General features: G+C 46.2%; 1 protein-coding gene across 1 annotated transcript; it reads right to left on the bottom strand.

The window, feature by feature from the left end:
* Nucleotides 1-19,505: 19,505 nt before the first annotated feature.
* On the bottom strand, nt 19,506-61,721 carry LOC114808742 (RING1 and YY1-binding protein-like). The gene is made up of 5 exons (XM_029056568.2): nt 61,532-61,721; nt 60,846-60,971; nt 40,276-40,449; nt 40,077-40,175; nt 19,506-22,391 (listed from the first exon to the last, which is right to left on the bottom strand). The coding sequence occupies exons 1-5, from the start codon at nt 61,555-61,557 to the stop codon at nt 22,139-22,141; spliced, it is 678 nt and encodes a 225-aa protein (XP_028912401.1). The 5' UTR covers nt 61,558-61,721; the 3' UTR covers nt 19,506-22,138.
* Between the last annotated feature and the right edge of the window lie 10,368 nt (nt 61,722-72,089).

Raw genomic sequence — 72,089 nt, 5'->3', positions numbered from 1 at the left:
CTAGGGGAAACGTCTCCATCCAAGACGTGAGGTGATCTAATACCACCAACAGGTATTTTAATCTACCCACCGGGGGCACTTAGGTGAAGTCCAACTGGATACTCTGAAATGGTCAAATTTCTGAGGGCCGAACTCCGGCAGGGTGGTGCCGCTGGCTATTCTTATTCGTCCTTCGACAAATAATGCAGCCTTCGACTGCTTGCCGGGCAAGTGGGTAGATACCAGGACAGACGTACTTTACCAGTACCGCATCGCATAGGTCCTGGACATCCCAATTGCTACCCCGGTGTAGGTGCTTTAATACCTGTCTTGTTGGGGACTCATTAAGAGCTTCTCATCCATCTGGGAGGAACCATCGCCCCCACCCATCCTTCTGGGCTCCCATATATCGGGCCTTCTTGCCTCTTTCTCCAACAGGGATGTAGGCGTTAAGTCAGGGGGAAATGAGGGGATCAGGACCAACATAGGGTAGGTTATTTTTTGCTCGAGTTCTCTAGCCCTTTTTGCCTCCTCATCGGCCAGGTGGTTTCCTCTAGCTTCAAAAGAGTTCCCTTTTTGGTGACCATTTACAGGTACTATGGCCAACGCCTTGGGCAGATGCAAATCCTTTAATACTTCTTGTAATAAAGTGGTATGGGCTAATCCTTTTTCCCTGGCTATTTACCATGCCTCTTTTCTCCCAAATTTTTCCAAATACAGGTGCGACTCCCCAGGCGTACTTGGAGTCGGTGTAGACGTTCCCTGCTCTGTTCTCTAAGAGCTTCAAGGCCTGACTCAAGGCATATAGTTCACAGGTTTGTGCTGACCAAGGACTAGGAAGTCCACTTAGCTCTACAATGGCAGTTTTGTCCCCATTAATAATTGCATAGCCATTCCTCCTTTCTCCTTCCACCACCCAGGAGAAGCCATCTATAAACAAATTGACTCTGCCAGGGATGGGAGACTCCTGTAGATCCTCAGGTTTTTGTCTAAAAATCAATCAATTCCACGCAACTATGCCCCTCCTCCCCGAGCTCCACACCAGGCCCTCCCACCAGGAACACAGCAGGATTTTGGTTAGCATCATGGGAGAGTATCGGGTCATCTCTTTCTAGTAGAATGGCTTCTTATTTGAGGATTCTTGAATCTGTCAACCATCTCCCAGCCCTCTGATTCAGAATAGATATGACTTGGTGAGGAACACTCACAAGTAGGCTTCCTCCAAATGTCAATTTCCTACCTTCTTCTACTAGGATGGCAGTGGCGGCTACGGCCTGCACGCAGGTGGGCCATCCCCGAGCTATTGAGTCTAAGATTTTGGAAAGAAAGGCCACAGGCCTCCACTGCCGCCCCCCCATTACTGAGCCAATACCCCCAGGGCCACTCCTCCCTCCACGTTGACGAATAAATTGAAGGGCTTTTCTAGGGAGGGCAAGGCCAACGCTGGGGGTGACTTCAGAATCTCTTTTAACTTATAAAAGTTGTTCTTACCCTCCTCCTCTCCAGTGAAAAGGATATCTAATATCATCATTAGTTAAGTCCAAATAAAAAGATTGGGACTGAAAAACTGATTAAGTTGTTCTGTGACTCTCTCTGGATCTTCTTTTAAAGCCTTCATTTCCTTTTTAAAATTTCTAACCTCTGTGCTACTGAGGGGAGTGTTTACACATCCAATCCCCCCTTGGGCTAAAGGAACCTCCCTCAGGGAGTACTAGTCTTTCAGTGGAAAGTTCTCTTGGTCTTTCAGTAACTATTTAGCTCTCGGTGAAGAGGAGTGTGCGGTGGCTGGTTCCCCCAAATCAATCAGATCCTCCCTACCCCCCTCCGCACCAGATAGAGCTGGAGTAGGGGGTGGTGGAAGGGGGGGCTAATGTTTATGCTGGCTGGGGGCGTAAGGAGGAGGCAGAGAAAGGAGAGGGTCCCAAGGGGGGCAGGTTTCTCCTCCTTCTCCTTTTTCTCATAATAATAATGTTGGTATTTGTCAAGCGCTCACTATGTGCAGAGCACTGTTCTAAGCGCTGGGGTAGACACAGGGGAATCAGGTTGTCCCACGTGGGGCTCACTGTCTTAATCCCCATTTTACAGTTGAGGGAACTGAGGCACAGAGAAGTTAAGTGACTTGCCCACAGTGACACAGCTGACAAGTGGCAGAGCTGGGATTTGAACTCATGACCTCTGACTCCAAAGCCCATGCTCTTTCCACTGAGCCACACTGCTTCTCTCCATCCCCTTCACCACAAACTGTCCTGCAGACAGCAGCCAGAGTGCAGCATACGCACACTCCTCATTTTGAGGTTCCTTTATATTTACATAGATGTTCAATTTTTGGCAAACCCAGTCCTCGGAGGATCCGTGCTTTGGCCAGAAGACGTTTCCTTCTAATTGGGCGCCAGCCCAAATTAGGCAACAATACTTAATCATCTTTTTCTTATCTTTTCCCTTATATTTTGGAAGTTCATCCCAATTATCTAATCTAGCCCTCAATGGCTATCTTCTGATGCCTTTGGAAGGGGGCTTCCTCCACTCGACTTGAACTGGGACTTCCCCATTTTCCTGTTTCTCGTCCGGAGTGTCTCGCGCCTGCCGCTCAACAGGACTAGCCTCAGCTTCCAGTTTCTTGCTCAGCCCCTCAACTCCGCAGACTCAACAGGACAGTCCCCTATTTGTATCCGGATGGGAAAAAGTTTCCTGTTTCTTCACCGGGATGTCTTGAGGCTCCAACTCAACAAAGCCAGTTCTAAGAACTCTCTGTGCTCTTGTTAGAGCCATCAACTTGTCACTCAACAGGACTAGCCCATGTATTCCCACCCTACCTGGTCACCCAGGATTGAGTGCTCACCTGGACCTGTGCACAGATTTACATGATCAATCGTTCCCGCAAGTGGTTTCTGTCCTGCCCCCATTGGCCGTTTCTGCTCCAGGCTTCAATCTCCCTTCGGGTCCTATCTCGTCGGAGGAGAGCTGCTTCCAGGCCGGGCCAAGGGCCGCTGAAAATTTCAGCAGGACTTCCTGCCAGTCAGTCCAGGCCAAGGGAGGCTTCTCCTCGTCTGGAGAAGATCCTGGACTAGCCCCCCAAACTGTGTGGGATGTTGACTCCCTCTCAATTAAAATCAGAGTCCGAATCAGGAGCAGAAAGAACCACCCTCATTGCTTAAGCAGCGTCAGCCAGGCAGTGCGCCTGCTGGCGGTGCCAAGCAGAGTTCTGTAGCCCTAACACATCTCCCTCCCACCTACTAGCCCCTTTCTCCACCATCTAGATACTTGGGGTGTACAATCTAATTGCAGCGGCTAGCACCCAATAGACACACTTATATCCATATTTGGAGACTAGAGATATACAGTATCAGGGAGAAGGGAGTATCTGGGGACTGCCTAGGCTGAGTGGATCTGGAGAGATAGGGACTTGATTGGAGGGAACTTCATTTTATGCCATCCCTCACAACTTTGTCAACCATGAATCTGAAACCTGTGATGAGGGAACGGTTGTACACATAGGAGGGATTTAATTACTGAGTATTACAAATTAAATATATTTAAAATGGGATGTATTTGCTCATCTTTGTTACATTTATCTTATGGTCAAATGGTCTTTAATATAAAATTTCCATTATATTAAGTGTTAAAACAACGAAAGCCATTTATGTGGTCTCATAGGAAACCTGGCTAATAGGGCTAGCAGGACAGTTTGTCACTATGCCATAAACGTATGAAAAAGAAAAGGCCAGATGCTTACTTTTCAATTTTATTTCCTTTTAAGGGACTGGGGGAAGGTTTAGGCATCATATCCCAAGGATTTGGAAAGCAACAGGAGGATAATGATTGGAAATAATTGTTAAATTGTTAAGAATAATTTTTAAGAATACTTTTTAGGAACTAATAATGGTTAAGAATAATTAAGAATAATTGTTAAATATTATTGGGAAAAAGTTGCTCTGCTGCCCAGATTATTTCTCTCCAAAACATTCAGGCCATATTTCCCTACTCCTCAAGAAACTCCAGGGATTGCTCATCCACCTCTTCATGAAAGAAAACCTCCTCACCATTGTCTTCAAAGCACTCAATCACCTTGCCCCCTCTTACCTCACCTCACTACTCTCCTACTACAACTCAGCTGGCATGCTTGGCTCCTCTAATGCTAACTTTTTCATTTTTCTTTGAATCCATCTATCTCACCACTGACCCTTCAGCCATATCCTACATCAGGTCTGTAATATTCTACCTCCTCAAATCTGGAAGATAATTCCTCTACCCAACTTCAAAGCCTTATTCCACACATCCTCCAAAGCATCTCTCCTCACCTTGCCGCCCTGTCCTCACTTCCCACTCTCAATGATCAGGTCTCCGCTCTCAACTCCACCCTCTCTACTCATCTCAACTCTCTCGCCCCCTTTCCCTCTGCCTCTCTCGCTCCACTAACCCACAGCCCTGGATCATTTCCTCTGTTCGCTCCTATGGTGCTATGCTCGAGCTGCTGAGCGCTGCTGGCGAAAGTCCAAGCACCAAGCCGACCTCATACATTTCAAATTTATCCATTCCTGCCTTAACTCTGCCCTCTCCTCCACAAGCAAAACTTCTTCTCCTCCCTCATCGACACCCATGCCTCTCACCCCAGCCAATTGTTCCTAACTTGTAACTCTCTCCTTAGGCCCCCTGTTCCTCCCCCTCCCCCATCTCTCACCCCCAATGATCTGGCCACCTACTTCATCACAAAAATCAACACAATCAGGTCTGAGCTCCCCAAAGTCACTCCTCCTTCTCTCCCCTCCCCACCACCAACCCTCTCCCCTACTTTCCCATCCTTCCCTGCAGTATCCTCAGAGGAGATCTCCACCCTCCTCGCAAGTGCCACCCCCTCCATCTGCTCCTTGGACCCCATTCCCGCTCACCTTATAAAAACCATCGTCCCTGCCCTCCTCCCTTCCTTAACTTCTATTTTTAACCACTCAATCTCCAATGGCTCCTTCCCCTCTGCCTTCAAACATGCCCATGTCTACCCCATCCTAAAAAACTCCTCTCTTGACCCCACTTTCCCTTCCAGTTATCGCCCTATCTCACTACTACCCTTCCTTTCCAAAATCCTAGAATGACTTGTCTACAATCTCTGCTTAGAATTCCTTAACTCCCATTCTCTCCTGGACCCCCTCCAATCTGGCTTCCGTCCCCTCCACTCTACCGAGACTGCTCTCTCTAAGGTCACCCATGACCTCCTTCTTGCCAAATCCAATGGCTCCTACTCCATTCTCATCCTCCTTGACCTCTCAGCTACCTCTGACACTGTTGACCATCCCCTTCTCCTCCACACCTCATCTCACCTTGGCTTCATGGACTCCGGCCTCTCCTGGTTCTCCTCTTATCTCTCTGGCCGTTCATTCTTGGTCTCCTTCGCAGGCTCCTCCTCCCCCTCCCATCCTTTAACTGTTGGAGTTCCTCAAAGCGTCAGTTCTTGGCCCTCTTCTGTTCTCCATTTACACTCACTCCCTTGGTGAACTCATTCGCTGTCATGGCTTTGACTACCATCTCTACGCAGATGACACGCAGATCTACATCTCTGCCCCTGTCCTCTCCCCCTCCCTTCAGGCTCGTATCTCCTCCTGCCTCCGGGACGTCTCCACCTGGATGTCGGCCCGCCACCTAAAACTCAACATGAGCAAGACTGAGCTCCTCATCTTCCCTCCCAAACCCAGTCCTCTCCCAGACTTCCCTATCACCGTGGATGGCACGACCATCCTTCCCGTCTCTCGGGCCTGCAATCTCGGTGTCATCCTTGACTCGTCTCTCTCGTTCAGCCCACACATCCTATCCGTTCCCAAGACCTGCCGATTTCACCTTTACAATATCGCCAAGATCCGCCCTTTCCTCTCCACCCAAATGGCTACCTTACTGCTACAGCCTCTTGTTATATCCCGGCTAGACTACTTTGTCAGCCTTCTCTCTGATCTCCCTTCCTCCTCTCTTGCCCCGCTCCAGTCTATTCTTCACTCCGCTGCCCGGCTCATCTTCCTGCAGAAATGATCTGGGCATGTCACTCCCCTTCTTAAACACCTCCAGTGGTTGCCTGTCAACCTCTGCTCTAAACAAAATCTCCTCACTCTAGGCTTCAAGGCTCTCCATCACCTTGCCCCTTCCTACCTCTCCTCCCTTCTCTCTTTCTACTGCTCACCCCGCATGCTCCTCTCCTCTGCCACCCACCTCCTCACCATCCCCCGGTCTCGCCTATCCCACTGTCAACCCGTGGGCCACGTCCTCCCGTGGTCCTGGAATGCCTCCCCCCCGACCTCAGACAATCTCATTCTCTTCCCCTCTTCAAATCCCTACTTAAAACTCACCTCCTCCAAGAGGACTTACCAGACTGAGCTCCCCCGTTTTTCCCTCTGCTTCCTCTACCCCCCCTTCACCTCTCCGCAACTAAACCCTCTTCTCCCCCTTTTCCCTCGTCTCCTCCCACTCTCCCATCCCACCTCCTCAGCACTTTACTCGTCTGCTCAACTGTATATATCCCTGTGTTTATCACCCTATTTATTTTGTTTATTTTGTTTAATGAGATGTACATCACTCTGATTCTATTTAGTTGCCATTGTTTTTACAAGATGTTCTTCTCCTTGACTCTATTTATTGCCATTGTTCTTGTCTGCCTGTCTCCCCCGATTAGACTGTAAGCCCATCAAATGGCAGGAACTGTCTCTATCTGTTGCCGACTTGTTCATTCCAAGCACTTAGTAAAGTGCTCTGCACATAGTAAGCGCTCAATAAATACTATTGAATGAATGAATGAAGCCCCCTTTTCTCTTCTCCCGCTCCCTTCTGTATTACCTTGACTTATTCCCTTTGTTCATCCCTCCTTCCCCTCACCCCATAGCACTTATGTACATATCTGTAACTGTATTTATTTATCTAGTCTGCAAGCTCATTGTGGGGAGGGAATGTGTCTTGTTTAATTGTTGTATTTTACTCTACCAAGCACTAATACAGTGCCCTGCAAACACTCACTCATTTAATCAGTATTTATTGAGCACTTTCAGCATGCAGAGCAAGTAGAGATGTCTTTAAGGCAGTAGGAAACGTAAGACTGCACAAAGGGAGAGAGATGTAGATTTGGGTATCATCTGCATAAAGATGGTAGGTGAAGTCATGGGAGCAAATGAATTCTCCAAGGGAGTAAGTGTAGATTGGAAAGAGAAGGGGACTCAGAACAGAACCTTGGGGGACCCCCGCAGTTAGGGGGTGGGAGGAAGGGGAAGAGCCCATGAAAGAGGCTGAGAATGAGTTGCCAGAGTGATGAGGAGAACTAGGAGAGAGCAGTATCAGTGTAGCCAAGGTTGGATAATGTTTTCAGAAGAAGGGAGTGGTTAACAGTGTCAAAGGCAGCTAAGAGGTCAAGGAAGATTAAGATGAAATAGACACCATTGGATTTATTCATTCAGTAGTATTTATTGAGCGCTTACTGTGTGCAGAGCACTGTACTAAGCCACTTGGAATGTACAATTCGGCATCAGATAGAGACAGTCATTGACGGGTTTAACAGTCTAATCCAGGGAGACAGACAGACAAAAACAATAGCAATAGATAGAATCAAGGGGATGTATATCTCATTAACAAATAAATAGGGTAATAAAAATATATACAAATGAGCGGACGAGCACAGTGCTGAGGGTAGGGGAAGGGAGGGGGGAGGAGCAGAGGGAAAGGGGGGAAAGGCGGTAGCTGAGGAGAGGTGAAGGGGGGGCAGAGAGGGAACAGAGGGAGCAGAGGGAAAAGGGGAAGCTCAGTCTGGGAAGGCCTCTTGGAGGAGGTGAGCTCTCACTAGGGCTTTGAAGAGGAGAAGAGAGTTAGTTTGGCAGAGGTGAGGAGGGAGGGCATTCCAGGACAGCGGGAGGACATGGCCCAGGGGTCGATGAGGAGGGAGGGCATTCCAGGACAGCGGGAGAACATGGCCCAGGGGTCGATGGTGAGGATAGGCAAGAACAGGGGATAGTGAGGAGGTGAGCGGCAGAGGTGCGAAGCGGCCATTTTGGGAAGCCCTCACTCCCTCTCCCCGCTTGAGGTGATTCATCTCATCCGCCACCGCCCCAGGCGACAATGTCCTTGTTCTCACTGTGTTTCCTTACCTTAGGTGCCACCTACGGCCGCAACCCACCCTGGACAACCTCAGGGCCCTCACCGCCACATCAGGGACATTTGGTCATGAGCTCTGGGACTCTCTCGGCCGCTAGCCGCTTGAGTTTGAGTCTCTTCGGGTAGGGTCGGGTCGACCCCCAACCCTGGTTATCGCCTGCTTATTAACACTATTGTATTGTATCATACTGTACCATGTTGCTATATTACTGATTTCATTTGTTACTGTTTATTGTCGTCAGTGCTGCCACCCACCTCTCTGGCCTCACCATGTCCCTCCTCCCCCCCTCCCTCCTGCCCCTTCCTATCCTCCTCTTCCCCTTCCCCTCTCTCGCTCAGCTCTTTCCCGCTCTCTCCTCTGCCTTCTCCCCCCCACCTCCCCCGCACTAGAACCCCACTTTACCAGCGCTACCCCTCTTCCCCCTCCCCCTACTCTCCCCACCACCAAACCACCTCCTAACCCCCTGCCCCCTTCTCTCTTCCCCACCCCATCCCAGTCCTCCTGTCCCACCACTACCCCTCATTCCCCTCTCCCCATCCAGGGCCCCGCCACCTCCTTCCCATCCAAACCCTCCCCTCCCCCCGCTCTCCCCCTCACCCCTTGCACTCACAGCTACTTTCAAGCTGTGAAACTTCAAGCTTCTGGAACCCCCGCTCCATTACAGGTAAACTACCTTTCATCCATGACCTTTTCCTCTCCCGTTCTCTCCTCCTCCTCGCCCTTTCAGAAACGTGGTTCACTCCCGAAGACACGGTCTCTGCCACTGCTCTCTCCAGAGGAGGCCTCTCCTTCTCCCACTCCCCCAGACTCACCGGTAAGGGAGGAGGTGTCGGCTTCCTCCTCTCACCCCGTTGCCGCTTCCGCACTATCCCTCCTCCCCACTCCCTCTCCTTCGAAGCCCATATCATTCGCCTCTACCACCCCCTCCAGATACTTGTCGCTGTCATCTACCGCCCTCCTGGTCCCACCTCTGACTTTTTCGACCACCTAGACCCCTTTCTCATCTTCCTTCTCTCCTTCTCTCTGCCCACTTTGATCCTCGGAGACTTCAACATCCATATGGATGTACCCAATGACTCCTCTGCCGCCCGCCTGCTATCCCTCCTCAACTCTGCCGACCTCCTGCTCCACCATACTGTGCCCACTCACCGACTCGGTCACACCCTCGATCTCGTCATCTCCTACCACTGCACTATCTCCTCCCTCACCAACTCTGAAATCCCTCTCTCTGACCATAACCTTCTCACCTGCCTCATCTCTCACACTCCCTCCCCCTGCAAATCGTTGCTACTTCCCCACAGAGATCTCGCTTTCTTGATCCCATCTGTCTTTCCAAAAGCATCTCTCCTCACCTTGCCGCCCTGTTCTCACTTCCGACTCTAGATGATCAGGTCTCCGCTCTCAACTCCATCCTCTCTACTCATCTCAACTCTCTCGTCCCCCTTTCCCTCCGCCGCTCTCAAGTGCTTAGTACAGTGCTCTGCACATAGTAAGCGCTCAATAAATACTATTGAATGAATGAATGAATGAGAGGTGGGCAGTAGAAAGAGAGAAGGGAGGAAAGGTAGGAGGGGGCAAGGTGATGGAGAGCCTTGAAGCCTAGAGTGAGAAGTTTTTGTTTCGTGTGGAGGTTGATAGGCAACCACTGGAGGTTTTTAAGAAGGGGAATGACATGCCCAGAGCGCTTCTGCAGGAAGATGATCCAGGCAGTGGAATGAAGAATAGACTGGAGCGGGGAGAGACAGGAGGAAGGGAGATCATAGAGAAGGCTGACACAATAATCCAGCCAGGATATTATGAGAGCCTGTACCAGTAAGATAGCCGTTTGGGTGGGGAGGAAAGGGCAGATCTTGGCGATATTAAAAAGGTGAGACAAGCAGGTCTTGGTGACGGATTGGATGTGTGGGGGAATGAGACAGCCGAGTCAAAGATGACACCGAGGTTGCGGGCTTGAGAGATGGGAAGGTTGGTCGTACCATCCACAGTGATAGGGAAGTCAGGACTTGGGAGGGAAGATAAGGAGCTCAGTTTGGGACATGTTGAGTTTTAGGTGGCGGGCAGACATCCAAGTAGAGACGTCCTGGAGGCAGGAGGAGATACAAGCCTGAAGAGATGGGGAGAGGCTAGGGGCAGAGATGTAGCTTTGTGTCATCTGCATAGAGATGATAGTTGAAGCCGTGAGAGTGAATGAGTTCACAGAGGGAGTGACTGTAGATGGAGAACAGAAGAGGGCAAAGAACTGACCCTTGAGGAACCCAACAGTTGGACGATGGGAGGGGGAGGAGGAGACCGAGAATGACCGGCCAGAGAGATAAGAGGAGAACCAGGAGAGGACGGAGTCCGTGAAGCCAAGGTGAGATAAGGTGTGGAGGAGTAGGGGATGGTCGACAGTGTCAAAGGCAGCAGAGAGGTCGAGGAGGATTAGAATGGAGTAGGAGCCATTGGATTTGGCAAGAAGGAGGTCATGGGTGACCTTTGAGGCAGCAGTCTCGGTAGAATGGAGGGGACGGAAGCCAGAGAGGGTCCAGGAGAGAATGGGAGTTAAGGAATTCTAGGCAGCGAGTGTAGATGACTCATTCTAGGAGCTTAGAAAGGAAGGGTAGGAGGGAGATAGGGCGATAACTGGAAGGGGAAATGGGGTCGAGAGAGGGATTTTTTAGGATGGGGGAGACATGGGCATGTTTGAAGGCAAAGGGGAAGAAGCCATTGGAGATTGAGTGGTTAAAAATAGAAGTTAAGGAAGGGAGGAGGGCAGGGACGATGGTTTTTATAAGGTGAGCGGGAATGGGGTCCAAGGCACAGGTGGAGGGGGTGGCACTTGCGAGGAGGGAGGAGATCTCCTCTGAGGATACTGCAGGGAAAGTTGGGATAGTAGGGGAGATGGTTGGAGGGGGGGAGGCAGAAGGGGGAGGGGTGACTTTGGGGAACTCAGACCTGACTGTGTTAATTTTCATGATGAAGTAGGTGGCCAAATGGTTGGGGGGGGAGGAATGGGGGAGGGGGAGGAACTGGGGGCCTGAGGAGATAATTAAAGGTTCGGAACAATTGGCGGGGTGACGGGCATGGGTGTCAAAGAGGGAAGAAAAGAAGTTTTGCCTGGCGGAGGAGAGGCAGAGTTGAGGCAGGAAAGGATACATTTGCAAAGGATAAGGTTGGCTTTGTGCTTGGACCTTTGCCAGTAGCGCTCAGCAGCTCGAGCATAGGAGCGTAGGAGGTGGACAGAGGCAGTGACCCAGGGCTGTGGGTTAGCGGACCGAGAGCGGCGGAGGGAAAGGGGGGTGAGAGAGTTGAGATGAGAGGGTGGAGTTGAGAGCAGTAACCTGATTATCAAGAGTGGGAAGAGAGGATGGAGGGCAAGGTGAGGAGAGATGCTTTTGGAGAAATGGATGGGATCAAGAGAGCGGAGGTCTCTGTGGGGGAATAGTACAGATTTGCAGGGGGAGAAAGTGAGAGAGAGGAGGCAGGTGAGAAAGTTATGGTCTGAGAGAAGGATTTCAGAGTTGGTGAGGGAGGTGATAGTGCAGTGGTAGGAGATGACGAGATAGAGGATGTGACCAAGTTGGTGAGTGGGCGAGGTGTGGTGGAGCAGGAGGTTGGCAGAGTCGAGGAGCGATAGCAGGTGGGCGGCAGAGAAGTCACTGGGTACATCCATGTGGACGTTGAAGTCTCCAAGGATCAGAGTGGGCAGAGAGGAGAGAAGGAAGGTGAGGAAGGGGTCAAGGTGGTATTACAAGAGAATGTAAGCGAGGAACACAAATGTCACAGAGGTTGTATTTTAATGTTTAAGTGCCATGAAACTAGTGATGTAGGAACTGGGGGTATAAGAGTACATTAGAGTATGTCTCCTGGAGGAGTTGCGATTTCAGAAATGTGCTGAATATGGGGAGACTTACTAAATATGAGTGGGGATAGATTAAGGCAATAGTGAGGGTATTAAGTAGTAGTAAGAGCAGAATAGATGAGTAGGTTATTTTGCGAGAAACAAGGAACATTTCCGGATCTCTCTCCCTCCCTGCAGTTTCACATTCAATCATTCATTCATTTATTCAATTGTATTTATTGAGTGTATACTGTGTGCAAAACACTGTACTAAGCATTTGGGAGAGTATATTAGTAGGAGAGTAGAAAGGTGAGGTAGGAGGGGGCAAAGGAGTTCCTCAAGGGTCAGTTCTTGGTCCCCTTGGTCCCCTATACTCACACCCTCAGTCAATTTATTCACTCCCATGGCTTCAAATACCATCTCTACTTGGATGATACCCAAATCTACATCTCCTTCCCTGTTCTCTCTCCCTCACTCCAAGCTCCTTTCACCTCCTGTATTCAGGACTTCTCCTCCTGGATGTGCTGCCACCACCTAAAACTCAAAATGTCCAATACTGAGCTCCTTGTCTTCCCACCCAAACCCTATTCTCTCCCTGACTTTCCCATCACTGTGGATGGTACTATCAACCTTCCGGTCTCACAAACCCGCGACCTTGGTGTCATCCTTGACTCTGCTCTCTCATTCACCCAACATAACTGATCCGTCACCAAAACCTGCCAGTGTCACCTTCATAACAACAAGATCTGCCCTTTCCTCTCCATCCAAACTGCAACCACATTAGTGCAGTCACTCATCATATCCTGACCGGATTATTGCATTAGCATCCTTACTGATCTCCCAACCTCCAGGTTCTCCCCACTTCAGTCTATACTTCACTCTGCTGCCCGGATTATCTTTCTACAGAAAGGCTCTGGACATATCAACCTCCCTCAAAAATCTCCAGTGATTGCCTATCAACCTTGGAATCAAACAAAAATCAAGCACTATTGGCTTCAAAGCTCTCCATTCCCTTGCCCCGTCCTACTGCCCCTCCTTTCTCTCCTTCTACAGCCCAATCTGCACATTCCTAACCACTAACCTCCTCTCTGGGCCTCATTCTCACCTGTTCAGAGTCCCACCTCTGACCTGGAATGCCCTCCCTCCTCTCATCTGCCAAACTAGCTCTCATCACTTTGAAGCCCTACAGAGAGCTCACCTCCTCCAGGAGGCCTTCCCAGACTGAGCCCCACTTTTCCCCTGCTCTTCCTCCCTCTGCTCTATCACCCCTCACCACCCCACAGCACTTATTCATATATGTTCATATTTATTATTCTAATTATTTTATTAATGATGTGTATATAGCTATAATTTATTTATTTTGATGCTATTGATACCTATACCTGTCTACTTGTTTTGTTGCCTGTCTACCCCTTCTAGACTGTGAGTCCGTTGTTGTATGGGGAGTGTCTCTATCTGTTGCCGAATTGTACTTTCCAAGCACATAGTACTGTGCCCTGCATACAGTAAGTGCTCAATAAATACAATTGAATAAATGAATGAAAGAATGAAAGTGATTGAGTGCTTTAAAGCTAATGGAAAGGAGTTTCTATCTGATATTCTGGTGGAAGGGTAACCACTAGAAATTTCTGAGGAATGGAGAGACATGGTCTAATTGTTTTTAAAGAGAAATGATCCAGGCAACAAATAGTTCAAAAGAAAGCATACCATGTATCTACATTTGTGAAATTGACTTCATTCCCTGCCAGTCTAAAGGTGCTACCCTAATTTTTGGGCAATAACTGTTCTCATCTTCATGCAGGGCCTCAATTAGAAGGGGTGTGATAGTAACACCTAGTGCTTGCTTACTCACACACCCATCACCCTCACCAGTTATTCCACATATTTAATTCTCTCCTCAACTCCCTGCCCTCCCTGCTCTCCCACCTCCACATCTCTTGTTCTCTTGACCTGGCAACCTACTTTATTAGGAAAATTGACACATGAGGCATAATATCGCTTAAATCTCCCCTGCCCCTCCCTCCTCCAGCCCTATCTTCAACTCCCCTATCCTAAAAAAAACCCTTCCTTGACCTCACAGCCTTTTCCACTTATCACTCTATCTCCCTCCTACCATTCCTCTGCAGACTCCTTGAGCAGGTTGTCTACACTCACTGGCTCAAATTTGCCTCCTCCAGTTCTCTCCTTGATCTCTTCTAAACTGGCTACCATTCATTCATTCATTCATTCATTCATTCATTCATTCATTCATTCATTCATTCAATCGTATTTACTAAGCACTTACTGTGGGCAGAGAACTGTACTAAGGACTTGGAATGTACAATTTGGCAAGAGATAGAGACAATCCCTGCCCAACAACAGGCTCACAGTCTAAAAGTGGGAGACAGCAAAAATGAAACAAGTAGACAGGCATCAGAACGATCAAAATAAATAGATTTATAGATATATACACATCATTAATAAAATAGAGTAATAAGTAATATGTACAAATATGCTGTGGGGAGGGGAAGGGGGTAGAGCTGAGGGAGGGAGTAGGGACACTGGGGAGGGGAGGAGGTCAGAAGTGTTCAGTCTGGGAAGGCCTCCTGAAGGAGGTGTGTTGTCAATAGGGCTTTGAAGAGGGGAAGAGAGTTAGTTTGGCAGATGTGAGGAGGTAGGGCATTCCAGGTTAGTGGTAGGACATGGCCAGGGGTCAACGGTGGGACAGACAAGAATGAGGCACAGTGAGGAGGTTAGTAGCAGAGGAGCAGAATGTTTGGAGTAGGCTGTAGAAGGAGAGAAGGGAGGTGAGGCAAGGGAATGAAGAGCTCTGAAGCCATTAGAGGCTTGATAGGCAACAACTGGAGGTTTTTGAGGAAGGGAGTGACATGCCCAGAGCGTTTCTGTAGATAGATATTCCAGGTGGCAGAATGTAGACTGGAGTGGGGAGAGACAGGAGGATGGGAGATCAGAGAGGAGTCTGATGCAATAATCCACGCGAGATATAATGAGAGAATGTACCAGCAAGGTAGTAGTGTGGAGGGAAAGGGTGGATCTTGGTGATGTTGTGAAGGTGCGACCGGCAGGTTTTGGTGATGAGTTCGATGTGTGGAGTGAATGAGAGAGCAGAGAATGAGAGAGCAGAGTCAAGGATGACACCAAGGATGTAGGCTTGTGAGACTAGAAGGATGGTAGTGCTGTCCACAGTGTCAGGAAAGTCAGGGAGAGGACAGGGTTTGGGAGTGGAGATGTCCTGAAGGCAGGAGGAGATATGAGCCTGGAGGGAAGGAGAGAGAACAGGGGAGGAGATGTAGATTTGGGTGTCATCTGCCTAAAGATGATAGTTGAAGCCGTGGGAGCAAATGAGTTCACCAAAGGAGTGAGTTTAGATGGAGAACAGAAGGAGACAAAGAACTGATCCCTGAAGAACCTCGACAGTTAAGGAATGGAGAGGGGGAGGAGCCTGCGAAGAAGACCGAGAATGAACGGCCAGAGAGATGAGGAGAACCAGGACAGGATGGAGTTAGTTCATGAAACCATGATTAGATGAAGTGTTGAGAAGGATAACTAATTCTCTTCCCCTCTTCAAAACCCTACTTACAGCTCACCTCCTCCAAGAGGCCTTCCCAGACTCAGCTCCCCTTCTCCCTCTACTCCCTCTACCTCCCCCCACCTCTCCACAGCTAAACCTTCTTTCCCCCTCATTTCCCTCTGCTCCTCCCCTTCTTTCATTCATTCATTCAATAGTATTTATTGAGCGCTTACTATGTGCAGAGCACTGTACTAAGCGCTTGGGATGAACAAGTCGGCAACAGATAGAGACGGTCCCTGCCGTTTGACGGGCTTACAGTCTAATCGGGGGAGACGGACAGACAAGAACAATGGCACTAAACAGCGTCAAGGGGAAGAACATCTCGTAAAAACAATGGCAACTAAATAGAATCAAGGCGATGTACAGTTCATTAACAAAATAAATAGGGTAACGAAAATATATACAGTTGAGCGGACAAGTACAGTGCTGTACAGGGTTTTGAAGAGGGAAAGAGAATCGGTTTGGCGGAGGTGAGGAGGGAGGGCGTTCCAGGACCGCGGGAGGACGTGACCCAGGGGTCGACGGCGGGATAGGCGAGACCGAGGGACGGTGAGGAGGTGGGCGGCAGAGGAGCGGAGCGTGCGGGGTGGGTGGTAGAAAGAGAGAAGGGAGGAGAGGTAGGAAGGGGCAAGGTGATGGAGAGCCTTGAAGCCTAGAGTGAGGAGTTTTTGTTTGGAGCGGAGGTCGATAGGCAACCACTGGAGTTGTTTAAGAAGTGGAGTGACATGCCCAGATCGTTTCTGCAGGAAGATGGGCCGGGCAGCGGAGTGAAGAATAGACCGGAGCGGGGCGAGAGAGGAGGAAGGGAGGTCAGAGAGAAGGCTGACACAGTAGTCTAGCCGGGATATAACGAGAGCCCGTAATAGTAAGGTAGCCATTTGGGTAGAGAGGAAATGGCGGATCTTGGCGATATTGTAGAGGTGAAACCGGCAGGTCTTGGTAACGGATAGGATGTGTGGGGTGAACGAGAGGGACGAGTCAAGGATGACACCGAGATTGCGGGCCTGCGGGATGGGAAGGATGGTCGTGCCATCCACGGTAATAGAGAAGTCTGGGAGAGGACCGGGTTTGGGAGGGAAGATGAGGAGCTCAGTCTTGCTCATGTTGAGTTTTAGGTGGTGGGCCGACATCCAGGTGGAGATGTCCCGGAGGCAGGAGGAGATGCGAGCCTGAAGGGAGGGGGAGAGGACAGGGGCGGAGATGTAGATCTGCGTGTCATCTGCGTAGAGATGGTAGTCAAAGCCGTGAGAGCGGATGAGTTCACCGAGGGAGTGAGTGTAAATGGAGAACGGAAGAGGGCCAAGAACTGACCCTTGAGGAACTCCAACAGTTAAAGGATGGGAGGGGGAGGAGGCTCCAGCGTAGGAGACCGAGAATGATCGGCCAGAGAGGTAAGAGGAGAACCAGGAGAGGACAGAGTCCGTGAAGCCAAGGTGAGATAAGGTATGGAGGAGGAGGGGATGGTCGACAGTGTCAAAGGCAGCAGAGAGGTCAAGGAGGATCAGAATGGAGTAGGAGCCATTGGATTTGGCAAGAAGGAGGTCATGGGTGACCTTAGAGAGAGCAGTCTCGGTAGAGTGGAGGGGACGGAAGCCAGATTGGAGGGGGTCTAGGAGAGAATGGGAGTTAAGGAATTCTAGGCATCGATTGTAGACGACTCGTTCTAGGATTTTGGAAAGGAAGGGTAGTAGGGAGATAGGATGATAACTGGAGGGGGAAGTGGGGTCAAGAGTGGTTTTTTTAGGATGGGGGAGACGTGGGCATGTTTGAAGGCAGAGGGGAAGGAGCCCTTGGAGATTGAGTGGTTAAAAATAGAAGTTAAGGAAGGGAGGAGGGCAGGGGCGATGGTTTTAAGAAGGTGAGAGGGAATGGGGTCCAAGGCGCAGGTGGAGGGGGTGGCACTTGCAAGGAGGGGAGAGGAGAAGCCCTTCTCCCTTCCCATCCCCTCAGCACTGTACTCGTCTGCTCAACTGTATATATTTTCATTACCCTATTTATTTTGTTAATGAAATGTACATCGCCTTGGTTCTAATTATTTGGTACTGTTTAAATCAGATGTTCATCCCCTTGATTCTATTTATTGCTATTGTTCTTGTCTGTCCGACTCCCCCAATTAGACTGTAAGCCCGTCAAAGGGCAGGGACTGCCTCTATCTGTTGCTGACTTGTTCATCCCAAGCGCTTAGTACAGTGCTCTGCACATAGTAAGCGCTCAACAAATACTATTGAATGAATGAATGAAATACAGAAATAATAATATTAATTAAAACATTGAGTGTTTCTTTTTATGATAGAAGAACTTTCTTCTGTAACTTTTTAAAATTAATGGTATTTCTGAAGCACTAGGCACTATATTAAGAACTCGGTCAGATACAAGCTAGTCTAGTTGGATACAATATGTGTTACACATGGGGCTAAGAGTGTTAATCCCCATTTCACAAGTAAGGCACAGAAAATTAAAGTAACTTGCCCAAGGTCACACAGCAGACAAGTGTTGGTTCTGGCTTAGCACCCAAATGATTGTGACTCCCAGGCCTGTGCTCTATCCACTGGGAAACACTGCTTCGATATCTGATAGGACACAGTATTATTTTGCTCAACATTCTTATCTAAGTTTTATCCAAATCAAAAAAAATTAATAAGTAGGGAGTTAATGACTCTCTAGAGTCTAAAGAATGAACCTATAAAAATAAAGATTTCAGATTTAAATATTTACTATTTTATTCATTAAAAATAACAAAATTCATAAATTGACCTATTTATGAAAATAATAAATTGGCTCCTATAAACAGCCTGTGCAGTACCACAGATGGGGGAATAATTTATTTGCTACATTTTGGGTCAGTGTCTATTATCATAGCTTCCAAATTTAAGTCTTGGGAATTTTGAACAGTTTACAAAACCTCCAGTTGTCATTTTAGCATTAAGATAATGAACTTGACTTTATTTGTAAAGACTTCAAGGAGCAGAATTTTCAAAAGTACTACAATACATTTTCTTAAAATGTAGCAGAAATGAACAACAAAAATCCTTAACTGCCAACAATTAAATAAGAAAATATTGTAACCATCTTTACACAGTAAAATTAAGGTTACATGTCATTCACAAAAACAAAACAGCTATGTGAGAGAAAAAATTTAGAGTTCTACTATCAAACTTTAAATATTGGTTCCTTAACCATTTTTACCTAAGATACAAGTGAGGTTATAATGCATTTAGCAGTTAATATGTAGTCAATATTGTAAAATTTATAAATTTTTTAATAGGCAAAAATGGTTATTTAAAGACAGGTAAAATATACTTCACCAAATTTGATGAAGTTGTCCAATTTCAATTGTGCTGTAATTAAACAGCTTTATCAAAATAACAATTTGATAGGAGCGAGGTTTTGACATCTCTGTTGATGTCTACTTGATGGGGGAAAATTAAAAACTATACATATTTTTTTATCTACTTCTTGTATTTCTGGTTCTTTCCATTTGGATAATTTAAATTAGCACTTCTATAAAAACTGTATATTGAGGGTCTTCCATTTTTGAGAGTTTAAACCAATTCTCTAAACAGAATTATAACAACAGAAAATTCAGAAGTGAAAAACTAGTAACTTCTATTTTTAATCTGCAAATACCTTTTCACTAGACTTTCAGCCCATTTATTTTAAAGCTGAATTCCCTTTTTCCCCAAGTCATTAAAATGAATTAAATGATGATGTAAGCAAGATCTCACTAATAAATTAATTAGTAGCATTTATACAGTTAGCAGATAAGGTTTTCAAAATGATTTAGTTACATGAAACTACAATTTGAAAGCCATACAATTCTGAAAAAAAAACTTTTATAGTCTAGTGCTATCCACATATACTGAGGCATTTTTAAATTTGGAAGTCACATTTTTCATTCAATCCGGGGAAACAAATTTGGCTTCCCTTTTAGTTTTAATAAGAGGAATGTTACAATTTTTAAGTAGTTTAAATGGCAACATCATTAAGTTTCAGTTAAAAATTCACAATCAAACCACTGTAAATATATTTTATGACCCTGACAGGCAACATTTAATTTATTTAAATTTGTAAGAAATACTTTAAATGCATTAATAGGATAATAGCTTGTACTATTAACAAATCAAAAAAACTAGCATTTTGCCAGATAAATTATTGTTTTTTCCATTTAATAACACAAGATAACGACAGTCAATATTACACAATGAAAACTTTAAGAGCAGAAAGTAGTTTTTGCAAGCTTAGAGAATTTTTTTTTAATGCTGATGTCAAAGTAAACTTGTTTGATGGCTATTCAATATTTCTGAACTTAGCCCTACTGTTCTCTTTTGAAAAAACCTCAAATGCTCTTGAAAATGCTGAATAACAAAAACCTTGGGATTCCTAAAAGCTACACAAACAAATGTATCAGAAAACAATTTGTAATAATGATATCCCAGGCCATTAGCAAACACGAGAGAAACAACAAAACAATTTTTAGCATTTGGGATTGGAGTTTTCTTTAAGGATTTTCTATTTATTCAAATTTTTTTTTTCTGGCCATCACCTACTCCTGGCTACCAGCAAGAAAAATTTTTAGTAAAACCAGTAATTACTTAATACCTGTGTACAGCATATAGACAAGGCATTAACATGACATAGGAAAAGTTATGTAAACTTTTGTTTCCTTAGCAGGAATGTAATTGATGTGAAAAATCACCTGCACAATATTTAATTTGTGCTTTCAAAACACAAAGTGGCAAAATAATCCCGTACCAGAAAGAAAACAAATATGTTCATAAAAGGATTCTGTAATGTCATGCCTAAAAAAGAAAGGGCTTTATTAGATTAAAATCTTCCAGCCTCATAATTGCAGTTTACAATTTTCTTCTGTGTGAATCTTAACAAATACATATAAATTTTAATAATTTCTGTAGTCATGAACACAGACTCAGAAAGTTAACTGAACTTACAGTTATAAAATACAATACTACTATGCAATTTAGCAATATTTATGTGAAAAATAATTTGTATTTATAGTGATATTTCAGTCATTTAAGTTTAATTTCAATGGCTGAGCTTTCCTGGGGCCAGATAATTTTTTACGGTATTTAAGTGCTTTCTACGTAACAGGCACTACTCTAAGCAACAGAGTATATACAAGGTAATCAGGTTGGACCCAATCCACATTCCACAAGGGGCTCACATTCTTAATTCCCATTTTACAAATGAGGTACTTGAGGCACAAAAATTGAATTGACTTGAAGTACTCCAAAATGGGTGCAAGACACCTGAATCAGATTTGTAGTCTTAGATTACATCAATCAGTCAATCAATCAAAGGTATTTAATGAGTTCTTAAATGGTCAGAGCAGTTACCAAGTGCTTGGGAGAGTACAACATAATAGAGTTGGCAGATTCATTCCCTGCCCACAAGGAATTTAGTCTAGAGGGGGAGAAAGACATGCATATAGATTATGGAGATGTATATTAGTGCTGTGGGGCTGAGAATAGGTGAATATAAACAGCTTAAAGGCTATAAACCAAGTGCACAGATGACACAGAAAGGAGAGGGAGTGCGGGAAATGAGGACTTAATTGGGACAGGCCGCTTGAATGAGATGTAATGTTAATAAGACTCTAAAGTTAAGGAGAATGGTGGATTGCCACATATGAAGGAGGTGGGAGTTTCAGGCCAGAAGGAGGATATGGGCAAGAGCTAGGCTACAAGGTAGCTGAATACAGTCCCTGGCACATATTAAGCACTTAACATACACCACCTAAAAAAAAAAAGGGCTAAGATGGACTGAATATGAGGGTTGAATGAGAAAAATTAGTCTAGTATAATGCTGAGTTTATACATATAATCGTGTGTATGTGAGTACAGGGGTTACTTTAGGAGCAAATAATGTGTTCTTTCTGGAGTCACCAAGTTCTGGGTTAGCGATGAGTTGTAATGAAATAGCTCCTGAACTTGGTCTGGATGGGAGAAAGAAGCATTTGCGTGATTTTATGAATATGTGCACAGACATTCCAGAACCTTTATACAAGTAAGAAAATCAAATTCCCATGTAGTTTGGAAAACGTATCAGGTAAAACTGATTCAGTTTGTTGCACAGAAATTTAGTTTCAATTTAGTTTCATTGTTTTCTCTACCTATACAAACTGACCTAATTTTGTTTCTGTTTCTTACAGATCCAAATCCCAAAATTGCTACATATTAGTCTTAAATAAATAACACTTCTATACCATTTATATATTTACTCCTACCAAAACTGATATTTCAAGGGTAACTAGAAAAAAATGAATAAGAACTATGCTGAATAAAGGATGGGATTTTTGAAATCAATAAATAAGATCATCCAGTCCCACTCCGCACAAAAATCTTAGAGAAAATTAGGCATATATTTTATAAAAAGGATTTAGAAGAAATGCCATTATAAATGAATGTTATAAAAATAATAAATAATGGAATACATAAGTCTGTAAATATTAACAAGTAGAGTACAAAATTTCTTAAGCCCCCAAATGTCCAATTCAATTAGTAAAATAGGTCATTAACATTAGTAAGAGGTGGTGATGTTCAAAGATAAATTTCCAGGGAGTGCAAGTATCATGGGCAGTTGGAGAATTTGAATGTCATGCCCTGATTTTTATATTTCGTAATTTCATATTAAATTTTTAGGAAGTGTCATCATTTACTGCTGATACCACACCCTTTAGGGTTGGGGAAGAGGATGAACTCTTTACTGTGTTCTCTAACCCATTACTGTTCTGATTCTGGTGTTCTGATTCAGCCCTAGCGGTTATAGTAGATGATGATGTAGATGATGAACAAATCTTTTCTTTATAGTCAGTGATAATAACGGTGACATTCCTCACTGTGACTGCTAATTGTTGTGCACTACTTCTGTCCACATTTTTCAGCCTAGGTCTGAAAGAGAATGGAAGAGAAAAAAAATCTATTAAAATTGAAGAGGTGATGATGGTTTTAATACTGATGCTTAAGAAATGTTAACAGGATTCACTGCAGCATCTTGTGAAGATTAATATAAAAAAGGATAAGATTTTTCTCAACCTTTTTCTTTCAGGTTTCTATTTAACATGAGTTCAGGTGTTAATATGTGTGATTTTCCCATTTCATAATAAATGATATATCTTTTTTTGGCATTCAAATACACACAGATTATTTTTCTTTTAAAAATATCTCAATTGTAGCACAGATAACGAATCTGGAGAGATAAAGAAAAATAAGTTGGGTAAAAATAAAAATCAGAATTACACTCTACATTAACCAAATTATTTCACACCACACTTTTAGTGGAAAAATGAGATGGTCTTTTCCCAGAAAGTCAGGATACAAATATAGGAAATATCATTTGAATCATTTTATTCTCATGTTGAAATGAAATGATTTTTAAACTGATTGTGGTTTTTAAAAACTGTAAAATGCACTAGTCCCTTTGCTATCTGCAGAGTCTCCATTTTGCTGGTAGATTTAATGGCTCTGAACTTTCCATAGCCCTTTTGAGAATAAAACAAATCACTACTTCATTTTTATCTCTAGCAGATGAGCTCACTTGCCTTAACCCAGTTGAAGATAAGTGGGAGGGTCACAAGTGATCCATTTTTATCTTAGTACTTGCGTTTAACACTTGACCCTGTGAACCACCCCTGGTCTCCTGGAAACTTCATCTAACCTTATTTAACTGATGACACTGTCCTCTCCTAGTTCCCCTCCAAGTCCTCCTAGTTCCCCTCCAATCTCTCTGACCTCTCCTTCTCATTCTCTTTCACAGACTCCTCCTCTGCCTCTAATTTATGGAGGTGCCTCTAGGTTCAATTCTGGGTCCCAGTCTATTCTCCACCTACACCCACACCCTTGGAGAACTCATTCTCTTATACGGCTTCAACTTCGATTTCTACATTGGTGACTCCTAAATCTATATCACCAGTCCAGACATTTCTCCTTCTCTCCAGCCTCACATTCCTCTTGCTTTCAGAACACCTCTACTTGGATGTCCTACCAACACTGCAAACAAAACAGAATTCCTCATCTTCCTTACCCAAATCTTATCCTCCCAAGGCTCTTCGATAACTGTGGACAATACCTCCATCCTCGTTGTTTCACATTATGCCCCCAGTTTAATAAGCCCATAACCTTGGCATTATCCTCAGAACTCATCCCCACCTTAAGGCACTTTTCCTCCAAGAGGCATACCTTGATGAAACCTTTTTTACCTTGTCTTCCACTCTCATTTGTGTCACCCTGAACATGTCTACATCTCCCCCATCCTAAAAAAACCCGCTTTTGACCTCCCGCGGTCCTGGAACGCCCTCCCTCCTCACCTCCGCCAAACTGATTCTCTTCCCCTCTTCAAAACCCTACTTAAAACTCACCTCCTCCAAGAGGCCTTCCCAGACTGAGCTCCTCTACTCCCTCTACCACCCCCCCTTTACCTCTCCGCAGCTAAACCCCCTTTTTCCCCTTTTCCCTCTGCTCCTCCACCTCTCCCTTCCCATCCCCACAGCACTGTACTCGTCCGCTCAACTGTATATATTTTCATTACCCTATTTATTTTGTTAATGAATTGTACATCGCCTTGATTCTATTTAGTTGCCATTGTTTTTACGAGATGTTCTTCCCCTTGACTCTATTTATTGCCATTGTTCTTGTCTGTCCGTCTCCCCCGATTAGACTGTAAGCCCGTCAAACGGCAGGGACTGTCTCTATCTGTTGCCGACTTGTTCATCCCAAGCGCTTAGTACAGTGCTCTGCACATAGTAAGCGCTCAATAAATACTATTGAATGAATGAATGAATCTCTCTCATTCATTCCACATATTCAAGCTACTGCCAAATTCTGTCCATTCTACCTTCATAATATTTCTAAAATCTAATCCTTCCTCTTTATCCATTCAAAGTGTTACTCTACTGATCATATCATGTTTTGAGTACTGCATCAGCCTCTCATTGGCCTAACTGGCTCTTGCTTCTTCCAACTCTAAACAATCAATTATAATAATTATTACTATTGTTAATAATAATTGTGGTATTTGTTAAACCTTTACTATGTTCCTCTAGACTGTGACCTCGTTGTGGCTAGGGAATGTGTTTGCTTGTTGTTCTGTCGTACTCTCCCAAACTCTTAGTAATGTTTTGCACACAGTAAGCTCTCAATAAATATGACTGAATGAATGAATGCCAAGCACTGTACTACATGCTGGGGTGGATACAAGGAAATCGGTTGGGCTTATAGTCTCAATCCCCATTTTACAGATGAGGAAACTGAGGCACAGAGAAGTGAAGTTACTTGCCCAAGGCCCCCCAGGAGACATGTGGCGGAGCCTGAATTAGAACCCATGACCTTCTGACTCCCCGGCCTGTGCTACAACCACTATGCCATGATGCTTCTCTTAAAGGTCTTAGTGAGTACTTGCTATGTGCAGAACACTTTACTGAGCACTTGGGAGAGTACAATACAACAAAATTAGCAGATAAGTTCCCTACCCATAATGAGTTTACAGTCTAAAGGGGGGGAAGAGATCCAAAGGGGGAGACATTAACATAAGTATATAATAATAATAATTGTAGTATTTGTTAAGTGTTTACTAAATGCCAAGGTCTGTTTAAAGTCCTGGGGTAGATACAAGTTAATCAGGTTGGATACAGTCCCTGTCTCATATGGGGCTCACACTCTTATTCCCATTTTACATTTGAGGTAGCTGAGGCAAAGAGAAGTTAAGTGACTTGCTCAAGAACACACAGCAGGCATGTGGCAGAACCAGGATTTGTACCCAGGTCATTCTGACTCCCAGGCCTGTACTCTACCCACTAAGTCATACTGCTTCCAAAATAAGCAATTTGCACTATATATATAATTTAAAGGTATATATTATTATTATTAATCATATTTGAATGCTTACTGTGTGCAAAGCAATGTACTAAGCACTTGGGAAAGTACAACAAAACATCCAACAAATTTCCCGCCCACAATGAGTGCACAGTCTAGAGGGGGAAACGGACATTAATATAAATAATTAAGTAAATTACAGATATATACTTATGTGCCATGGGGAAGGGAGAGAGGATGAATGAAGGAGCAAGGAAGAGCGGCACAGAAGGGAGTGGGAGAAGAGGGGAGGAGGGTTCAGTCCAGGAAGGCTTTCTGGAGATGTGTCTTCAATAAGGAGTTGAAGTAGGGGAGAGCAATTACCTGTCTGCTATACGGAGGAAGGGCATTCCAGGCCAGAGGTAGGTTGTGGGTAAGAGGTCGGCGGTTAGATGAGAATGAAGTACTGTGAGAAGGTCAGCATCGGAGGAGCAGAATGTGCGGGCTGGGTTGTAGAAGAGCAGCAAGGATGGGGCAGGTGGTTAAGTGCTTTAAAGCCAAAAGTGAGGAGTTTTTGCTTGATGCAGAGATAGATGGGTAACCATTGGAGTTTCTTGCAGTATGGGGAAAAATGGCCTGAATGTTTTTGAAGGAAAATGATTTGGGCAGCAGAATGCAATATGGATCGGAGAGGGAAGAAACAGGAGGCTGGGGAGTCAGCAAGGAGGCTGATACAGTAATCAAGGCAGGATAACATTAGTGCCTGCATTTAATGTGTAGCAATTTGGATGGAGATGAATGGGCGGATTTTGGATTTTGGATGTTTTGAAGATAGAAATGACAGGATTTAGTGATGGCTTGAATATGTGGGTAGAACGAGAGCGAGGAGTCAAGGATAATACCAAGGTTACAGGCTGGTGACATAGGAAGGATGGTGATGCCGTCAAAAGTGATGGGAAAGAGAGTGGGAGGACAGGGTTTGGGTGGGAGGATAAGAAGTTCAGTTTTGGCCATTATTAAATTTGAGGTCATTCATTCATTCATTCAATAGTATTTATTGAGCACTTACTATGTGCAAAGCACTGTACTAAGTGCTTGGAATGTACAAATCGGCGACAGATAGAGACAGTCCCTGCCCATTTTGATGGGTTTACAGTCTAATCAGGGGAGACAGACAAAACAACAGCAATATATAGAATCAAGGGGATGTACATCTCATTAAAACAATAGCAATAAATAGAATCAGGGTGATGTACATCTCATTAACAATATAAATAGGGTAATAAAAATATATACAAAGGAGTGGACAAGCACAGTGCTGAGGGAAGGGGAAGGGACAGGGGGAGGAGCAGAGGGAAGAGGGGGAGAAAGGCGGCTTAGCTGAGGGGAGGTAAGGGGGGATTAGAGAGGCAGCAGAGGGAGCAGAGGGAAAAGGGGAACTCAGTCTGGGCAGCCCTCTTGGAGGAGATGAGCTCTCAGTAGGGCTTTTAAGAGGGGAAGAGAGTTAAATTGGCAGAGGTGAGGAGGGAGGGCATTCCAGGACAGCGGGAGTACATGGCCCAAGGGTCGACAGTGGGATAGGCGAGAAAAGGGGACGGTGAGGAGGTGGACGGCAGAGGTGCGAAACGTGAGGGGTGGGCGAAGCGTGAGGGGTGGGGAGTAGAAAGAGAGAAGAGAGGAGAGGTAGGAGGGGGCAGGGTGATGGACAGCCTTGAAGCCTAGAGTGAGAAGTTTTTGTTTCGTGCGGAGCTTGACAGGCAACCACTGGAGGTTTTTAAGAAGAGAAGTGACATGTCCATAGCATTTCTGCAGGAAGATGAGCCGGGCAGCAGAGTGAAGAATAGACTGGAGCAGGGAGAGACAGGAGGAAGGGAGATCAGAGAGAAGGCTGACACAATAAGCCAGCGGGGATATTATGAGAGCCTATAACAGTAAGATGGCCGTTTGGGTAGAGAGGAAAGGGCGGATCTTGGAGATATTATAAAGGTGAGACCGACAGGTCTTGGGGATGGATTGGATGAGTGGGGTAAAATGAGAGAGCCAAGTCAAAGATGACACCGAGGTTGCGAGCTTGAGAGATGGGAAGGATGGTCGTACCATCCACAGTGATAGGGAAGTCAGGAAGAGGACAGGGCTTGGGAGGGAAGATAAGGAGCTCAGTTTTGGACATGTTGAGTTTTAGGTGGTGAGCAGACATCCAAGTAGAGACGTCCTGGAGGCAGGAGGAGATATGAGCCTGAAGGGAGGGGGAGAGGACAGGGGCAGAGATGTAGATTTGTGTGTCATCTGCATAAAGATGATAGTTGAAGCTGTGAGAGTGAATAAGTTCACTGAGGGAATGATGTGGATGGAGAACAGAAGGGGGCCAAGAACTGTCCCTTGAGGAACCCCAACAGTTAGAGGATGGGAGGGGGAGGAGGAACCTGCGAAGGAGACAGAGAATGAACGCCAGAGAGATAAGAGGAAAACCAGGAGAGGGCGGAGTCCGTGAAGCCACGATGAGATAAGGTATGGAGGAGAAGGGGATGGTCAACAGTATCAATGACAGCTGAGAGGTCAAGGAGGATTAGGATAGAGTAAGAGCCATTGGATTTGGCAAGAAGGAGGTCATGGATGACCTGAGAGAGAGCAGTCTCAGTGCAGTGGAGGGGACGGAAGCCAGATTGGAGGGGGTCCAGGAGAGAATGGGAGTTAAGGAATTCTAAGCAGCGAGTGTAGACAACTCGTTCTAGGAGCTTGGAAAGGAAGGGTAGTAGGGAGATAGGGCGATAACTGGAAGGGAAAGTGGGGTTGAGAGAGGGTATTTTTAGGATGGGGGAGACATAGGCAAGTTTGAAGGTAGTGGGGAAGAAGCCATTGGAGAGTGAGCAGTTAAAAATAGAAGTTAAGGAGGGGAAGAGAGAAGGGGTGATGGTTTTTATAAGGTGAGCGGGAATGGGGTCTGAGGCACAGGTGGAGGGGGTGGCACTTGAAAGGAGGGAGGAGATCTCCTCTGAGGATACTGCAGGGAAAGTTGGGAAAGTAGGGAGATGGTTGGAGGGGGGAAGGCAGAAGAGGGAGGGGTGACTTTGGGGAACTCAGACCTGATTGTGTTAATTTTCGTGATGAAGTAGGTGGCCAGATGGTTGGGGGTGAGGGACGGAGGAGGGGGAGGAACTGGGGGCCTGAGGAGAGAATTAAAGGTCTGGAACAATTGGCGGGGTGACGGGACGGGCATGGGTGTCAAAGAGGGAAGAAATCAAGTTTTGCCTGGTGGAGGAGAGGGCAGAGTTAAGGCAGTAAAGGATACATTTGCAAAGGATAAGGTTGGCTTTGTGTTTGGACCTTCACCAGTAGCGCTCAGCAGCTCGAGTATAGGAGCTTAGGAGGAGGACAGAGGCAGTGACCCAGGGCTGTGGGTTAGTGGAGTCAGAGCAGCAGAGGGAAAGGGGAGAGAGAGAGTTGAGATGAGTATAGAAGGTGGAGTTGAGAGCAGTAACCTGATCATCGAGAGTGGGAAGAGAGGACAGGGGGCAAGGTGGGGAGAGATGCTTTTGGAGAGATGGATGGGATCAAGAGAGTGGAGGTCTCTGTGGGGGAGTAGTACAGATTTGCAGGGAGAGAGAGTGTGAGAGAGGAGGCAGGTAGGAAGGTTATGGTCTGACAGGGATTTCAGAGTTGGTGAGGGAGGAGATGGTGCAGCCGAAGGAGATGATGAGATAGAGGGTATGAACAAGTTGGTAAGTGGGCAAGGTATGGTGGAGCCGGAGGTGGGCAGAGTCGAGGAGCGATAGCAGGCGGGTGAAAGAGGAATCAACAGGTACATCCATGTGGATGTTGAAGTCTCCGAGGATCAGAGTGGGCAGAGAGAAGGAGAGTAGGTGAGAAAGGGGTCAAGGTGGTTGAAGAACTCGATGGTGGGACCAGGAGGATGGTAGATGAAGGCTACAAGTATCTGGAAGGGGTGGTAGAGGTGAATGATATGGGCTTCAAAGGAGGGGAATGAGAGGGAAGGGAGAGGAGAGATGGTGCGGAAGCGGCACTGGGGTGAGAGAAGGAAGCCGACGCCTCCTCCCTTTCTGGTGAGTCTGGGGGAGTGGGAGGAGAGGCCTCCGCTGGAGAGAGCAGCGGCGGATATCTTATCTTCAGGAGTGAGCTAGGTTTCCGTAAGGGCAAGGAGGAGGAGAGAGCGGGAGAGGAAAAGGTCAAGGATGAAAAGTAGTTTACCTTTAATAGAGCGGGGGTTCCAGAGGCCACACTTGAAAGTAGCTGTGTGTGCAAGGGGGGAAGAGGGGGAAAAGCGTGGGGAGGGGAGGGTTTGGATGGGAAAGAGGTGGCGGGGCCCTGGAAGAGGGGTGTGGTGGGACAGGAGGACTGGGATGGGGTGTGGGTGGGGAAGAAGGAAGGGGGGGAGGGTTGGAGGATGGGATTTGGTGGAGAGGAGCGTAGCGGGAGGGGGAAGAGGGGTGGCGCTGGTAAAGTGGGGTTCTAGGGTGGGGGATGGGAGGAAGGGAGGAAGCAGAGAAGAGCGCAGGAAAGAGGTGGGCACAAGAGGGGAAAGGGAAGGAAAGGATTGGGAGGGGCAGATGGGAGGAGCGGGGGTGGAAGGACACAGTGAGGCCAGAGAGGTAGGTGGCAGCACTGAGAACAATTAACGATAACATGCGAAAGCGGTAATATAGTAACATGATACAATAAAATAGTATTAATAAGTGGGTGATGACCAGGGTCGGGGGTTGATCAAAATCAAAGTCAAAAGGCCAGCGGCAAGGAGAGTCCTGGGGCTCATGTCCAAAGCAGCGTGGCTCAGTGGAAAAAGCATGGGCTTTGGAGTCAGAGGTCATGGGTTCAAATCCCAGCTCGGCCACTTGTCAGCTGTGTGACTTTGGGCAAGTCACTTAACTTCTCGGTGCCCCAGTTACCTCATCTGCAAAATGGGGATTAAGACTGTGAGCCCCACGTGGGACAAACTGATTCCCCTGTGTCTACCCCAGCGCTTAGAACAGTGCTCGGCACATAGTAAGCGCTTAACAAATACCAACATTATTATTAAATGTCTCTGAGGCAACGGCGGGCGCCATGAGGATGTCTGGGGTGGGTTGCGGGCGTAGGTGGCGGCTAAGGTAAGGTAACACAGTGAGAACAAGGACATTGTTGCATGGAGCGGGGGACATCAATCACCTCATGGGGGAGGAGGGAGTGAGGGCCTCCCAAAATGGCCACTTCCGGGAGGAGTTGGGGAAGGTCGGTTGGAGAGCCCAATGTTCTGAGGCCCAAGCAGGGGAGCACAATGTCCCGAGGCCCAAGCAGGTAAGCACAATGTCCCACAACTCTGGAGGGGTGCGGGGTGCTGGGGAGAATAGAGTCTATGGCACGGGTTTGCTACCAGGATGGGCTATGGGGGTTAGGGAAAGTTGTGGGAGGTCTGGGAGCAACTCATGGAGGTGATGTGAGGGACACCCAGGTAGAAATGTCTTCAAGGCAGGGGAAAATGCGAGATTACAGAGAGGGAGAGAGATCAGGGCTGGAGATGTAGATTTGTGTGTTATGAGCACAGAGGTGATAGTTGAAGCCATGTGAGTGAATGAGGTTTCCAAGGGAGCATGTGTAGCTGGAGAAAAGAAGGGGACCCAGAACTGAACCTTGAGGGACATCAACAGTTAGGAGATGGGAGGCAGAGAAGGAAGCCACAAAAGAGACTGAGATTGAGTGGCCAGAGAGATAGGAGGAAGACCAGCACAGAAGCAGCATGGCTCAGTGGAAAGAGCATGGGCTGGGAGTCAGAGGTCATGGGTTCAAATCCTGGTTCAGCCGCTTGCCAGCTGTGTGACTTTGGGCAAGCCACCTCATCTGTAAAATGGCGATGAAGACTGTGAACCCCACGTAGGACAACCTGATCATCTTGAATCCTCCCAGCACTTAGAACAGTGCTCTGCACATAGTAAGTGCTTAACAAATGTCATAATTATTATTACAAGGAAAGGACAGTATCAGTGAAGCCAAGGTTGGACAGAGAAGCAGCGTGGCTCAGTGGAAAGAGCTTGGGTTAGGAGTCAGAAATCATGGGTTCTAATCCCAGCTCCGCCACTTTTCTTGCTGGCTGACTTTGGGCAAGTCACTTCACTTCTCGGTGCCTCAATTACCTCATCTGTAAAATGGGGATTAAGACTGTGAGCCCCATATGGAACAACCTAATTACTCTGTTCCTATGGCAGCACTTAGAACAGTACTTGGCATATAGAAAGCACTTACAAATACCATTATTATTATAACAAACTTGTAATGGACAAAATCACCTGATATTATTATTATAAACTTGTAATGGCCCGATTTATAGATTTCTGTTGTTCATCCAAAGGAGCCAGGGAAGAGGACTATGCAGGCTGAGGGTTAGTGGTTCAAGATCAATGAAGGATAAGGGACTGAATGAATTGAGTTCAGTAGAGAGGGTACTGTTCAGAGCATCCATTTGGTCATCGAGGTAAGGTAGTTTGGGTATAGAGGCTAAATGGGGCATGATGATTTGAGAAAATTGGATAGGGACAAGAGATTGGGGAAGAGTACAAATTTATTGGGAGGAGATGTGTGACACAGAAGGAAAATGAGGGGGTGGTTGTCAGATAAAGGGATTTCAGAATTGGTGACTGTGTACTGGCTAGAGATGATGAGATTTAGTGTGTGTCCAAGTTGGTTAGTAGGTGAGGTGAGGTGGGGTGAAGTAGGAGGTCAGTGGAGTTGAGGGTGATTGAAGGGGGGCAATGGAAGGGTCATCTGGAATACCTTTATGGGTACTGAAGTCTCCCAGGAACAATATAGGCCAGGAGAAAGAAGAACTGTGAGAAAGGGATCAAAATGGCTAAAGAAGTTGGAGGTGGGACCATTCATTCATTCATTCATTCACTCACTCACTCACTCACTCACTCACTCACTCACTCACTCACTCACTCAATTGTATTTACTGAGCACTAACTGTGTGCAGACTACTGTACTAAGGTCTTGGAAAGTACAATTCAGCAACAAATAAAGACACTCCCTAAACAACAATAGGCTCACAGTTTAGAAGGGGGGAAATAGACAACAAAACAAAGCAAAACAAGTAGACAGGCATCAATAGTATCAATATAAATAAATAGAATTATCGATATATATACACATCATAAATAGAATAATAGGTACATATATACACAAATGTAGTGGGGTGGGGTTGGGGATAGAGCAGAGGGAGGAAGTGAGGGTGATGAGGAGGGGAGGAGCACAGGAAAAGGAGTTAGTCTGGGAAGGCCTCCTGGAGGAGGTAAGCTTTCATTAGGGCTTTGAAGGAGGGGAGCGTTAATTATATATGATCATATGTACGTAAGTGTTGGGGGTTGGAGGTAGGGTAAATATAAAATGTCCAAAGGGTCACAGATCCAAGTGCTTAGATGATGTAAAAAGGAGAGTGAGCTGGGGAAAAGAGTTTAATCTGGGAAGGTGTCTTGGAGGAGAGGTAACCTTAATAATGCTACACAGTTGGAGAGAGTGATGGTCTGATGAAAGGAAGGAAGTTCCAGGCAAAGGTGAGGATGTGGTGGTGAGATAGAAGAAACTGAGGCACAATAAGTAAGCTGGTGGTAGAGAAACAGAGTGTGCAGGCAGGGCTGTTGTAGAAGATTAGTAAAGTGAAGTAGAATGGGGAGAGCTGATAGACTGCTTTAAAGCCAATGGTGAGTTTTTGTCTGATGCAGAAGTGCTTGGGCAGACATTGGAGGTTCTTGAGGATTGCGGGGACATGGATTTGACATTTTCACTGATAAATGATCCGTGCAGCAGAGTGAGGTATGGACTGGAGTGGTGAGAGAAAGGTGACCAGGAGGTCAGCGAGGAGGTGGATCTAATACTCATGAGGCGACAGGATAAATAGTTCAATTAGCACTATAGCAGTTTGGATGGAGAAGGAGAAGATTAAGACTGTGAGCCCCAAGTGGGACAACTTTACCACCTTGTATCCAACCGAGCGACTACAACAGTGTTCGGCACATAGTAAGTGATCAACAAACACCAACATTATTATTATTATTGCTTTGGCCTGAAATTTCTAAGATTTAAAAAAACTTGGCCTATTTCAATATCAGTAATCCAAAAAACTGGAAGCCTCTATCTTGAGCAGCTGCTACTTCTACTCTCAACTTACTCCTAAATCTCTCATCCAATCCCAACTGGATTACTGCATCAGCCTCCTTTCTGACTTCCCAGCCTCCTGCCTCTCCCGACTTCAGTCCATACTTGACTTCACTACCCAGATTATCTTTCTAAATGTTCAGGGCATGTCCTCTGCTCTCCACTTCCTCCCTCTGTTCTACCCCCTTCCCCTCCCCACAGCACTTGTGTATTTTTGTATATATTATTTATTACTCTATTTTATTAATGATGTGTATATACCTATAATTCTATTAATCTATTTGGATGGTATTGATGCCTGACTACTTGTTTTATGGTCTGACTCCCCCTTTTAGACTGTGAGCCCGTTGTTGGGCAAGGATTATCTCTACCTGTTGCCAAACTGTACTTTCCAAGTGCTTAATATAGTGCTGCTTAATATAGTGCTCTGAACACAGTAAGCGCTCAATAAATATGACTGAATGAATGAATGTCACCCCCTCTCCTTAAAAATCTCCAATAGTTGCCTATCAACCTCCATATCAAACTAAAACTCACTATGGACTTTAAAGCTCTCTATCACCTGGCCCCCTCCTACCTCACCTCTCTCTCCTTTTTCATTCCAGCCTGCACACTCCCCTGGCGCTATCTTTCTCACTGTGTCTCAATGTCACCTTTCTCACCGCCGACCCCTGGCCCACTTCTGGCCTGGAACACCCTACCTCCTCAAATCCACCAAACAATCACTCTTCCTCCCTTCAAAGCCCTACTGAAGGCACACCTCCTCCAAAAGGCCTTCCCAGACTGAGCCGCCTTTTCCTCAGTTTCCCTTCCCTTCCACGTCACCTCAACTCGCTCCCTCTGCTTTCCCCTCCTCCCCCCTCCACAATACTTATGTATATAGAAGAAGCAGCGTGGCTTAGTGGAAAGAGCATGGGCTTGGGAATCAGAGGTCGTGGGTTCTAATCCCAGCTCCACCACTGAACACCTGTGTGACTTTGGGCAAGTCATTTTACTTCTCTCTGCCTAAGTTGCCTTATCTGTAAAATGGGGATTAAAACTATAAGCCCAACGTGGGACAACCTGATTACCTTGTATCTACCCCAGCGTTTAGAATAGTGCTCAGAACATAATAAATGCTTAACAAATGCAATAATAATAACTATTATTATTACATAATAATGTTGGTATTTCTTAAGCGCTTACTATGTGCAGAGCACTGTTCTAAGCGCTGGGGTAGATACAGGGTAATCAGACTGTCCCACGTGTGGCTCACAGTTAATCCCCATTTTACAGATAAAGGTAACTGAGGCACAGAGAAGTTAAGTGACTTGCCCACAGTCACACAGCTGACAAGTGGCAGAGCCAGGAGTCGAACTCATGACCTCTGACTCCGAAGCCCAGGCTCTTTTCCACTGAGCCATGCTGCTTCCCCAGCGGTAAGGGAGGAGGCGTCGGCTTCCTCCTGTCACCCCCTTGCTGCTTCTGCACTATCCCTCCTCCCCCCTCCCTCTCCTTCCCCTCCTTCGAAGCTCATATCACTCACCTCTATCACGCCCTCCAGATACTTGTCGCTGTCATCTACTGCCCTCTTGGTCCCACCTCCGACTTCTTCAGCCACCTAGACCCCTTTCTCACCTTCCTTCTCTCCTTCTCTCTGCCCACTCTGATCCTCGGAGACTTCAACATCCATATGGATGTACCCGATGACTCCTCTGCCACCCGCCAGCTATCCCTCCTCGACTCTGCCAACCTCCTGCTCCACCATACCGCGCCCAATCACCGACTCAGTCACACCCTCGATCTCATCATCTCCTACCGCTGCACTGTCTCCTCCCTCACCAACTTTGAAATCCCTTTCTCCGACCATAACCTTCTCACCTGCCTCATCTCTCACACTCCCTCCCCCTGCAAATCTTTGCTACTTCCCCACAGAGACCTCGCTCTCTTGATCCCATCTGTCTTTCCAAAAGCATTTCTCTTCAACTTGTCGCCCTGTCCTCACTTCCCACTCTCAATGATCAGGTCTCCGCTCTCAACTCCAACCTCTCTACTCATCTCGACTCTCTCGCCCCCCTTTCCCTCCGCCGCTCTTCGCTCCATTAACCCACAGCCCTGGATCACCTCCTCTGTCCGCCTCCTACGCTCCTGTGCTTGACCTGCCGAGCGCTGCTGGCGAAAGTCCAAGCACCAAGCCGACCTCACACACTTCAAATTTTCCTTTCCTGCCTTAACTCTGCCCTCTCCTCCGCCAGGCATAACTTCTTCTCCTCCTTCATCGACACCCATGCCCGTCACCCCCGCCAATTGTTCCGGACCTTTAACTCTCTCCTTAGGCCCCCTGTTCCTCCCCCTACCCCATCTCTCACCCCCAATGATCTGGCCACCTATTTCCTCACGAAAATCAACACAATCAGGTCTGCGCTCCCCAAAGTCACCCCTCCTCCTCTCCCCTCCCCACCACCAACCCTCTCCCCTACTTTCCCATCCTTCCCTGCAGTATCCTCAGAGGAGATCTCCTCCCTCCTTGCAAGTGCCACCCCCTCCACCTGCGTCTCGGACCCCATTCCCTCTTACCTTATTAAAAACATCGCCACTACCATCCTCCCTTAACTTCTATTTTTAACCACTCAATCTCCAATGGCTCCTTTCCCTCTGCCTTCAAACATGCCCACGTCTCCCCCATCCTAAAAAAACCCGCTCTCGACCCCACTTCCCCCTCCAGTTATCGCCTTATCTCCCTACTACCCTTCCTTTCCAAAATCCTAAAACGAGTCATCTACAATCACTGCTTAGAATTCCTTAACTCCCATTCTCTCCTGGACCCCCTCCAATCTGGCTTCTGTCCCCTCCACTCTACTGAGACTGCTCTCTCTAAGGTCACCCATGACCTCCTTCTTGCCAAATCCAATGGCTCCTACTCCATTCTAATCCTCCTTGACCTCTCTGCTGCCTTTGACACTGTCGACCATCGCCTCCTCCTCCATACCTTATCTTACCTTGGCTTCCCAGACTCCGTCCTCTCCTGGTTCTCCTCTTATCTCTCTGGCCGGTCATTCTCGGTCTCCTTTGCAGGCACCTCCTCCCCCTCCCATCCTTTTACTGTTGGAGTTCCTCAAGGGTCAGTTCTTGGCCCTCTTCTGTTCTCCATTTACACTCACTCCCATGGTGAACTCATTCGCTCTCATGGCTTTGACTACCATCTCTACGCAGATGACACACAGATCTACATCTCCGCCCCGTCCTCTCCCCCTCCCTTCAGGCTCGCATCTCCTCCTGCCTCCAGGATGTCTCCACCTGGATGTCGGCCTGCCACCTAAAACTCAACATGAGCAAGACTGAGCTCCTCATCTTCCCTCCCAAACCCGGTCCTCTCCCAGACTTCCCTATCACCTTGGATGGCACAAACATCCTTCCCATCCCTCAGGCCCGCAATCTCAGTGTCATCCTTGACTCGTCTCTCTCGTTCACCCCACACATCCTATCCGTTACCGAGACCCGCTGGTTTCACCTTTACAATATCGCCAAGATCCACCCTTTCTTCTCCACCCAAATGGCTACCTTACTGCTGCAGGCTCTTGTTATATCCCGGATAGACTACTGTGTCAGCCTTCTCTCTGATCTCCCTTCCTCCTCTCTCGCCCCGCTCCAGTCTATTCTTCACTCCGCTGCCCGGCTCATCTTCCTGCAGAAAAGATCTGGGCATGTCACTTCCCTTAAACACCTTCAGTGGTTGCCTTTCAACCTCTGCTCCAAACAAAAACTCCTCACACTAGGCTTCAAGGGTCTCCATCACCTTGACCCTTCCTTCCTCTCCTCCCTTCTCTCTTTCTACTGCCCACCCCATACGCTCCGCTCCTCTGCTGCCCACCTCCTCACCGTCCCTCGGTCTCGCCTATCCCGCCATCGACCCCCGGGCCACGTCCTCCCGCAGTCCTGGAATGTCCTCCCTCCTCACCTGCGCCAAACTGATTCTCTTCCCCTCTTCAAACCCACTTAAAACTCACCTCCTCCAAGAGGCCTTCCCAGACTGAGCTCCCCTTCTCCCTCTTCTCCCTCTACCGCCCCCCTTCACTTCTCCGCAGCTTAATCCTCTTTTCCCCCCATTTCCCTCTGCTCCTCCCTCCTCCCCTCCCATCCTCTCAGCACTTTACTCGTCTGCTCAACTGTATATATTTTCATTACCATATTTATTTTGTTAATGAGATGTACATCACCCTGATTCTATTTAGTTGTTATTGTTTTAATGAGATGTTCTTCCCCTTGACTCTATTTATTGCCATTGTTCTTGTCTGTCTGTCTCCCCCGATTAGACTGTAAGCCCATCAAACGACAGGGACTGTCTCTGTTGCCAACTTGTTCATTCCAAGCGCTTAGTACAGTGCTCTGCACATAGTAAGCGCTCAGTAAATACTACTGAATGAATGAATGAGATCAGAAAAGATGCTGATGCAGTAATCCAGTCAGGATATGATGAAAGATTGTACCAACACGGTAGTGGTTTGTTTGGAGAGGAAAGGGAGGATCTTGGCGATGCTGTGAAGGTGAGACCAGGAGGTTTTGGTGATGGATTGGATGTGAGGGGTGAATGAGAAAACGAAGTCAAAGATGACACTAAGGTTGCAGGCTTGTGAGACAGGAAAGATGTTAGTGTGGTCCACAGTGACAGGAAAGTCAGGGAGAGGACAAGGATTGGGAGGGAAGATAAGAAGTTCAGTCCTTCCCTCCCAAACCTTGCCCTCTCCCTGACTTTCCTGTCACTGAGGATGGCACTACCATCTACACGAAGTAGGTGCAAAGTAAATACCACTGATTGATTGAGGGCTTCCTCAACTAAACCCACTTTTTAAAAATGTTATGTGTTTAGAACTTACTATACATTAAGCACTGTTCTGGGTGCTGGGGCAGATACAAGTTAATGAGTCAGACACATTTCCTGTTCCACATGGGGCTCACAGTGTAAGTAGGAGGGTGAACAGGTATTGAAATCTTATTCTGCAGCTGAGCAAACTGAAGTTAAGTGACTTGTCCGAGATCACCTCCAATGGTTGTCCAACCACCTCAACATCAAATGGAAACTTCCTGCCATTGGCTTTAGGGACTCAGTGAAGGATTACATCCCACTCTCATGAGCTAAAAGTTTTGAACAGAGTGACTCAGTCACCTAGCCCTCTCATATCTCACCTCATGTTCTCCTTCTACAACCCTGTGCACAAACTTCACTATTCTACCTCAATCTCAATAATCTTCCTGTTAATCTCTCACTTGCCTCTGGCCTGGAATGCCCTCCCTCTTCATATCTGATAGACAATTACTCTTCACCTTCAAGATCTTACTGAAGTATATCTGCTCCAAAAGGCCTTCTCTGACTAAGACCTCATTTCCTTGTCTCCCATCCCTTCTGCATCATCCTGACTTGCTCTCTTTATTTACTCCCCGACCTCAGTCTCCACAGCACTAGTGTTCATATCTGTAATTTATTTATTTATATTAATGCATATCTTCCTCTCTAAACTGTAAACTTGTTTTAGGTAGTGAACGTGTCTACCAACTCTTTTATGCTATTGTATTGTACTCTCTCAAGTTCTTAGTACAGTGCTAAACAGAAGTGCTCAATAAATATGACTGATTGATTGATCACACAGGAGGGAAGTGACAGAGTCAAGACTAGAACCCAGATCGTTTGACTCCCACATCCATCCAGTAGGCCATGCTGCTTCCCTCATTTCCCTATTGTCCCTCTCTTCTACATCACCTCTGCCCTTGTAATTGTTTCCTTTAAGCACATGATTTTTAAAAAAATGGTATTTGTTAAGCACTTACCAGGTATCAAGAAGGGCTCTAAAGGTTAAGGAACATACAAGAAAATCAGGTTGGACACAGTCCATGCTACACATAGGGTTCACAATCTGACATTAACTCCACCCTTAACTCTAAAATACTTTGTATGTATTTTTATTTTAATATCTGTCTTCCCTTCCATACTCTAAGCTCCTTTTGGGCGGAGAGTAGGACTACAAACCAGTTAAAATGTACTGTTTATTTTTATACTGTATTCTCCCAAGTGCTTAGGACAGTTCTTTGCACACAGTAAGTGTTCACTAAATTTGACAATAAAAGTACTTTTCTAAACACTTAGTATAGTGCTCTGCAAAGAGTAAAAGCTCAAAATATACCACTGAGTGATTGATTTGCTTATTAAATGACTTTAGAAAGGGAGCATAATTACAATCTTTAGGGGAAGTTGTGCAGTTACAAATTTTGAGAAGGGCCACTCAGATGAAATTTTGGAGACACCTCATTCCGTCACTCCCAATGTTGTTATTCTAAAGGTGACCAAGAGTAAACAGACTGGAAGGGGAAGACTTAGAGTCAAGCAGTGAGGCCTAAAAGAAACAGAACAAGTCTTGGGGTTTTGGACTTGGACTTAGATCCCAGCTCCGTGACTTGTCTGCTGTGTGACCTTAGGTAAGTCACTTCACTTCTCTATGCCTCAGTTACTCATTTGTAAAAACAGGAATTAAGGCTATGGGATATGGTCTGTGAACAACTTGATTTGCTTGGCACTTAGAAAAGTGGCAGTTTTTCCTATAAGAATACATTAAATTGTAATTTAAGTTGGCTAAATCATATCAAACTTATTTTTATATCAGCATACTAAGTTCAAGATACCTGGAAATGTGATTTGATTCATCCGCTTTTGTTGAAGCATTCTCAAACTGTACACTCTCTGATTCACTATGATGATCTTTGAAAACGTCTGACTTGTGTCTAATGGGAGAAAGAAAAACAGTCTATTGCTTTACGAATTTTGGAAAAACACTCAAATTATTTTCAATAAAAATGTTTGGGTTTCATCCTGAGAACTTACTGAGTCTTCTGGTTGGAGCTCTTTGTAACACGTGGGTTAATTTCCTTTTCTTGGTCATGTTTTTCTTTGTCTTGTTTCTCGTCTTTTTCCTTCTTCTCCTTTTTAGCTGGTGGTGGTGTGACATATTGCTGTGCCACTTGCTGGGCAACCAACTGGGAGTTTATTCTGGGTTTTCTTTGAAAAAAGAAACAAGAAATTTTATAAAGAATTCTCCTGTTTTACAAAATTACTGTGGCTCAGTGAAAAGACCGTGGGCTTCAGAATCAGAGGTCATGGGTTCGACTCCTGGCTCTGCCACTTGTCAGCTGTGTGACTGTAGGCAAGTCACTTAACTTCTCTGTGCCTCAGTTACCTTATCTGTAAAATGGGGATTATCTGTGAGCCTCACGTGGGACAAACTGATTACCCTGTATCTGCCCCAGTGTTTAGAACAGTGCTCTGCACATAGTAAGCGCTTAACAAATACCAACATTATTATTAAAATTAAATTGAGTTTTAGGTTACAACCATTTTCTTGACAAAAAAAGAGGAATATCTATTATACACTATAGTAAACATATTCAGAAACTTTTTCTTTTGTAAAATTCTGAAATTTAAAGTTGGTAATTCACAATTCTTTATTTTTTTTAAAAATAGATCATCCAATAAAAATACACTTAATTCTGAGTCCTGGAACTACATTTTTCTTACTGCCTTAGGTTTATATTCATTGACAACTTTTCAATTCACTGGAAATTTAATTTTATTAAAATAACATGGGAAAGCTGTTAAATTGAAAATAAATCCTTCTATATAATTTTTCAGAATAAATGTGTTACATTGTCCCTGAGAAAAACACACACATTACAGGACTTCATTATTGGGGCTCAGTGGAAAGAGCATGGGCTTGGAAGTCAGAGGACACAGGTTCTAATCCCAGCTCAGCTACTTGTCTGATATATGACCTTGGGCAAGCCACTTTACTTCTCTGTGCCTCAGTTACCTAAATTACCTCATCTGTAAAATGGGGATTAAGACTGTGAGCCCCACCTCATCACCTTGTATCTACCCCAATGCTTAGACCAGTGCTTGGCACATAGTAAGTGCTTAACAAATATCATAATTATTTGAAATTCTATCTTGGCATTTTATAGTATGTACGATATATAAATGGCAGATCCAATTGGAGGGTATGATACTTTAGGTGCTTTATACCTTCAATTTACTGTGGAACTTGAAGTCAAGCTTGACCATCCTTCTAGACTGTGAGCGTTGTTGGGTAGGGATTGTCCCTATTTGTTGCCGAATTGTACTTTCCAAGCCCTTAGTGCAGTGCTCTTCACACAGTAAGCACTCAGTAAGTACGACTGACTGACTAAATGAATGAATTCTGGCAATTTCCTTCAGAAGCTAACATTATTTTCAGATTTTCACCTTTCCCTTTGGTTAGTGTGTAATTTGCACTTAGATTTGTACACGTTACTCACCTCACTACCCACCCCACAGTATTTATGCATATGTCTGTAATTTATTAATTTATTTATATCAGAGGTGATTTCCCTAAATCTCGTGTATTTGTCTCCTTTCTCTCCCTCCTCCCACCCCTTTTTCAACTCTCCTATCTTTCCTACCAATATCTCAGAATTCACCCGCCTCTTCTCAAAATCCATCCATTCCTCATGTGAGCTTGACCCCATCCTTCGTACCGTACTAAAATCCCAGACCCCTCATTTCTTCACACCCTAACCCCGATCTTCAGATATTTACTCTCATTGGCTTCTTCCCCACTAATTTTCCATCTAATGGTCCCACCTGTCCATATCCAAGTCCACCTCTGTGATAACACATCAGGCTGGGGGAAACTTCCTGTGCAGCTTCACATTAAGTTGTCAGGAGGAGAACACAGTAAAGATGACATCATTGCAGACACCACCACCATCTTCCCTGTCTTATAAACCCATAATTTTGGTATTATCCTCTATTAATCTGTCTCAGTCAATTCACATATTCAATCTGTCACTAAATTCTGTTGGTTCAACTTCCACAACATCACTAAAATCCACTCTTAACTCTCTAGCCCCAACTGCTAATATACTGACTGAAGCATTTACCCTATCCCTCCATGATTACTGAATTAGCCTCCTCTCTTGTCTTTCTCCTTCTAAGCTATATTTCACTCTGTTGGCGAGATCAGTTTTCAAAATAAAAACATTCAGTTCATGTTTCCTGACTCAAGAAGCTCCACTGGTTGCCTATCCACCTCCACAGTTAACAGAAATTCCTTATCATCAGCTTTAAAGCACTCAATCACCTTGCCTCCTCCTGCCTAACTCTCTGCTCTTCTATAACCCAGACCACTTACTATGCTTCTTTAATGCTAAACTGTACCTTGAGTGCATCTATCTCACTGACAATGCCTTGCCCTCATCATCCCTCTTGCCTGGAAATACATTACCCTTATTTTCTCCATCTATACTCATTCCCTTGGTGAACACATTTACTCCCATGGCTTCAACTATCATCTCTGTGCAGATGACAACCAAATCTACATCTCTTTCCCTGTTCTCTCCCCCTCCCTCCAGGCTCTAATCCTATCCCCTAGAATATGCTTTTCCCTGCTCCTCCTGCTTTCAGGTCACCTCCACCTGGATGTCCGCTCACCACCTAAAACTCCACATGTCCATGATTGAGGTCCTTATCTTCCCTCCCAAACCCTGTCCTCTCCCTGATTTCCCTGTAACTGTGGACACCACTATCATCCTTCCCAACTCAAAGGCCTGCAACCTTAGTGTCATCCTTGACTCTGCCTCTCATTCACCCCACATATCCAACCCATCACCAAAATCTGCCGGTCTCACCTTCACAACATCACCAAGATCTGCCCTTTCCTCTCTATCCAAACTGCTACCTTGTTAGATTACTGTGTCAGCCCTCTCTCTGATCTCCCATCCTCCTGTCTCTCCCGACTCCAGTCTATACCTCATTCCGCTGGCTGAATTATCTTTCTATAGGAACGCTCTGGGCATGTCACTCCCCTCCTTGAAACCTCCAGTGGTTGCCTATCAACCTTCGCATGAAACAAAAACTCCTTACTCTTGCCTTCAAAGCTCTCCATCATCTGGCCCTCTCCTACCTCACCTCCCTTTTCTTTCTGCAGCCCACCCCGTACACTCCACTCCTCTGCCACTAACCTCCTCACAGTGCCTGGTTCTCGCCTGTCCCGCTGTCGACTCCTGGCCATGTCCTACCACTGATCTGGAATGTCCTCCCTCCTCACATCCGTCAAACTCTCTTCCCTTCTTCAAAGCCCTACTGAGAGCTCACCTCCTCCAGGAGGCCTTCCCATACTGAGCCCTCCTTTTCCCTCTGCCCCTCCTCCCCTCCCCATTCCTCCTACTCCCACTCTCTGCTCTTCCCTTTCCCCTCCCCACAGCACTTGTGCATATTTGTATATGTTATTTTTCTATTCATGATGTGAATATATCTATGATTCTATTTATTTTGATGATATTGATGCCAGACTACTTTTTTTGTTTTGTTTTGCTGTCTCTCTCCCCATTGCTGAGCAGGGATTGTCTCTATCTTTTGCCGAATTGTACATTCCAAGCGCTTAGTACAGTGCTCTGCACACAGTATAAGCACTAAATAAATAGGACTGAATGAATGAATGAGAGCAATCACTCCCCACATTTTCAAATCTTACTAAAGTGACATCTCCTCCAAAAAGCCTTCCCTGACTAAGCTTTCACTTCCCCGCCTGTAATGTCTGAATGGGGAGAGGTCTGAAGAGGGAAGAAGGATGATAAAACCATACAGACACCAAAGTCACTAACCGCAGCTTTATCCAAGGTCATTCATTCATTCACTCATTCAATCATATTTATTAAGTGCTTACTGTGTGCAAAACACTGTATTAAGTGCTTGGAAAAGTATAATATAACAAAAACAGACACATTCCTGCCCATAACGAGCTCCCAGTTTAGGGGCAAGAAAGACATTAATATAAATAGACAGAAGACAGATTAGATAGATAGATAGATAGATAGATAGATAGATAGATAGATAGATAGATAGATAGATAGATAGATAGATAGATAGATAGCAGATATATACATGTGTGTTATGGAGATGGGAGGGAGGATGAATGTAAAAGCAAGTAAGAGCAGTACAGAAGGGAGTAGGAGAAGAGGGAAGGAGGGCTTATTCAGGGAAGGCTTCTTGAAGTCAATATGCCTTAATTAAGGCTTTGAAGTGGGGGAGAGCAATTACCTATCTGATATGAGGAGGGAGGGCATTCCAAGACAGAGGTAGGATACCAATGAGAGCTAAGTGGTGAGACAGACAAGATCTAGATACAGTGAGAAGGTTAGCATTAGAGGAATGAAGTGTGTGGGTTGGGTTGTAATAGAAGAGTAATGAGCTGAGGCAGAAAGGGGCAAGGTGGTTAAGTGCTTTAAAACCAGAGGTGAGGAGTTTGCTTGATGTGGAGGTAAACGGGCAACCACTAGTTTTTTGAGAAGTGGAGAAACATGGTCTGAACATTTCTGAAGGAAAATAATTCGGGCAGCAGAATGGAGTATGAACTGGAGAGGGGATAGACAGGAAGCAGGGAGGTTAGCAAGGTGGTAGATACAGTAATTAAGGTAGGATAAGTGCTTGCATTAATGTGGTAGCAGTTTGGAAGGACAGGAAGGGGAAAATTTTGGCGAGGATTCTGGCAAAGGTAGAACTGACAGGATGTAGACATGGCTTGGATGAGGCATTCTGGTGTTACTAAACTTAAAAGCATTAGCATAATTAATTGCATATGTGCCTATTGGTAAGCAGATGTGCTTGAAGTATTCCAGTGGGTCGCTCTTCAATTCGCTCTGAGAGTAATGGTGTGGTCAACCCCATCACGCTGGCAGATGTGTAGGTCCAAACCAGCTGGCTGACAGGCACAAACTGAAAGGCATATCTAGTCTAGCCTTTTTATCCCTGCCATGGATTGAGAAAGGACTGAGCTCTGTCTGTAAAGCCTTAGGGCACTTGGCTGTCTGACTGCTTGAGGCTTTTCCAGCTGAAAAGATCACAGGCCTTGACACAGGGGTGGGAAAACACACACTTTTGCATGTATCCTCTCCCCACCAGTACATTCTGCCCAGATGTCTGCCTTACAAAAGAAACTGGCTTGTTTAACCTGGGACCTGACCTGACCAATTGGTTCCTGTTTTGTACAGAAGTCTGTTTTCCCAGGAGCTTTGAACAGGTGGGGCGGAAAGGGCATGAGAGAAGGCAGCTACACCTACTCCCTCTCCCTTCTGGGTCACCATCGCACTAGGATTTGCTCCCTTTTTATCCACCCCACCCTCAATGCATTCATTTAATAGTATTTATTGAGTACTTACTATTTGCAGAGCACTGTATTAAGCGCTTGGAATGTACAAATCGGTAACAGATAGAGACAGTCCCTGTCCTTTGACAGTCCAATGGGCTTACAGTCCAATCACGGGAGATGGACAGACAAGAACAATAGCAATAAATAGAATCAAGGGGATGAACATCTCATTAAAACAATAGCAAATGAATAGAATCAAGGCGATGTACATTTCACTAACAAAATAAATAGGGTAATGAAAATATATACAGTTGAGCGGACGAGTACCGTGCTGAGGGGATGGGAAGGGAGAGGGGGAGAAGCAGAGGGAAATGGTGGGAAAAGAGGGTTTAGCTGCAGAGAGGTGGGGGGAGTAGAGGGAGTAGAGGGAAAAGGGGAGCTCAGTCTGGGAAGGTCTCTTGGAGGAGGTGAGCTTTAAGTAGGGTTTTGAAGAGGGGAAGAGAATTTGTTTGGCAGAGGTGAGGAGGGAGGGCATTCCAGGACAGTGGGAGGACGTGGCCCAGGGGTCGACGGCGGGATAGGTGAACGGGGGACAGTGAGGAGGTGGGCGGCAGAGGATCGGAGAGTGCGGCGGGGGGGAGAGTGGGCAGTGGAAAGAGATAAGGGAGGAGAGTTAGGAGGGGGCAAGGAGATGGAGAGCCCTGAAGCCTACAGTGAGAAGTTTTTGTTTTGTGCGGAGGTTGATATGTAACCACTGGAGGTTTTTAAGAAGGGGAGGGACATGCCCAGAGCGTTTCGGCAGGAAGATGAGCGGGCAGCGGAGTGAAGAACAGACTGGAGCGGGGAGAAACAGGAGGAAGGGAGATCAGAGAGAAGGCTGACACAGTAATCTAGCTGGGATATTATGAGAGCCCGTAACAGTATGATAGCCGTTTGGGTGGAGAGGAAAGGGAGGATCTTGGCAATATTATAAAGGTGAGAACGGCAGGTTTTGGTGACGGATTGGATGTGTGGGATGAATGAGAGAGCCGAGTCAAAGATGACACCGAGGTTGCGGGCCTGAGAGACGGGAAGGATGGTCGTACTATCCACAGTGATAGGGAAGTCAGGAAGAGGACAGGGCTTGGGAGGGAAGATGAGGAGCTCAGTTTTCGTCATGTTGAGTTTTAGGTGGCAGGCAGACATCCAGGTAGAGCCATCTTGGAGGCAGGAGGAGATACGAGCCTGAAGGGAGGGGGAGAGGACGGGGCAGAGATGTAGATCTCTGTGTCGTCTGCATAGAGATGGTAGTCAAAGCCGTGAGAGCGAATAAGTTCACCGAGGGAGTGAGTGTAGATGGAGAACAGAAGAGGGCCAAGAACTGACCCTTGGGGAACCCCAACAGTTAGAGGATGGGAGGGGGAGGAGGAACCTGCGAAGGAGATTGAGAATGACCAGCCAGAGAGATAAGAGGAGAACCAGGAGAGGACGGAGTCCATGAAGCCAAGGTGAGATAAGGTGTGGAGGAGAAGGAGATGCTCGACAGTGTCAAGGGCAGCTGAGAGGTCAAGGAGGATTAGAATAGAGTAGGCGCCATTGGATTTGGCAAGAAGAAGGTCATGGGCCACCTGACAGACAGCAGTCTCGGTAGAGTGGAGGGGACGGAAGCCAGATTGGAGGGGGTCCAGGAGAGAATGGGAGTTAAGGAATTCTAAGCAGCAAGTGTAGATGACTCATTCTAGGAGCTTGGAAAGGAAGGGCTACTGCGCCCTGTGAGATAGGGCGATAACTGGAAGGGGAAGTGGGGTCGAGAGAGGGTTTTTTAAGGATGGGGGAGACATGGGCATGTTTGAAGGTAGAGGGGAAGAAGCCATTGGAGAGTGAGTGGTTAAAGATAGAAGTCAAGGAGGGGAGATGGGGAGGGGGGATGGGGTCCGAGGCACAGGTGGAGGTGGTGGCACTTGTGAGGAGGGAGGAGATCTACTCTGAGGATACTGCCGGGAAGGATGGAAAAGTAGGGGAGAGGGTTGTGGGGTGGAGGTAGGAGGGGGAGGGATGACTTTGGGGAGTTCAGACCTGATTGTGTTAATTTTCGTGATGAAGTAGATGGTCAGATCACTGGGGGTGAGGGATGGGGGAGGGGGAGGAACAGGGGGCCTAAGGAGAGAGTTAAAGGTCCCAAATAATTGGCAGAGGTGACGGGCATGGGTATCGATAGGGAGGAGAAGATGTTTTGCCTGGCAGAGGAGAGAGCAGAGTTAAGGCATGAAAGGATAAAGTTGAAATGGATAAGGTCGACTTGGTGCTTGGACCTTCACCAGCAGCGCTCGGCAGCCTGAGCATAGGAGCGTAGGAGGTGGACAGAAGCAGTGACCCAGGGGTATGGGTGAGTGGAGCGAGAGCAGTGGAGGGAAAGGGGGGCGAGAGAGTTGAGATGAGTAGAGAGTGTGGAGTTGAGCGTGGTGACCTGATCATCGAGAGTGGGAAGAGAGGACGGGGGCAAGGTGGGGAGAGATGCTTTTGCAGAGATGGATGGGATCAAGAGAGCATAGGTCTCTGTGGGGGAGTAGCAGAGATTTGCAGGGGGAGGGAGTGTGAGAGATGAGGCAGGTGAGAAGGTTATGGTCTGAGAGAGGGATTTCAGAGCTGGTGAGGGAGGAGACAGTGCAGCGATAGGAGATGACAAGATCGAGGGTATGATCGAGTTGGTGAGTGGGCGAGGTATGGTGGAGCAGGAGGTTGGCAGAGTCAAGGAGCGATACCAGGCGGGCGACAGAGGAGTCACCGGGTACATCCACGTGGATGCTGAAGTCTCCGAGGATCAGAGTGGGCAGAGAGAAGGAGAGAAGGAAGGTGAGAAAGAGTCTAGGTGGTTGAAGAAGTCAGAGGTGGGACCAGGAGGGCAGTAGTTGACAGCTACAAGTATCTGGAGGGGGTGGTGGAGGCGAGTGATGTGGGCTTCAAAGGAGGGGAAGCGGGGGGAGAGGAGGGATAGTGCGGAAGCGGCAATGGGGTGAGAGGAGGCCGACGCCTCCTCCCTTACCGGTGAGTCTGGGGGAGTGGGAGAAGGAGAGGCCTCCGCTGGAGAGAGAAGCGGCGGAAACCGTGTTATCAACAGTGAGCCAGGTTTCTGTAAGGGCAAGGAGGAGGAGAGAGCGGGCAAGGAAAAGGTAATGGATGAAAGGTAGTTTACCTGTAATGGAGCAGGGGTTCCAAAGGCCACACTTGAAAGTAGCTGTGAGAGTAAGGAGGGGAGAAGGGGGAGAGCCAGGGGAGGGGAGGGTTTGGATGGGAACGAGGTAGCGGGGCCCTGGACGGGGAGAGGGGGAGGAGGGGTGGCGGTGGGACAGGAGGACTGGGAGCGTGGGTGGGGAAGAGGGAAGGGGGGAGGGTGGGAGGAGGAGGTTTGATGGCGGGGGAGAGTAGGCATTTACCTGCCTAACGAAATCTACTTTCATTCTGCCTCTCACTCTAGAATGTAAACTACTTGTACTTTCTCAAGCATTTAGAAAAGTACATTGCACATGCTAAGTGCTCAATACATACGATGACTTCTTTGACTGAGAAGAAACAATCTAGTCTAGTGGAAAGAGGAAGTTCCTGGGAGTCAGAGGACCTGAATTTTAATTTCAGTTATGCCATTTAGCTTCTGCATGACCTTAGGCAATCACATAATTTATTTTTCTATATATATATTATATATGGAAAATAAATATATAAAAAATAAATAATATATAAATAATATTATACATTAATAATAATAAATTTATAATATATAAAAATTAATAACAAGTGTCATTTTATATATGTGTATATAAAACATATATAAAATGACACTTGTTATAATGGTACTTGTTAAGTGCCTACTACGTGCCAAACACTGTTCAAAGCACTGGGATAAATACAATCAGGTTGGATACAGTATCTGTCCCACAGAGGGCTCACAATCTAAACAGGAGGGAGTAGGATTTAATCCCCATTTTACAGATGGGGAACTATAATCGTAATAATAAAAATGTTGGTATTTGTTAAGTGCTGACTATGCGCAGAGCACTGTTCTAAGTGCTGGGGGAGATACAGGGTAATCAGGTTGTCCCATGTGAGGCTCACAGTCTTAATCCCCATTTTACAGATGAGTTAACTGAGGCACAGAGAAGTTAAGTGATTTGCCCACAGTCACACAGCTGACAAGTGGCGGAGCCGGGATTCAAACTATGGCAAAACGAAGTGAAGTGACTTGTCCAGGGTCACATGGCAATCATGTGGCAGAGCAGGATGTCTCTGTTGCTGAATTGTACATTCCAAATGTTTAGTACAGTGTTCTGCACATAATAAGCGCTCAATAAATACAATTGAATGAATGAATGAACCCACGTCCTCTGAGTCCCAGGCCCTTGCTGTTTCCATTAGCCTCATTACTCCTCTAGGCCTTGCTTCTTCCATTCTGTACAATGTGGATTAAATACTCCTTTTTCCCCCTATTTGGGCGTGAGCCACATGTAGGACAGGATTTCATTATCTAGTATCTATCCAAGAGCTGAGTTTAGGACTTGTCATTTAAGAAGTCGTTAATGAATACCATTACTGTGTTTTTATTATATTAATAACATTATAATATTATTAATGACTCTAGTAAGGGGCAGAGAAGGATCCCATGTTAATCCAATCATTTATCCTATCTCACCCAGATTACTATATTAGTCTCATTGCTGACCCCCCAACCTCCTGTCTCTTCTCACTCCAGTCCACACTTCACTCTTCTGCCTGGATCACTTTTCCTGCAAAAGAGTTCAGGGCAGTGATTCCTTGCCTTGAGGGTTATGAAGTTTACTTTCCGGTGTTTTATTCTCTAGAAACTTGATAATTATCCTTATGAGTGGTTTTGACACAACTCTGCAGTACACTGGGACTGTTAGTAATAACAGTTTGGACCACATCAAGTGTTGGTCAGCCCAGCATACACCAGTAAGGAACTACTGTAGTATTCGCACAATTGTTCCATAATTGTTTTGTAATCCAAAAGCAAGAAAAGGGTTATTTCATGAGTAATTCAGTGTATCATTTAAGGGAATAGTGGGAAAAAAGAGAAGAAAAAGAAAAGGATAGGAGGGGAGAATGATGAGGAAGTTTATAGGGGATTTGGGACTGCAATATCTTAATTCTGTTGCACATTCCAAGGTGCTGTATACAGGAACTGCATTTAGCCAATAACAAAAGAATTCTAATTGTTAAGTATTTACTATGTGCCAAGCACTGTTCAAAGTCCAGTCCCAGCCCCCTCTCTCACCCGGGGTTCAGTCTAATTAGGAGGAAGAAGAAGCATTTAAATCCCATTTTACATATGAGGAAATTGAGGCACAGACAAATTTATGTTAACAATGTGGAAGTACAATGGACAAGAACCTGAATTTGTCCGCTTCTCTCTCTGATCTTCCCATCGGAGCTATTTCACTCTAGTCTTGCTTGACCACTCTGTGTGCTTGATGATTTCATTCATTCATTCATTCAACTGCATTTATTGAGTGCTTACTATGCGAACAGCACTGTACTAAGTGTTTGGAATGTACAATTCGGCAACAGATAGAGACAATCCCTGCCCAACAATGGGCTCACAGTCTAAATGGGGGAGACAGCAACAAAACAAAAAAAGTAGACAGGTGTCAATACCATCAAGATAAATAGAATCGATCAATACCATGAAGATAAATAGAATCAAAGATATATACACATCATTAACAAAATGGTGTTCACTCACTAGTTCACTCACTCATTCACTCACTAGTATTTATTGAGCGCTTACTATGTGCAGAGCACTGTACTAAGCTCTTGGAATGTACAAATCGGTAACAGATAGAGACAGTCCCTGCCCTTTGACTGACAGACAATAACAATAGCAATAAACAGAATCAGGGGGATGAACACCTCATTAACAAAATAATAGAATCAAGGTGTCGTACATCTCCTCAACAAAATAAATACGGTAATGAAAATATATACAGTTGAGTGGACGAGTACAGTGCTGAGGGGAGGGGAAGAGGGAGGAGCAGAGGGAAATGGGGGGAAAAGAGGGTTAAGCTGTGGAGAGGTGAAGGGGGGGAGGTAGAGGGAGTAGAGGGAAAAGGGGAGCTCAGTCTGGGAAGGCCTCTTGGAGGAGGTGAGTTTAAGTAGGGTTTTGAAGAGGGGAAGAGAAATAGTTTGGCGGAGGTGAGGAGGGAGGGCATTTCAGGACCGCGGGAGGACGGGGCCCAGGGGTCGACGGTGGGATAGGTGAGAACGGGGGACGGTGAGGAAGTGGGAGGCAGAGAAGCGGAGCATGCGGGGTGGGCAGTAGAAAGAGAGAAGGGAGGAGAGGAAGGAGGGGGCAAGGTGATAGAGAGCCTTGAAGTCTAGAGTGAGAAGTTTTTGTTTTGTGCGGAGGTTGATAGGCAAAGACTGGAGGTTTATAAGAAGGGGAGTGACATGCCCAGAGCGTTTCAGCAGGAAGATGAGTGGGGCAGCGGAGTGAAGAACAGACTGGAGCAGGGAGAGACAGGAGGAAGGGAGATCAGAGAGAAGGCTGACACAATAATCTAGCCGGGATATTACGAGAGCCCGTAGGTACGATAGCCGTTTGGGTGGAGAGGAAAGGGAGGATCTTGGCAATATTATAAAGGTGCGACCGGCAGGTTTTGGTGATGGATTGGATGTGTGGGGTGAATGAGAGAGCCGAGACAAAGATGACACCGAGATTGTGGGCCTGAGAGACGGGAAGGATGGTCGTACTATCCACAGTGATAGGGAAGTCAGGAAGAGGACAGGGCTTGGGAGGGAAGATGAGGAGCTCAGTTTTCATCATGTTGAGTTTTAGGTGGCAGGCAGACATCCAGGTAGAGCCATCTTGGAGGCAGGAGGAGATACGAGCCTGAAGGGAGGGGGAGAGGACAGGGGCAGAGATGTAGATCTCTGTGTCGTCTGCATAGAGATGATAGTTGAAGCTGTGAGAGCGAATAAGTTCACCGAGGGAGTGAGTGTAGATGGAGAACAGAAGAGGGCCAAGAACTGACCCTTGAGGAACCCCAACAGTTAGAGGATGGGAGGAGGAGGAGGAGCCTGCGAAGGAGATTGAGAATGACCAGCCAGAGAGATAAGAGGAGAACCAGGAGAGGACGGAGTCTGGGAAGCCAAGGTGAGATAAGGTGTGGAGGAGAAGGGGATGGTCGACAGTGTCAAGGGCAGCTGAGAGGTCAAGGAGGATTAGAATAGAGTAGGAGCCATTGCATTTGGCAAGAAGGAGGTCATGGGTGACCTGAGAGAGCGCAGTCTCGGTAGAGTGGAGGGGACCGAAGCCAGATTGGAGGGGGTCTAGGAGAGAATGGGAGTTAAGGAATTCTAAGCAGCGAGTATAGATGACTCATTCTAGGAGCTTGGAAAGGAAGGGTAGTAGTGAGATAGGGTGATAACTGGAAGGGGAAGTGGGGTCAAGAGAGAGTTTTTTTAGCATGGGGGAGACATGGGCATGTTTAAAGGCAGAGGGGAAGAAGCCATTGGAGAGTGAGCGGTTAAAGATAGAAGTTAAGGAGGGGAGGTGGGCAGGGGCGTTGGTTTTTACAAGGTGAGCGGGAATGGGGTCCGAGACACAGGTGGAGGGGTTGGCATTTGTGAGGAGGGAGGAGATCTACTCTGAGGATACTGCAGGGAAGGGTGGGAAAGTAGGGGGGAGGGTTGGGGGGGAGGCAGGATGGGGAGGGATGACTTTGGGGAGCTCAGACCTGATTGTGTTAATTTTCGTGATAAAGTAATAAATAATATATACAAATATGCACAAGTGCCGTAGGGAGGGGAAGGGGAAAGAGCAGAGGGAGGAAGTAGGGGGAATGGGGAGGGGAGGAGGAGCAGAGGGAAAGGGAGTCTGGAAAGGCCTCCTGGAGGAGTTGAGCTCTCAGTTGGGCTTTGAAGGGGGGAAAAGAGTTTGTTTGGTGATGTGAGGAGGGAGGCCATTCTGGGTCAGGATAGGTCATGGGCCAGCAGTCAACGGTGGGACAGGCACAGTGAGGAGGTTAGCGACAGAGGAGTGTGGAGCACTGTTTTAAGCACTGGGGTGATACAGGGTAATCAGGTTATCCCACGTGACACTCACAGTTAATCCCTATTTTACAGATGGGGTAACTAAGGCACAGAGAAGTTAAGTGACTTGCTCAAAGTCACACAGCTGACAAGTGGCAGAGCCGGGATTGAAACCCTTAATTTCTGACTCCCAAACCCGGGCTCTTTCTACTGAGCCATGCTGCTTCTTAGAGGGGCCAGGGTTAGAACCCAGGTGTTTCTGCCTCCCAGCTCCATGTTCTATCCACTAGGTCACACTGCTTCTGATCTTCTTATTCTGGTTCAAAGGGCAGTTTTAGTGATTTTCTTCCCCTACCCGTATTCTATAATCCAATTTCTCCAGTCAAGTCAGTCAGTCAATCATATTTATTGAACACTTACTATGTGCAGATCACTGAGCTAAGTGCTTGGGAGAATACAATTTAAAAAAGTAATGAAGAATTAAAGGGAGCTGTGGGGTTAAGAGAGGATTTATTTTTAGGATGGGGAAACATTGGCATGTTTGAAATAATTGTTCATTCATTCAATAGTATTTATTGAGCGCTTACTATGTGCAGAGCACTGTACTAAGCGCTTGGGATGAACAAGTCGGCAACAGATAGAGACAGTCCCTGCCGTTTGACGGGCTTACAGTCTAATCGGGGGAGACGGAGAACAATGGCACTAAACAGCGTCAAGGGGAAGAACATCTCGTAAAAACAATGGCAACTAAATAGAATCAAGGCAATGTACAATTCATTAACAAAATAAATAGGGTAACGAAAATATATACAGTTGAGCGGACGAGTACAGTGCTGTGGGATGGGAAGGGAGAGGTGGAGGAGCAGAGGGAAAAGGGGAAAATGAGGCTTTAGCTGCGGAGAGGTAAAGGGGGGATGGCAGAGGGAGTAGAGGGGGAAGAGGAGCTCAGTCTGGGAAGGCCTCTTGGAGGAGGTGATTTTTAAGTAAGGTTTTGAAGAGGGAAAGAGAATCAGTTTGGCGGAGGTGAGGAGGGAGGGCGTTCCAGGACCGCGGGAGGACGTGACCCAGGGGTCGACGGCGGGATAGGCGAGACCGAGGGACGGCGAGGAGGTGGGCGGCAGAGGAGCGGAGCGTGCGGGGTGGGCGGTAGAAAGAGAGAAGGGAGGAGAGGTAGGAAGGGGCAAGGTGATGGAGAGCCTTGAAGCCTAGAGTGAGGAGTTTTTGTTTGGAGCGGAGGTCGATAGGCAACCACTGGAGTTGTTTAAGAAGGGGAGTGACATGCCCAGATCGTTTCTGCAGGAAGATGAGCCGGGCAGCGGAGTGAAGAATAGACCGGAGCGGGGCGAGAGAGGAGGAAGGGAGGTCAGAGAGAAGGCTGACACAGTAGTCTAGCCGGGATATAACGAGAGCCCGTAATAGTAAGGTAGCCGTTTGGGTGGAGAGGAAAGGGCGGATCTTGGCGATATTGTAGAGGTGAAACCGGCAGGTCTTGGTAACGGATAGGATGTGTGGGGTGAACGAGAGGGACGAGTCAAGGATGACACCGAGATTGCGGGCCTGCGGGACGGGAAGGATGTTCGTGCCATCCACGGTGATGGAGAAGTCTGGGAGCGGACCGGGTTTGGGAGGGAAGATGAGGAGCTCAGTCTTGCTCATGTTGAGTTTTAGGTGGCGGGCCGACATCCAGGTGGAGACGTCCCGGAGGCAGGAGGAGATGCGAGCCTGAAGGGAGGGGGAGAGGACAGGGGCGGAGATGTAGATCTGCGTGTCATCTGCGTAGAGATGGTAGTCAAAGCCGTGAGAGCGGATGAGTTCATCGAGGGAGTGAGTGTAAATGGAGAACAGAAGAGGGCCAAGAACTGACCCTTGAGGAACTCCAACAGTTAAAGGATGGGAGGGGGAGGAGGCTCCAGCGAAGGAGACCGAGAATGATCGGCCAGAGAGGTAAGAGGAGAACCAGGAGAGGACAGAGTCCATGAAGCCAAGGTGAGATAAGGTATGGAGGAGGAGGGGATGGTCGACAGTGTCAAAGGCAGCAGAGAGGTCAAGGAGGATCAGAATGGAGTAGGAGCCATTGGATTTGGCAAGATTGGATTGGATTGGATTGGGGAAGGCGCTCTTCTTCTGCCTCTATAGGCTCCTCCTCTGCCTCTGACAGTAATTGTCCCTCAAAATTCAGTTCAGGTACCCTTCTATTCTTCATCTATACCCATTCCCTTGAAGGACTCATTCACTTCCATGACAATTAATCCTCCTTGACCTCTCTGCTGCCTTTGACACTGTCGACCATCCCCTCCTCCTCCATACCTTATCTCACCTTGGCTTCACGGACTCTGTCCTCTCCTGGTTCTCCTCTTATCTCTCTGGCCGGTCATTCTCGGTCTCCTTCGCTGGAGCCTCCTCCCCCTCCCATCCTTTAACTGTTGGAGTTCCTCAAGGGTCAGTTCTTGGCCCTCTTCTGTTCTCCATTTACACTCACTCCCTCGGTGAACTCATTCGCTCTCACGGCTTTGACTACCATCTCTACGCAGATGACACGCAGATCTACATCTCCGCCCCGTCCTCTCCCCCTCCCTTCAGGCTCGCATCTCCTCCAGCCTCCAGGACGTCTCCACCTGGATGTCGGCCCGCCACCTAAAACTCAACATGAGCAAGACTGAGCTCCTCATCTTCCCTCCCAAACCCGGTCCTCTCCCAGACTTCTCTATCACCGTGGATGGCACGACCATCCTTCCCGTCTCTCAGGCCCGCAATCTCGGTGTCATCCTTGACTTGTCTCTCTCGTTCACCCCACACATCCTATCCGTTACCAAGACCTGCCGGTTTCACCTCTAAAATATCGCCAAGATCCGCCCTTTCCTCTCCACCCAGACGGCTACCTTACTGTTACGGGCTCTCGTTATATCCCGGCTAGACTACTGTGTCAGCCTTCTCTCTGACCTCCCTTCCTCCTCTCTCGCCCCGCTCCAGTCTATTCTTCACTCCGCTGCCCGGCTCATCTTCCTGCAGAAACGATCTGGGCATATCACTCCCCTTCTTAAACAACTCCAGTGGTTGCCTATCAACCTCCGCTCCAAATAAAAACTCCTCACTCTAGGCTTCAAGGGTCTCCATCACCTTGCCCCTTCCTACCTTTCCTCCCTTCTCTCTTTCTACCGCCCACCCCGCGAGCTCCGCTCCTCTGCCGCCCACCTCCTCACCGTCCCTCGGTCTCGCCTATCCCGCCGTCGACCCCTGGGTCACGTCCTCCCACGGTCCTGGAACGCCCTCCCTCCTCACCTCCGCCAAACTGATTCTCTTTCCCTCTTCAAAACCCTACTTAAAACTCACCTCCTCCAAGAGGCGTTCCCAGACTGAGCTCCTCTTCTCCCTCTACTCCCTCTGCCATCCCCCCTTTACCTCTCCGCAGCTAAAGCCTCATTTTCCCCTTTTCCCTCTGCTCCTCCACCTCTCCCTTCCCATCCCCACAGCACTGTACTCATCTGCTCAACTGTATATATTTTCGTTACCCTATTTATTTTGTTAATGAATTGTACATCGCCTTGATTCTATTTAGTTGCCATTGTTTTTATGAGATGTTCTTCCCCTTGACTCTGTTTATTGTCATTGTTCTTGTCTGTCCGTCTCCCCCGATTAGACCGTAAGCCCGTCAAACGGCAGGGACTGTCTCTATCTGTTGCTGACTTGTTCATCCCAAGCGCTTAGTACAGTGCTCTGCACATAGTAAGCACTCAATAAATACTATTGAATGAATGAATTAATTAATTTGACAGGTAACACACAAAGGAATTCAACATTATTTTTAAGGTGGGTTTAATAATAATAATAATTTAAAAAAATAAAATATGGTACTTGTTAAGTGCTTACTATGTGCCAAACACTGTTCTAAGTGATGTGGTAGATAGAAGTTACTCATGTTGGACACATTCCCTGTCCCACATTGGGTCACACTCTTAATGCTCATTTTTTACAGATGAATTGAGGGACAGACAAGTTAACTGACTTGCCCAAGCAGACATGTGGTGGATCTAGGATGAGAACCCAGGTCCTTCTGACTCCCAGGCCTGTGCTGTATGAAGAAGCTGTCAGCAGTGCTGAAAAAAGCCATGCTTCTTCTCCAATAAAATTCAATTTAAATTATGCATGTCTAAGGAAAAATATACTGCCATTAAAAATACATCCATTTTTCAAGGAGCACATCATGTCTGCATTAAAGAGTAAACCTGAATGGAATACCCTGCTTCCCTTCTCAACTGTCACTTTCCACTCTTCTGTTTCTAACAGCCTTTCTTCCATTTTGATTGCTGAACCTCTAGTATGCTGCAACCTGTCTTTCTCCTTATCATACTTCAATAGTTTAAATGATTCATTCATTCATATTTTTTGAGCACTCTAATAAGTGCTTGGAGAGATATGTAACAATAAGCAGACACATCCCAGCTAACAGTCTACTGGGGAAATAGACAATAACATTAATTAATCAATTGTGGGTAAACAAAGAGTTTACAATGTAGCAGGGAGATTATCAGTATGCTTTTGATTATTATTTTTACAATATTAGTATTTGTTAAAATTCTACACTTTTTTTCCAAAAGGTTGCCTTTATATCTTTATCTGCAGGCACTAAGTGCGTTCATTCAGCCATATTTATTGGCCCTTTACTGTGTGTAAAGCACTGCACTAAGCTTGGAAAATGCAGGCCCATCTTTTTTATTAAGGGCTACTATGTGCCAAGAACTGGTCTAAGCGCTGGGGGAGATACAAGGTAATCAGGTTGTCCCAGGTGGGGCTCACAGTCTTCATCCCTATTTGACAGATGAGGTCACTAAGGCATAGAGAAGTTAAGTGACTTGCCCAAGGTGATACAGCTGATAAATGATGCAGCCAGGAATAGAACCCACAACCTTTGACTCCCCAGCTTGTACTCTTTCCACTGAGCCACGCTGCTTTGATTATTACCTGTTGTAGTTTTGCAGCTGTATAAATTAATCAGGGTGGACACAGTCCCTGTCCAACATCAATCAATTGTATTTATTGAGGGTTTACTATATGCAGAGCACTCTACTGAACACTTTGGGAGAGTGGGTTGGTTATATATATAACCAACATAACAGATATATAACAGAGTTATAACAGATATATATATATCTCAATATAACAGAGTTGGTTATATTTCAGTGTTCCTTGCCCATAGCAAGCTTACAAGGGGAGACAGTCATTAACATAAATAAACAAAATGTGGATTTGTATATAAGTGCTGGAGGACTGAGGATGGGGTGAATAAAGGCTACAAATCGAAATCCAAGGACAATGCAAAAGGAATCAGGACAAGAAAATATGAGGACTTGGTTGGGAAAGGAGATATTTTTTAATTAGGCTATGAATGTGCAGATAGCGATGGTCTGTCAGATATTTAAAGGGTGGGTGATCTAGACCAGAGGCAGGTCGTGAGCGAGGGGCTGACAATAAACTAGACAAGACTGAGGAACAGTAAGTTGGTATTGGAGGAGCAAAGTGAGTTGTCTGGATTTTAGCAAGGAGATAAAGCAGAAGAGATGGCAAGGTGATTGAAGGCTTTAAAGCCAATGGTAAGGAACTTCTGTTTGATGAGGCAGTAGATAGGCAACTACCAGAAGTTAACTCCACCAACTGCTGGCATCACCCCATGAAGTCTAGAAAAGCGGCGTGGGTCAGTGGAAAGAGCCCGGGCTTGGGAGTCAGAGGTCATGGGTTCGAATCCCAGCTCTGCCACTTGTCAGCTGTCTGACTGTGGGCAAGTCACTTCACTTCTCTGGGCCTCAGTGTAAAATGGGGATTAAAACTGTGAGCCCCCATGGGGGACAACCTGATTTCCTTGTATCTCCCCCGGCGCTTAGAACAGTGCTCGGCATATAGTAAGCACTTAACAAATACCAACATTATTAAGTCTAAGGAGAAGTGAGAACAGGTATTTTTCTCCAATCTACAGTTGAGAAAACTGAGGCACAAAGTTAAATTACTTGTCCAAGGTTACAGAGTGGACAATTGACAGAAGTGGGAATAGAAACCCAGGGCCTCTGATCCCTCAGTCCTGTTTTTTTCACTAAGCTATCCAACTTCTGTGTATTTTTTTCATTGATAAAAGTACTTCAAAATGATTGAAAAAGGGAAAAAATGAAAATGGCATCAATCAATGATAAAACCAAACAACAGCAAAAACAATAAGCAGGAGATATATTTAGTTCTTGAAATATGAGCTCCTTCAGAGGCTGCTCAATGACCTAACTCATTTAAAGCAAAATGATTAAGGAATGAATGTCTAGGAACACTTGTTTCCCCAATCTTCAAACTAAGAACAAAATTTAAAAATAGACAAATTTAACTGGGCAGGTTGCCTATATTCATGCTGGATTCCCTATTAATCTAAAATCTTGTACTTGAATAAACAATATTTTTTGGTGATATGTTTCAGATGCTTTTAGCAATAAAACCGAATCGTATTTTTTTAAATTACAAATACCTTATTTCCTAATACACTGATAACAAATTCCAAAGGAAAAAGCTGACCAAAGGAAAGATGAAACAAAAACAGTGCACAAGAAACTTGAGGCTGCTTATTTTGTTTTGTCTAAATTTTACCTAATTCGAGTCCTATTTGACTGATTTGCATATGTACGATCTCTTATACTTACTCAGTCTCCCTCACTGGCTCCTCCTCTGTCTCCCACCCCTTAACAGCGGTGTCCCTCAAAGTTCAGTTCAGGGTCCCCTTTTGGTCTCCGATTTCACCCACTATCTCTCATATTAACATCTATTACTGTTGTATTTAGCTTTAACAAATCATTATCCTATTGATTATATAATAGAGCATTTCCCGGGAAGTAAAATATACACGCTTTTAGATCTCTACCTACAATTCTCAAGGGTCTCCTTCAGATAGCATCGTTTCCCTTAAATTATTCCTAAAACTTCCACAATCTACTAGTAGGATATTAAACAAGCCATTTTTTAAAAATCGCTAAAATACATCTAAAGTGCCGATAACATTACAAATCGTTACTTCCTTTGGTCTTTGGTCAGAACTTAAATATTTTCAATGTATTAAGGTGAGGAAAATGTTAATATTTCTTCCTGTAACCAATGCTGTGCAAAATTGTTTTCAAAAACATTAAAAATAACGCTGTCTTGCTCAAATTTTAAGCTTGCATTTTACAAGTCTGGGGGAATCTGGATTTATATACCTCCCCCGCTTTAAAGATGCTGTATAAAGTACCTTGTGGAAGTGCCTTTCCTCACATCGCAAATGCCGCATTTAAAGGTTTCTGCGTTGTTCCTAAAGGTGCAGACACTACAGTCCCAAAATTCTTCAACATAAGTACGTTTCGCTTGTCTTTTTAGCCTTTAGGAGAGTATGGAGAAAGTAGTACATAAGTTACATAAAGGTAAGAAACAAAATACAAAAATTCACAAGAGATCGTACTTAAAAGGATTGGGAGCAAAAATGTACTCCTTGTCCTTACGGTCAAGCGAATCCAGAGAAGACAAAAGAGATCGTGGAATACGACCGCTCGATCAGACCCTAGTCAATAAATTTTCTCACAACAATATTTTCCGAAGGACCCCAATTTATTTGGGTATGGAAATACTTCCAGAGAAAAGTCCAAGGAACGTGCTATGTGAAAAAAAGGATGAGGATAAGGAAATGCTCTATTTCTGGCCCCCAACAGCAAGAAAGGAAGCAATGTGGAGAAGTGGCCAAAAAAAAAAAAAAATCCCAAAAGTCTGCGGGACCAGCATAAAACCCACGCCAGTGCAGGATACACCGGATATACACCGTAGCAACGCCTCCGCTCTTCCGCTGTGCTCCTACTCCGGAATTTAAGACCTGGGCCGAAAGGGGGCCTAGCGTTCCATACCCCTTTTCTCCCTTTCCGCCTCCAGCCCGCGCAGAGAAGATACCTGGTTATTCTCTTCTTATCACCCATGAATGCGTTTTCCGCCCCTAATCGGAAAAAAACTACCCGCAAAAAGAAAAGAAAATGAGGAGGAAAGTGGAATCGGCTTAAATGTCCATTAAAATGCTACAGATTGTATATTCCCGACTCCGTTCGAGCTCCTCTGCCACGTCTGACGTTTCCAGGTACCGAATGAGATTTAGATGCCTCAGCACCGCCTCCGTGATGTTGATTTACAAGTGATACGCGTCACAGGTTATCAACCTATCCCAAGCGAAGTTACTACTACAGGGGTAATCCTGGGGAGGAGTAGTCGGGACTCAGCAGATTTGAGTATAGTAAAACCAGCTATATGGCATAATGCGTGGATATAGTAAAGCGAGGGAGGTTGCTTGCTTTCCAAGCTCATTCTTAAAAACTGTGGGAAAAAATAAATGTTCCATACCCCGAAAGAGAAGCGTATTCTAAAATCATTAAACGAAAGATGATTTTTACAGCAGTATACTCTTGAGGAGTGAGAAACTTATGTTGCGTTTGAAGTGTTCTCGGCTTCAAATAAAAAGAAAATGGACCAGGATGGGTTGGAGGAAAAGTATGAAAGCAGGAGAGTTGGCCTCAGGTCTTCATCAATCAATCTTATTTATTGAGCCCTTACCGTGTGCAAGAGCACTGCACTAAGCTCTTGGGAGAGTACGACATAATAATGTCATAGATACATTACTTGTCCACAACGGGTTAGTTTAGGGGGTCTTTATCATCAATTATTCAATCATTGGCATTTGATCAGACAGTCAATCAGTTGTATTTTTTGATACTATGTGCATAGCACTGTTCTGAGTGCTTCAGTACAGTTCAAAATAATTAGTAGACAAGTTCCCTGCCCATACTGAGTTTACAATCCAGCGGGGGAAACAGACATTAATATAAACTGTAATTATACATTCATTCATTCAATAGTATTTCTTGAGCACGTACTGTGTGCAGAGCACTGTACTGAGCCCTTGGAATGTACAATTTGGCAACAGATAGAGACAATCCCTGCCCAATAATGGGCTCACAGTCTAAATGGGGGAGACAGACAGCAAAGCAAAACAGAGCAAAACAAAACAAGCAGTCTGGTGCAGATATCATCAGATAATTAGAATCATAGAGATATACACATCATTAACAAAATAGAGTAATAAATAATATATACAAATATGCACAGTGCTGAGGGGAGGGGGGGGGGGAATGAGGAGGGGAGGAGGAGTTTAGGGAAAGGAGGAGTCAGTCTGGGAAGGCCTCCTGAAGGAGGTGAGCTCAGTAGGGCTTTGAAGAGAAGAAGAGAGTTAGTTTGGTGGATGTGAGGAGGAAGGGCATTTCAGGACAGTGGAAGGACATGGCCCAGGGGTTGATGGTGGAATAGGTGTGAACGAGGGACTGTGAGGACATGAGTGGCAGAGGAGCAGAGTGTATGGGGTGGGCAGTAGAAAGAGAGAAGGGAGGTGAGGTAGGAGGGGGCAAGGTGATGGAGAGCTTTGAAGCCACGAGTGAGGAGTTTTTCTTTCATGCAAAGGTTGATAGGCAACCACTGGAGGTTTTTAAGGAGGGGAGTGATATGCCCAGAGCGTTTCCGTAGGAAGATGATCCAGGCAGGGGAATGAAGAATAGACTGGAGTGGGGAGAAGCAGGTGGAAGGGAGATCTGAGAGGAGGCTAACACAGTAATCCAGTCGGGAGATTATGAGAACTTGTACCAGCAAGGTAGCAGTTTGGATGGAGAGGAAAGGGCACATCTTGGGGATATTGTGAAGGTGAGACAGGCAGGTGTTGGTGACGGATTGGAAGTGTGGAGTGAATGAGAGCGCCGAGTCAAGGATGATACCGAGGTTGCGGGCCTGTGAGACAGGAAGGATGGTAGTGCCATCCACAGTGACGGAAATCAGGTAGAGGACAGGGTTTGGGAGGGAAGATAAGGAGCTCAATCTTGGACACGTTGAGTTTTAGGTGGTGGGCAGACTTCCAGGTGGAGATGTCCTGAAGGCAGAGGGAGACACCAGCTTGGAGGGAGAGAGTGAGAACAGGAGAGGAGATGTAGATTTGGGTGATAAATAATTTAATAATTTATTTGTAATTTAATTTGTTCATTACATATAATTTAAATATACGTATGTAATTGCTGTGGGGTTGTGTGCAGGGCACATATCAAATTTCCAGAGTCACAGATTGAAGTACAAGGACGATGCAGAAAGGAGAGTGAACTGAGAAAAAGAGGGCTTAATCCGGGAAGGCTTCTTCTTGGAGGAGATATGAGAAGCAGCATGGCATAGTGCAAAGAGCGTGGGTCAGGAAGTCAAATGCCATAATTATGAAGTATTATTAATATTCTCCTCTCAAGGTCTCACCTGAAGAGTTTTCAGTACTCTACAAGTCTTGGTTATAGGAGGGAGAGTTGAGTAGAGGCATACCCATTCCATTCCTAGCTTGGGCAGAGGATAGCAGATGGAGAGTGGGTGTTCTGGGAGAGACATGCCCATGGTTCAGAAACGACTCGATGGCATAAAACAAGACAATTATTATTATGAGTGACCTTAATAATGCTTTTCAGGTGTACAGAATGACATATATCGAGGGGCAGGGTGTAGTAAAGGGGTCAACCGCAGGATTGGGGCACAGTGAGTAAACTGGCACTAGAGGAGTGGAGTGTGCTGGCTGGGCTTGTAGTAGGAGATTAGTGAGGTGAGATAGGGTGGGATGACTTGATTGAGTGCTTTAAAGCCAATGGTAAAGAGTAATGCGGAGGTGGATGGGCAGCCATTAGAAGTTCTTGAGGAGTGTTACGACATGAGTTGAATATTTTTGTTGATAAGTACAACAGAGTGAATTATGGGTTGGAGTGGGGAGAGACAGGAGGCTGGGAGGTCAGTGAAGAGGCAGATATAGTAGTCAAGACAGGATAGGATAAGTGCTTGGATCAGCATTGTAGCAGTTTGAATGGAGAGGAGAGGTTGGATTTTAGCAATGTTGTGAAGGTAGAACTGACAGGACTTGGTGATGGATTGAATATATGGGTGGAATGACAATAACAATAACAATTATGGTATTTGTTAAGTGCTTACTATGTGTCAGGCACTGAACTGAGAGCTAGGATGGATATAGGCAAATCAGGTTGGACATAGTCCCCTGTCCCAAGTGGAGTTCACAGTCTCAATCCCCATTTTATAGATGAGGTCACTAAGTCCCAGAGAAGTACCAAGGTGAATTGCCCAAGGTCACACAGCTGACAAGTGGCGGTGACAAGATTAGAACCCATGACCTTCTGATTCCCAGGTCTAGCCATGCTCTATCTACTATGCCATTCTACTTTGAGGGAGTTGAGTTGAGGACAGTTCCAAGGTTTTGAGGTTGTGTTCCAAGGTTGTGAGGTTGTGACAATTGTCTACTTGTGAGGTAGAGAGGATAGAGCTGTTGTCTACAGTGTTGGAGAGGTGTACTTCCTGAGTTCAGAACACTTGACTAAGTGCTTGGAAAAGTTCAATACAACCAAGTTAGTGGGTGCAGTCCCTTCTTGCAAGGATCTTATAGGATCTTATAGTCAACAGAGGGACTTGCAAGGATCTTGCAAGGATCTTATAGTCAACAGGGGGATAAAGATAGGGGAGGAAATAGCACAGTTTAAGGAGATAAACATAAGTATTCACAGTATTTATTTTGCCCTTACTGTTTGTAGAAGGCTGTACTAAAACTTGGGAATGACTATATCGGCTGGAATTACACAAAGAGTCTGTCTTTCAAGAGATTTACAACCAATGAATAAAGGTGGAGAGGACTGGAGATAGACAAAATTGAAATGGTGAAAGAATCAAATACTTAACACAACATAAAGAACAAGGGCAGATAAAGAAAACACTAAATAAAAACCAAAATCAGTAGGGGGCTGAGGCTAGGGAAGCTGAATTTCAGGTGTTCCTGAAGCCACAGCAACAGCTACTGAGGCAACTAGGCTTTTAGAGGTTATACGAGGCCTTTGTGCTGCAGAAGTTGTTCTCTGACCTGCAGTTCTAAAATGATAAGTAGTAACACTTCATGCTGTTCTCCTGGACTACTGTAACCCCTTCCAGTTTCATCCCACCAGTGCTTTGCTTAAAGAGTTCACGGAAGAGCAATCTTTAGTCCTGGAACATCCAAGGAAGTTTTGAAAAAAAGTCATTGGGAAGCCATTTATTCTGGGAAGACAAAGGGAGAGGAGATCCAATTCAATGTCACTTCAGAAAGGTTCTCATCCCTCTTAGTCCTAATCTCTTGGGACTAGAAATAGCTAAAGAGATCAGGCCAAGCATAACTGTTTCCCCACCCTTCACCATAAAGAAAAGGGAGCAGAGAGAGAGAAAACCCATTTGGGAAACATGAACCAATTCTATAGACTTGGTTTATAAAAGATTAACAACATTGAATATTCTTAAGTAGACAGTTTAAAAGCAATCCTGTTTATGGTAAAGATGCATCCATGGGTATAATTGCAATGCTGAGAACTGCTTTCCTCTTTTCGCATTTTGTCAATGAAATATGGTAGTGCCTCCTTGGTGTTGTTCAAACATCGAAGATGAAGAGAGGAAAGGCCTGCCCCTTTGCCTGTAGCTACAGTGTCAGGAATGGGAGTGCAACATCCACACTCATGTGTGAGTAGTTTTTGCAGTAGCTTTGATGGTTTCCAATGAGTCGTTTCCCTCCCTACCCCTCCTAGACCCAGAAGCTGCTAGGAAAAACTGCTGGAGGAAATCCAGATATCAGGCTGATTTCATCTACTTCAATTTTATTGTTGTGTGCTTTAACTCTGCCCTTTCCTCTGCCTGGCAAAATTATTTCTCTATCCTTATTGACACCTATTCCCATTGCCCATGCCAGTTGTTCCAGATGTTTAACTCCCTCCTCAAACCCCCGTCTCCCTACCTTCTCCAACCCTTGCTCCCAATGACCTGGCCACCTGCTGATTTAAGAAAATGACATTATCAGGCCCAGTGTCCCTAAAATCTCCTCTGTCCCTTCCCAGTATCCCCTTTCCTGACCCTCCTTCAACTGTCTCCTCTTTCTCCTCTTTCCCAGCAGTATCTCTAGAGGAAATCTCCTGACTTTATCAAAATCCACCCTTTCCTCCGGCTCATAAGACTACATTCCAATGTCTTCTCCCCACTGCTTTCAAACAAGCCCATATCTCCTCTATCCTAAAAAAACCCTCCTTTGACCCCATGGCTCCCTCCATTTACTACCCCATCTCCCTCTTACCATTCCTCTCCCAACTTCTTGTGTGAGTTGTCTACACCTGCTGTCTCAAATTCCTCTTCTCCAGTTCCCTCTTTGACCCTCTCCAATCTGGCTTCCGTCCCCTTCACTCCACAGGCCCCTCAAAGGTCACCAATGATGTCATTCTTGCCAATCAATTAGCCTCTACACTATTCTAATCCTCCTCGAAGTCTCAATTACCTTCAACACTCTAGACCATCCCCTTCTTCTGGAAACATTAGCCTACTGAGGCTACAGTGACACTGTACTCTCCTGGTTCTCTTATCGGCTGGATGCTTATTCTCAGTTTCCCTCACAGACTACTCCTCTGCCTCCCACCCCCTAGTGGTGGGTGTCCCTCAGGGTTCAGTTGTGGATATTCATCTATTCTTAGTTTAGACCCACTCCTTTGGAGAACTCTTTCAGTCCCATGGCTTCAATTATTCATTCACTCATTCATTCAGTAGTATTTATTGAGCACTTACTATGTGCAGAGCACTGTACTAAGCACTTGGAATGTACACATTGGTAACAGATAGAGACAGATAGAGAACAATGGCAATAAAAAGAATCAAGGGGAAGAACATCTTATTAAAACAATAGTAAATAAGTAGAATCAGGGTGATGTACATCTCATTTTTAACAAAATAAATAGGGTAATGAAGGTGTATACATTTGAGCGGACGAGTACAGTGCTGAGGGGATGGGACGGGAGAGGGGGAGGAGCAGAGAGAAAGGGGGGAGAAGAGGGTTTAGCTGTGGAGAGGTGAAGGGGGTGATAGAAGGAGCAGAGGGAAAAGGGGAGCTCAGTCTGGGAAGGCCTCTTGGAGGACGTGAGCTTTAAGTAGGGTTTTGAAGAGGAGAAGAGAATTAGTTTGGTGGAGGTGAGGAGGGAGGGCATTCCAGGACCGCAGGAGGACGTGGCCCAGGGGTCGTCAACAGGTTAGGCAAGAACAGGGGACGGTGAAGAGGTGAGCGGCAGAGGAACGGAGTGTGCGTGGTGGGCAGTAGAAAGAGAGAAGGGAGGAGAGGTAGGAAGGGAGATGTCCCTTCCTCCTCTCTGATCTCCCTTCCTCCTCTCTTGCCCTGCTCCAGTCTATTCTTCACTCCGCTGCCCGGCTCATCTTCCTGCAGAAATGATCTGGGCATGTCACTCCCCTTCTTAAACACCTCCAGTGGTTGTCTATCAACCTCCGCTCCAAACAAAAACTCACTCTAGGCTTCAAGGCTCTACGTCACCTTGCCCCTTCCTACCTCTCCTCCCTCTATCTTTCTACTGCCCACCCCGCACACTCCGCTCCTCTGCCGCCCACCTCCTCACCATCCCTCGGTCTCGCCTATCCCGCTGTCGACCCCTGGGCAACGTCCTCCCGCGGTCCTGGAATGCCCTCCCTCCTCACCTCCGCCAAACTGATTCTCTTCCCCTCTTCAAAACCCTACTTAAAACACCTCCTCCAAGAGTCCTTCCCAGACTGAGCTCCTCCCTCTACTCCCTCTACCACCCCCCCTTCACCTCTCTGCAGTATAACCCTCTTTTCCCCCCATTTACTTCTGCTCCTCCCCCTCTCCCTTCCCATCCCGTCAGCACCGTACTTGTCTGCTCAACTGTATATATTTTCATTACCCTATTTATTTTGTTAATGAAATGTACATCACCTTGATTCTATTTAGTTGCCATTGTTTTTACGAGATGTTCTTCCCCTTGACTCTATTTATTGCCATTGTTCTTATCTGTCTGTCTCCCCCGATTAGACTGTAAGCCCGTCAAACGGCAGGAACTGTCTCTATCTGTTGCTGACTTGTTCATTCCAAGTGCTTAGTACAGTGCTGTGCATATAGTAAGCGCTCGATAAATATGAATGAATGAATGAATGAATGAATGAATGAATGGAGGGACAAGGTGATGGAGAGCCTGGAAGCCTAGAGTGAGAAGTTTTTGTTTTGTGCGGAAGTTGATAGGCAACCGCTGGAGGTTTTTAAGAAGGGGAGTGACATGCCTAGAGCATTTCTGCAGGAAGATGAGCCGGGCAGAGGAGTGAAGAATAGACTGGAGCGGGAGAGAGAGGAGGAAGGGAGATAAGAGAGAAGGCTGACAGAATAGTCTAGCCGGGATATTACGAGAGCCTGTAGCAGTAAGGTAGCCATTTGGGTGGAGAGGAAAGGGCAGATCTTGGCGATATTATAAAAGTGTGACCAGCAGGTTTTGGTGACAGATCGGATGTGTGGGTTGAACGAGAGAGACGAGTCAAAGATGACACTGAGGTTGCGGGCCTGAGAGACAGGAAGGATGGTTGTACCATCCACGGTGATAGGGAAGTCAGGGAGAGGACCGGACTTGGGAGGGAAGATGGAAGTTTTGGTCATGTTGAGTTTTAGGTGGTGGGCAGACATCCAGGTAGAGACGTCCAGGAGGCAGGAGGAGATGCGAGCCTGAAGGGAAGGGGAGAGGACGGGGCAGAGATGTAGATCTGCGGGTCATCTGCATAGACATGATAGTTGAAGCCGTGAGAGTGGATGAGTTCACCCAGGGAGTGAGTGTAAATGGAGAACAGAAGAGGGTCAAGAAATGACCCTTGAGGAACTCCAACAGTTAAAGGTTGGGAAGAGGAGGAGGAGCCTTTGAAGGAGACCGAGAATGACTCGCCAGAGAGATAAGAGGAGAACCAGGAGAGGACGGAGTCCGTGAAGCCAAGGTGAGATAAGGTGTGGAGGAGAAGGGGATGGTCGACAGTTCAAAGGCAGCTGAGAGGTCAAGGAGGATTAGAATAGAGAAGGAGCCATTGCATTTGGCAAGAAGGAGGTCATGGGTGACCTTAGAGAGAGCAGACTCGGTAGAGTGGAGGAGATGGAAGCCAGATTGGAGGGGGTCCAGGAGAGAATGGGAGTTAAGGAATTCTAAGCAGCGATTGTAGTTGACTCGTTCTAGGATCTTGGAAAGGAAGGGTAGTAGGGGAATAGGACAATAACTGGAAGGGGAAGTGGGGTTGAGAGAGGGTTTTTTTTAGGATGGGGGGAGACATGGGCATGTTTGAAGGCAGAGGGGAAGAAGCCATTGGAGAGTGAATGGTTAAAGATAGAAGTTAAGGAGGGGAGGAGGGCAGGGGCGATGGTTTTTATAAGGTGAGCGGGAATGGGGTACGAGGCACAGGTGGAGGAGGTGGCACTTGTGAGGAGGGAGGAGATCTCCTCTCAGGATACTGCAGGGAAGGATGGAAAAGTAGGGGACAGGGTTGTGGGGGGAGGCAAGAGGGGGAGGGGTGACTTTGGGGAGCTCAGACCTGATTGTATTAATTTTTGTGATGAAGTAGGTGGCCAGATCATTGGGGGTGAGGGATGGGGGAGGGGGAGGAACAGGGGGCCTAAGGAGAGAGTTAAAGGTCCGGAACAATTGGTGGGGGTGACGGGCATGGGTGTCAATGAGGGAGGAGAAGAAGTTTTGCCTGGCAGAGGAGAGGGCAGAGTTAAGGCAGGAAAGGATAAAGTTGAAATGTATGAGGTCGGCTTGGTGCTTGGAGCTTCTCCAGCAGCGCTTGGCAGCTCAAGCTTAGGAGCGTAGGAGGTGGACAGAGGCAGTGACCCAGGGTTGTGGGTTAATGGAGCAAGAGTGGTGGAGGGAAGGGGGGGCGAGAGAGTTGAGATGAGTAGAGAGGGTGGAGTTGAGAGCGGTGACCTGATCATCGCGAGTGGGAAGAGAGGATGGGGGAAATGGTGGGGAGAGATGCTTTTGGAGAGATGGATGGGATCAAAAGAGCAGAGGTCTCTGTGGAGGAGTAGCAAAGATTTGCAGGGGGAAGGAGTGTGAGAGATGAGGCAGGTGAGAAGGTTATGGTCAGAGAGAGAGATTTCAGAGTTGGTGAGAGAGGAGGTAGTGCAGCGGTAGGAGATCACGAGATCGAGGGTGTGACTGAGTCGGTGAGTGGGCGAGGTGTGGTGGAGCAGGAGGTTGGTAGAGTCGAGGAGGGATAGCAGGCGGGTGGCAGAGGAGTCACCGGTACATCTATATGGATGTTGAAGTCTCCAAGGGATCAGAGTGGGCAGAGAGAAGGCACTTCTATGCAGATGATACCTAAATCTGGATCTCCCACCCTAACGTCTCTCTCTCTCTGCAGCCTAGAATATTCCTCCTGCTTTCCAGACATTTCTTCTTGGATGGCCTCCCATTATCTTCATTCATTCATTCAGTTGTATTTATTGAGCACTTACTTTGTGCAGAGCCCTTTTCTAAGAATTTAGGAGAGAATAGTACCACAATAAACAGACACACTCCATGCCTACAACAAACTTACTGTCTATCAGGAGGACACAGATAATTAATATAACTAACTAAATTATGGATATGTATGGATTTGAGAAGCCGCATGGTTTAGTGGAAAGAGCATGGACTTGGGAATCAGAGGTTGTGAATTCTAATTATGGCTCTGCCACTTATCAACTGTGTGGCTTTGGGCCAGTCACTTAAAAATAATAATGGTATTTGTTAAGCGCTTACTATGTGCAGAGCACTTTTCTAAGCGCTGGGATAGATACAGGGTAATCAGGTTGTCCCCCATGGGGCTCACAGTCTTCACCCCCATTTTACAGATGAGATAACTGAGGCACAGAAAAGTTAAGTGACTTGCCCACAGTCACACAGCTGACAAGTGGCAGAGCTGGGATTCGAACCCATGACCTCTGACTCCCAAGCCCAGGCACTTTCCACTGAGCCACGCTGCTTCTCATTAGCCACGCAACTTCTATGCCTCATTTACCTCATCTGTAAAGTGGGTATTATGACTATGAGCCCAAAGTGGGAGAACCTGATTACCTTGTATCTATCCTAGCACTTAGAACAGTGCTTGACTCATAGTAAGCGCTTAACAAATACTATTATTATTATTATTACTATATGTACATAAGTGTTGTTGGGCTAGGAGGGGGAATGAACAAAGGGAGAAAATCAGAGTGACAGAGTAGGAAGTGGGAGAAGAGGAAAAGAAGGCTTAGTCAGGGATGCCCTTCTGGAGGAGACAGATGTGTTCTTAGCAATGCTTTGAAATTGGGGAGAGTAATCATCTGTTACATTTGAGAAGGGAGGACGTTCAGGCTAGAAGCAAGTTGTGGGCAAGTAGTCGGCAGTGAGACAGCTAACATCAAGGCTGAATGAAAATGTTGGCATTAGAGAGTGAAGTGTTTGGGCTGGGTTTTAGTAGGAGAATAACGAATCAATCAAACAATCAATCGTATTTATTGAGCACTTACTGTATGCTCATAATATCCTGACTGGATTATTGTGTCACCTCCTCTCTGATCTCCCTTCCTTCTGTT

This window comes from Ornithorhynchus anatinus, chromosome Y5 (assembly GCF_004115215.2).
Source record: "Ornithorhynchus anatinus isolate Pmale09 chromosome Y5, mOrnAna1.pri.v4, whole genome shotgun sequence".
Lineage (NCBI taxonomy): Eukaryota > Metazoa > Chordata > Mammalia > Monotremata > Ornithorhynchidae > Ornithorhynchus > Ornithorhynchus anatinus.
This window is presented reverse-complemented; position numbering and strand designations above follow the sequence as displayed.

Bases quoted from the DNA above. Each gene is read 5' to 3' on its own strand.
- LOC114808742 (XM_029056568.2), bottom strand. From the start codon at position 61,557: ATGGGTGATAAGAAGAGAATAACCAG. The intron at 60,972-61,531 runs GTATCTTCTCTG...ACTCTCCTAAAG, and splicing joins GATAAGAAGAGAATAACCAG to GCTAAAAAGACAAGCGAAAC. The intron at 40,176-40,275 runs GTAAGTTCTCAG...TTCTCCCATTAG, and splicing joins AGCTCCAACCAGAAGACTCA to ACACAAGTCAGACGTTTTCA.